We start from the raw sequence: 72,089 nt of genomic DNA on the forward strand, positions 1-72,089 counted from the left end.
CATGAAACATAAATCTCCATTCCCCCTTCCCCCCAAATAAAAACACCAATTTCATTTTTACATTGTTTTTCATTTTTTGAACAATTTTATTTTTTTGCATTTTCAAGTTTTTCGTCGTTCGAAGAAATGCGAATTTCTTCTTCATCCTCTTCTACTATTAAATTAACAAAAAAAAAAATACGTTGCGATTTCATTATTAATGAAGTAGATTCTCTTTTTTTTGGGGGATTTTTGTTGTTTTTCTTTTGAATTAAATAAAAACTATTAACTAGAAATTAAAAAAAAAATGGTAATGATAATAAAACAAAAATAAAAATTATTTTAAAATACAATTACGTAGACAATAATGAACAACATTTCACATTTCTAAATACGATATTAGGTAGATAGGGTAGATAGACTTAGAGCGATAGCTTAATCTCCTTCGTTTTGATGATGGCGTTGTCGCATCGATACTGACCGGGGGCGTGGTAGTTGGTAGGTGGTGAAATGGTAGTTGTTTTTTTTTTTGCAATGCTGGTCGATGTTTGTTTGCATTTTCATTTCTTCGAATACTTATTAGATTTAGTAACAAATTATAATAATATAATAATAATTACAAGCATATAATAATAATAAAAAAATAATAAATGACAATTAAACAAAATAAAAAAGGTCGTGTGGAGAGAGAGAACATTTTTTACAAAGCGAGCGAGCGATTTAATGTTAAAAACAAAAAAAAATTAAAAATTAAACAAATGTGTTTGCATTCGAGTTAGTAGAACAGGAACTCTGGGATTGTGGGAGGAGGTAGGAATGGGAGGATCAGGAACAGGATCAGGATGTGGGGGATACAGGATCTGTACGGGCTGGGATTGGTTGCATTTAGGGCGAGACACATCTGGGCCATGGGAGTGGGATACTGGACAGGAAAACGGGAACAGGACGGGATTGGGATGGGAGTTCGTTGGGGGGGGAAATCCTTACTCAAACGTCGTGTGTTATCGTCTTCAGCAGCTATGCTAGCGCTAGATTTAATTGGTCGTTTCGCTTTCTGTCGTATCGTTAGTTTTTGTCTCTGTTGCAACTCTCTGGTCGTCGCCGTTGTTTGTTACAGATTGTACCTCGTCCGATTGTTTCAGATCCTTTTCAACAACTAAGGCCGGGACTTCTTCTACCTCCTTGACAACATTGCTCGCTTCGGCATTTGAACCAGCAGCTTCTTCTACGGTTGTAGCTTCGTCTTCCGGTGCGGCAGCGGTGTCGGTATTGGTATCGGTTTCACGTTTCTTGTGACTGTGATCGGGTATATTTTGTGTACACGAACAGGGACACATACACTGATCTTTGCGGCCACTACCGCCACCGGGGAATATCGAATTCAAACTAGAACCGTAGGGGAAGGGGGCAGGTTGTACACCCAGGGGCAAGGGATCAAATGCATGTTGTTGTTGCTGTTGCTTATTGTTCAAATTCTCTTGGCAATTGGCATAGGCCGCTTCGGGCAAAATGACTACGGGCATAAATGCAATAATGGCACCCTTGGGAATTTTGTCGGGCGCATAGAAGGCCGGATAACCGGGCACTTGAGGCACAACGGGAATTTGTTGCAGAAAAGCCATCGAGTTCATTATGTTGCCAAAGTGAGCCTGACCAGCAAAGCCGCTTCCGGTCGTGAATTGTTGTTGGAATTGATTGGCGTTGAAGGAGTTAAAGGAGGAACTGCTTGGATTGCTATTGGAGTTGAAGGATGTCGATGAATGAGCCTTGTCAGCTTGGCAGGCACAATTGTTCGCAGTTGTTGTTGTTGTTGTCTGGGAAAGAGTGGGATGGAATGTTACATTCTGTGGCTGTTGCTGATATGCGGTACCTGTCTGTTGTGTCTTGGTGGTTGTGGTCTTGGTGATGGTCTGTTTGTTTTGGGTTACCTGTGTCTGTGTGGATGGTGTCTTGCTAACGGTCACCGTGGGCGTGTAGGTCTGGGTTTGGGTTTGTGTTTGGAACTTTTGTTCGGGTGTGCGATTTATGAAGGCATTGTTGCTAACATAGTTACCGGTGACTTTTTCGGTTACCTTTTGGAAGGGTTGACCGCCAAAGGTATTGCCGGAGGTGGTCGTGGTGGTTGTGGTGGTGATTTTGTTGCCACCACCAAAACCACTAGCGCCTCCGCCGCCTCCACCGCCACCTGAGGTGGTGCTAACCACCTTTTCATAGCCAGCCGTTTGTGGCGGCAAATAGCCACTGGTAACTTTGTTGTTGTTGTTGCTATTGTAGTTGTTAGTGCTTGTTGTCACGGTCACCTTACTGTCACGGTCCTTGTTAGTATTCGTGCCGTATGTGGTTGTTGTGGTCTTGTCAATATTCAAACCTGTTGTTGGTATTTTGTAGTTGTTATTATTACCATTTTGATTTGTTGTTGTTGTCGTCGTCGTTGTAGTTGTATGGGTCTTAAAGTACTTGTCCTTTTCAGTTGCGACGTCCGGGACCTTTGAGTTGCCAATAATATTGTAGGTGTTTTTGTTGTTGTTATTGTTGTTGTTGGCGTTTTGGTTCGTTGTGGTAGTGGTAGTCGTGATTTTGTGTTGTTGTTGTTGGTTGTGGTAGGAGGATGTGGGAGTGGGAGTGGAAGAAGAAGGGGGAATATAGGTTAGTACTTGATCAAACGTTTTCTCATCATAATTATTTTGATTCTTTTGATTGTTGTTGTTGCTATTGTATTGATTTGACTTATTACTATTGGTATAGGTATTGGTATTGGTATTGCTATTACTATTACTATTGCTATTGGTGGTAGTGGTATATGTGGTGGATGTGGTTGTGACCTTCTTTTGTGCACCATCATTACTGTTCACCGTATAATTGGACACAAAAGCGGTCGGTTTGTTGACCGAGGCTGGTGGTGTTGGTGGATTGATGCTTAGAGAGTATGATTCGAACTTATTACTAGTTGGTGGATTGTTACCCTTTGGTGGCAAGTAGCCATTGTTCTGGTATGTCGATTCCCTGGGATCATCTTTTTTGGGTGGTAGATAGCCTCTGTCACCGCCGTTGGGTGGTGGTGGGGGTTGTTTTCCGGGAGGTCCTGGTGGGCCGGGACGGGTGGGACCGGGTGGGCCGGGTCTGTATGGGCCTGGTGGTCCTGGTGGGCCAGGTCTGGTGGGGCCTGGAGGTCCTGGTGGGCCAGGTCTGGTTGGGCCTGGGGGTCCTGGTGGGCCGGGTGGTCCTGGTCTGGTTGGGCCTAGTGGTCCGGGTGGGCCGGGAGGTCCGTATGGGCCACCGGGTCCTGGTTTGGTTGGTCCATCAGGTCCGGGTGGGCCTGGGGGTCCAGGTGGTCCGGGAGGTCCTTTTCGAAAGAGAACAAAGAAAAGTTAGTTGTGGTGTTATTGGCGAATGTAAAGTCATTTTATTTTACCCTTTGGTCCACCAGGTCCTTTAGGGCCGCCGGGTCCCTTAGGTCCGCCTGGACCGCCGGGGCCTTTGCCGCCGCCATCACCGCGTCCGCCTTCACCGCCCTTGCCGCCATTACCGCCATAACCTCCATTGGGGCCAGTTACGTGCACATATGGTGGTGCAGGTGGTCCAGTTGGTCCTTCAATGTGAACATATTTACCAGAATTATCATGATAATATTTACCCTCTTGAATGCCTGGAAAAAGCAAAAATTTTACAAATAATTATCATCCAGGTCCATTGGTGGGGAGTGGGTCTTAAGTTCAACTTACCTTTATATCTTCCATCTTCATATTTACCATTATCTAAATTGGGTTAAGCAAAAAAGAAGTCGGACAATGGAAAAACAAAAAAGAAAAACAATTAGTTCAATTGCCAGAAATTGGTAATGGTTATTCGGTTACTCGACTACTTTACGGCTACAAATACAATTACAAGAATTTATTTACTATTGGACTAAACTAAGTACGAAACTAAGTAGGTTATGGTTACACAAGAAAAAAATTAAACGTCATTATTGTCGATTAAACTAAAAATACTGAATACTGGTTATTGGTTACCCATTACCTACAGTAAGCCAAAAAAGCATAAGCCCAACACCATAAGCTTGACCAAAAAAAAAAAAGTAAACCATCCAAAAAAAAATAAAGACAGTTTCCCGTTTCCAGGGGTATGGGTTAGTAAAAGCCCTTAAGGCAGGCTTTCCGGTGGGGTGAGGAGAGAATGGAGCATGGAGGGTGAAATAAAGTGCAGGGTTAATTTACCAAGAGCTGGAGAACAAATTTGATACTCCAGAGAGAAAAAAATAGAAAATAAGAGAGAGAGAGAGAGAGAGAGAGAGGTATAAAACAGTAATTAAGAAGTTCAAGAGTAATGTGAGTTGAGTGTAATTGTGGGCAATAGTTGTCTAGTGTAGTGTGCATAGGCATGTGTGTGTGTGTTTGTGTACTGAGAACAGGTGAGAAGAAGCTTATGATTTTGTTTTTTATTTTCTTTTTGTTGTTGTTGTGGTGGTTGTGCATTCAGGGGGACTCGGTGCTTTATATAAAATATATATTTTTATAAAAAAGAAGAATATAACACATGATTCCCATGTATTGAAGAAAACGAAAATTGACCTCAAGACAATAAAAAAACAAGGGGGAAAGTGAATAGAGTCCCAATAACATTAAAACCATCGGCATATATAGGCATTTATAGAATTATATAAAAAATGTGAGAATATATATGTATTTAGGAAGAGAGAGAAAGAGATATAGAGAGTAAATATTCTTATGCAAGAGTGTGCTTGAGCAAAAATAACAAAAAAAAATTGCAGTGCCTGGAAAAGTGACCCTAAACGATATAATCTCTGCTAGAGTTATGTGGTCCCCTAAGGTGCTATTACGGTCCTAGGTTCTGTTTTTTTTTTTTTGTGGTCTGTGCGTCGTCAACAATTTTACAGTTACTGTTTTTTCTTTTTACAAATTCTGTTCTCAAGCTGAAAATAAAAGACAAACTCTTTAAAAAATACAAAATAAAAATAGCTTAGTTCCTATCTAAAATAGAAGACAAAATAAAAATTATTTTGAACCGGAGCTTGGATACATACACACATTGTTACACATCATATATATAAGAGAGAGATACATACAAGAGTATATTTTAATAGCCTTAATATTGCTATTGGTTACATGGTCCAGCAAGACATAGGTAGGTTGGTAGGCAGAGATATAGCCAGTGGATCCGGCAGCGGTTAGATTTCGTTTTGGTGCTTAGGTTAGTGTGGGTAGTGGTGTGTGTGTGTGCATGTGGAAATTGTGGTGGATAAAAAAAAGGACAGGTTTGGGTATCGGGAAGAGAAATGAATATAGTATGTTTATATATTTGGTTTGGGGTAGGTTTTAGAACTGAAAGTATGGTGCTTCGGTAGAATTTTTTTGTTGCTTTTGTTTGGTTTCAAATGCACATTTGTTAGTTAGTTCTTATATGATCCAGGTGCCGCGGCAAGCTTGAAAGCATTTTTTTTTTATTCTTAAACATAGTAGTAGTTATATAAAATAAGATATAAAAGGCCTAAGGGTCCGTTCGGCTAACTTCGGCTTACTATGTACAATGTGTATGATTTCGTTCGTTCATTTATCTTTTTCTTTTCTTTATCTAGATGTAGTCCAAGCTCCGTTTTGTTTGATTTATTGACTTGTATGTATGCTAACCTTGGGTGTATCCGATGGCCCCAGGAAAACCGGTCGATGCCTGTCCTTCTAGGTTACCGCCTGAATATGAGCCGCCGAATCCTGCGCCTTGACCAAGTTTTCCTGGGGTTCCCGATCCCGATCCTTTTCCAAAGCCAGTTGGGCCGGGAGGACCTGGTGGACCAGGTGGGCCAGGAGGACCGAAGGGGCCTTTGGGACCATTTGGACCCTTGGGACCATTTGGACCGTTGGGTCCAAAGCCGCCATTACCTCCGAAGCCACCATTGCCTCCATTGCCACCGGCTCCACCATGTCCTCCTTGGGCGCCAGTCACATGAACATATGGCACTGCAGCTGGTGCACCACCGCCATCTGTAACACACAAACAAACCATGTTCTAGCTCCATTCTACGTTGCTTTTTTCGCTTTTTTTCAAAATCTCTCACTGTAATTTCCGGTATTGTAGCTGCCAGGCTTCAGTGCCGACACAACCTGGTTCGACGACGATTGCAAACGGGAGGCACCATCATCCAATAATCCTGTGCCCTTGCCGGCACCGTATCTATGGATTTGGGGACTCTTCTGATCGGAACCCTTGAATACCAAATTCGATGAGCTCGAGAATCCGGGAGCAACGGGTTTCTACAATACATGATGAGGGGTTAAAATTTCTAATTCTTTGGCACCGCGACGGCCATCTTACATTATCGACAAAGATCAACGGGATATTGGGGCGTACACCACCTTCGAATTTACCACAACCAATGGGGAAATACAATTCATCCCATTGCAGCAACACACCGGTGCTCTTGACATTGGGATCGTTGGTGGGTGGATAGGTGACGACAGGTTCCATGGGTGTGACTGTGCGATAGCCATGGGCATCGGCTACATAGTGAGTGGCGCGCAATACTTTGTAGGGATCGATGTGACCGTAACAGCCGTAGGTGACACCATCAGGACCGCGGGTCTCGTGATGGAAATTGCCGGTCTTGCCGATGTCATATCCGTAACGGTAGGCGTCTTTTGGTTGGGTAGTTAAGTTAAGAGGTTGGTTTTGGTTTTTGTATTGTTTTTAAGGTAAGGGTAAGGTCAATGAGTATCAAACAGAGTAAGAGAGAAAAAAATCCTATATAAACTGGATATAAACCTAACAGCCCTAGCCTCAGCTATGATTTGAGAAAATGAGGAAATTTTATGATCTGGAGGAAGAAAAAAAGTACAACAACACTGACACTGCTCGCATAAGGAAAAGCACAGGATATCTGTTTTCGGGTGGTGGGGGAGGAGGTTTTTTGGGGGGAAAATTACTCTTCTTTTTTCGGAGGGGTTTTTCGTTGAGGAAATGCTTCTTCGTTGGTTTTGTGGGGGAGGAGGGAGGTGTTTTTTAGATGGGTTAAACTGTAGGTAGTAAGGAGGTGTTTTGGAGAGGTGTTTTGTTTTTTTGGGGAGGGGAAAGGGGAATAAGGGATGAGTATGCGAAGCTTTGTTTATGTACGAGTACTACTTAGAACTTCCATTGACAACATACAGGTTACATATTATACAAAGAAGATACATACAATAGAGATAAGGAAAAAAGACAGGTATTAGGTATAGGATAAGTTGGTGGTGGTGGTGGAGGAGTAGGAATAGGAGTAGGTGGAGGAATAGGAGTAGAGAGCATAAAAAAGTGTTTGGTATTAACTAGCAATTTTTGGTTTGGATTGCTTGTTTGCTTAGTTGTTGTTTTTTTTTTTTGGTATATTGTTTTTTGTTTTGAGTGGTGGTGGGTGGGTTTGTTTGTTTGTGGTGGTGGTGGAGGTGGTTGTGGTGGTGGGGAGTAGAGAGAGAGAGGAATAATATTTACAAGTCGAAACGATCTGTGGCGATCTGTTTTATTGGTTTTGATTTTGGTTTTTGGTTGTAGAGATGGACGATAACTGAGTTTTGATTACTACTGCATTTAAATGGCTGGCGCTTGCGTACTTGTGGCTGATTTTCAGTTTGTTTTTATTTCGGTTGCTTGGCATAATTTTGTTTTTTGGCTTTTAATTTATTTTCTTTTGTTTGCTGTTGGCTGGCATCTAAAAAAAATATTTGTTGCTTGCCGCTAGAGTTTTAGTAGTAAAGCTACAGAGTTGTTTTGTTTTAGAGATAAATATTGATAAGGAAATGAAAACAATTTATTATTTTAGATTTTGAAAATTTTTTTGAGGGGGGATATCAGGGTTATGTAGACAATTCTGGGTGGACTACATGAAACAACAAACAAAATACCAAAGGATACAACAAAACTACTGGAATTTAAGCTATTTGAGCTGAGCGGGGATATTCGCTCAAACCATTTAGTATTGGAATTACAAAAACTAAAAAAGGATACTAACTACCAAATAAAATTGTAAATGGGGATATTCACAAAATTACAGTTTTACGCCAAAAAAAATATGAACTACTAAAAATAGTATTTTTTTACTGCTGCCAAAAATGTTTAAAAATCAAAATATTTGGTTAATAATATCTGCACGATTAAATGCAGATTAATTTTGGAGATGTTATTTATTGGTTTTAGTGGGATCCATGATAGTTAGGTGGTAAAGGGAAGGTTAATGAAATGAATTTTCTACAGAAAAAAATATAAAACAAAACATCAAACTAAAATTGTGGTTAGAGGAAGGGAGGAGAATGATACAACTACTACAAAAGGAATTTATTTTTCTACATTTTTGTTGTTGTTGGTTTTCTAAAGGAAAATTAATACAAATTTTTTCTGTACATGATTTTATATATGTATATATGAGGAGGATAGGATTAGGGGTTGGGGGTTATTTGAATTTGAATTTGATTTTTTTTTCATAGGGATGTTGTGATGTTTGAGAAAAAGAACTGGTTGTACTTACTGGTATCGAAGTTGGAAGAATAATATTGCTTATTGGTCGTCTTTTGATCTTTAATGTCAAGAATGAGACGACGATTTTCTGAATCTAATTTGACAGATATTGCGCATTGCACTAAAATGCAAGCGATGGCCTGGAAATGGAAAAGACATAAAAAATATATAAATAAATTTGGATATATAAAATAAAAAAATAAAATCGTAAACAAATTGAATTTTTGTTTAGGGAAAATAAATAAGAGATATCACTTAAGATTTATGGAAAAATTGTAATTTGAAGATTTGCGGTAAAAAAATTATTTGATCTCACCGGCTGTTGTTCGCATAAAAGTAGGCAATGCATAGAATGTCTTGTATATCAGCGTTAAGCCAAGATGAGAATAAAAACAAAAATTCCCTTCAGTTGAACAATGTTATATTACATACAATGTATATATAGAGAGAGGGAGATTAATTCGAAAAATTTTCTCAGAAGATCTCTGAAAGATCTAATGTCTATAGAAGACATGGAGAAGACTTCTCAGACTATGTGGCAAAGTAGGCAATACATAGAATGTCTGGTATATCACCGGGCTCCCGTAGGCACCAGATGAGAATAGCAACAAATTTTCGATTTAATAAAGCATTGTTTTAAGACGTACAATGTAAATATAGAGAGAGGGAGAGTAACTCCAAAAGTAACTCTCAATTTATCTCTGGAAGATATACTGCATATAGAAGACCTGGAGAAGACCTCTCAGACTATGTGGCAATATATGAAAAAATGATTTGATCTCACTAGCTGGTGTTTGCCTAAAAGTAGAAGTGCATAGAATGTCTTGTATAACACCGTTAAACCAAATGGCGACCGTGATGAGAACAAAAACAAGAATTCGATTCAGTTAAACAATTTTTTAAGACATACAATGTAAATACAGAGAGAGGGAGAGTAATTCGAAAATTTTTCTCAGAAGGTCTAATGTCTACAGGAGACATGGAGAAGACCTATGAGACAATTGCTACATTTCAACACATTTTTTTAATTTTTTATTTTATTTATTAATTTTTTATACCCTCCACCATAGTATGGAGGGTATATTAAGTTTGTCATTCCGTTTGTAACACCTCGAAATATACATTTTAGAACCCACAAAGTGTATACATATATTCCTGATCAGCAGAAAATTCTGCGATGTCCGTCGATTTAGCGATGTCCATCCATATGTCCCTCTGTGGAAATCACTCTAGCTTCCGAACGGAATAAAGTAGATTGACAAAATTTTACTCAAATGTATATAATGTCTGTAGGACTTTTGGTATTGAAAATGGGCCATATAGGTCGACGTTTTGGTATAGCCCCCATATAACGGTACCTCCCGATATTCGGTATTTTGATGATTTTAACAGCATTATTCATCGGAATTGTTTCAAATTTTGTATTTGAAGTTCGAAATGGATATCACAGCCTAAGACAGAAAATTGTCTGTGCAGGTCCACATTGGTATAGCCCCCATATAACGGTACCTCCCGATATTTGGTATGTTGATGATTTTAGCGACATTTTTAAGATTATAACGGTTTTAATTTTTTTTTTGAAAATAATGTTCATTACAGTTTTGGACCTCATGGAATAAATTCCAATTTTAATTTTTTTTCAAAATTTGTAAAGATCAAAGAGCGTTTTGAATAATTTATTTCCTAAACATACCACAGAGATTCACAAATATTTTAATTTTTTTTTGTTTTTTTTTGCCATTAAAATTATGAAAACAGGAACCTGCATCAATAAATTATTAAAAAAAATACATACAAATAATTTCTAAATAATTATTTTATATAATTTTGAATATTTTTTGTTTCTCCCTTTTTGAATATTGTCACACACGAAAAACATAAAAAAAATCTGGAATTTTTTTGCTCTCTTCACAACTAGAATTTCTAGAACTAGTTGGCGTTTTCTAAGCTTGGCTAATTTGCATAACAATAAATTAAAACAAGAACGGAGGCGAAGTCGAAGTGGTTTAACTTGGTTTCCAAGATATTACCCATAATTTATGAAATTTATTTTATTTTAATTTTAAATTCGAAAAAAAATAATATCATCGTTCACCTGGCTTGACATCATTTTCAGCCAGGCAGATTCCCAAAAAAAAGTCACTTGGCCAAAAAGAGGAAATACTTTGTTTGCGATGTTGTGTTAACAACCAACACAATGTCAATTTGAAATGACAAATTATTGTTCTGTTTTTTTTTTTCTCCCCACTTCTCTCATTGTGTTTTTATTTCCAAAATGTATTTTTTTGTTATCTGATTTGTTTTTTTTTTTTTTTTTTTGGATTTTGTTGTGGCTTCTAGTTATTTTGCTTTCTGTTATCGAAGCAATTAAAAATTGTTTGTAGATCCGGTTCAAATATATGCAAGATCTGCAAGTGTGTGTTTCTGAGTGTTTGCAGGTCTCTTTACCTTCTAAATGTCAAAATGCACTCGATTTTCATTTTTGATGTCTTTTCTCTGCGAACATCATTAGACCTGCATGGATTTTAATGAACATTATGCAAATTTGTAAATTTTGTTGTCTTTTGCCATTGCTTGGCGTTTGGCTGTGTTTCTCAAACGTAAAAACGCATTTGCGTAAATGGCATTTGCAAAAGCAAAATTTTTTGAGAGGTATCTTGCAACAACAGCTCCCCTTGCAAACTAAGCAACAATTTCCAAAAAGATGAAAAAAAAAACATTCAAAAGGCTTTTGAAAAGCAATTATTATTGCAAGTCAATGATGCTTTGATCATCAAGTCAAGGCTTGCAAGCCAAAAGAAAAAAATCCATTAAAATTATTTAATTTTGATGAATTGTGACAGAGATAAAGTTGGGGGGCTTTAAACTGAAACTCAATGAAAGGCACTATGACTAAATAAATAAAAATTGGTGCATACTTTCTGGCTAAAGACAGCTGAGCATTCAAGTTTCATTCAAAATCCTGGATAAAAAATGCATTCGAATAATATAATCCTTAAGAATTGTGGTAAAAATATGGTTGGTTTTTAAATGGATAAGCAAGTAGATTCAATTTAAAAAATGCTGCATACTTTCAGGCACAAATCAGCTGATTTGAGACAGATGATAAATTTCATACCTTTAAAATCCTTTAAAAAATCCTTAAAAAATGTTAGCTTTGATGTATTTTGGAGGAGGATAATTAAATGCAATTTAGTTAAGCAAAAATACATAAAACTGGTGCATGCTTTCAGGTATAAGACAACTGATTGGATACAGCTGAGACCACAATTCAACACCATACACCCTTCGTAATGTATGAGGAAATTTATGATGGTTTAATTGATAGAAGACGCTCTACACCACTTGAGTGGCTAGAATACCTCATACATATCTTCTCTGGGCAGCAGACCTTCTCTTGATCTTCTTTAGACAGAACCACGTATTTGATATTCTATAAATATTATACCTTCTTTAAATAAAGTCTCCGGTATGAATATGTCTTTATATAAACTGCTCTTTTACAGGTCTTATATGGCTTGGAAATCTCCAACAATTTTTCTGCTGGCAGAGGATCTTCTAGAGATCCCCTGTGGTCAGAAGACTTTTGACAGGCCATCTGTCGGCAGAACATCTTATCCAACTGATTTGCTATATCCATGTACCATGATTCAGGTACAGCCCAAATTTCGAACCATATAAGACAATTCATGGACTTTTTATTGACCTTCAGGGGATAGAAGACCAAGACAAAGGACCTTCTATGGGACAGAAACCCTTCTTCTGTCCTCTGTAATTAAAAGACGTTCTAGAAATATAGGTCCCCGTATAAATATATTCTTATGGCAATTTAATAGGTCTTCTATAGCCTCTGGGTCTTCTGTAGTCAGAAGACTTTATATAGGTCTTCTCTTGACAGAATATAATTTTCAGGTCTTCTATGGACAAGAGTGCCTTTTACAAATCGTCTGAGGACGTAATTACTTCTACATGTCATCTATGGGTAGGAGATCCTCTACACTGCAGGAAGACAGGAAGATATTACAGGTCTGAATAGCTTGACAGACTTTCTGTGGGCAGAAGACCTTCTTCAATTCTTTAGAATATATTCTACAGGTCTTCTATTGACAGAAGGTATACCCGTAGATGTCCTTATGGCTATTTTAAAGGGTTTCTATAGTCTCTGAACTTTCCACAAGTCTTCTGTAGTCAGAAGACTTTATACAGGCCTTCTGCTGACAGAATATCTTTTCCAAGTCTTCGGTGGACTGGGGGACTTTTACATATCTTCTTAGGACGTAATTACTTCTACATGCCTTATGTGGACAGGTGATCCTCTACGCGCCTTCTGTAGACACAAAGATATTACAGGTCTGAACAACTTGACAGATTTTCTGTGGGCTGAAGACCTTCTTCAATTCTTTAGAATATCTTCTACTGGTCTTCTATTGGCATAAGGTATTCCCGAAGATCTTCTATGTTTCTTCTTTGGACATTAGACCTTCTATGGATCTTCCTGCGGTGAGATTGAGTTTTTTACTCTCAGCTGGTGCCGACAGGAGAGATCAATTCCAAAAACTGCATGCTTACTCTCACAAAGTGCCCACGGGCGCTCTTTTCATGAACGGTCGTCTATGCATTGCCTACTTCCAGCGAAATTATTAAATATTGAAATCAAAAATTTTCCATGGCCCATGTAAATCCAAAAAACCTTGAAACTAATTTCCACCAAACAAATGACCAAAGCTCGATTGATATTCTCCGTGATCGAATAAACCAAACTAACGGAAAACAATAAGAATTTATTGATGAGGGCCATTTGTTTCAGCAATATTCAAAATTCAATATTTTGGTGTGTGGTGGTGGTGTTTTTTTTAGTTTCTTTGACAGCTTTATTTCATTAATCAAGTGTCAAACAATACTAAGTTAGCGCACAGCTAGCCAGCTCTTGGCTACATGGCCCAAGTGTCTTCGCACATACTAACGTGTATTTTGTTGTTGTTGGTTTTTTTTTATTATTTTTTGATGTTTAAATGCCAGGCTTAAACAACTGACTGACAGACTAAACAAGTCACATTGGGTGTTTGTTGGTGGTGTTGTTGTTGGGTATTTTTTTCTATTTTGCTTTTTGATAGCTTCTTAGTGATGATTTGTCTCTTGTGTCTCGTGGCTAGCCGTAACAAGACACCATCCGATTGTTTCGTTTGTTGGCAAAGGGCGTGTTAGGAGTCTTGACTGGTTATTTTGTTGCAATTAAAAGCAGTTATATGTCTTTGACACGTATATACGTACGTAGCATGTGTGTGTGTGCGTGGTGAATCTGCGCAAACGCAACGCAATGAATTTAGCGTGGAATGTATGGGGTTAAGGTTAGATGAATAAATGGTTTTAATAATGGCTTTTCCCCAGGTCCAAAACAAAAGCATATAAAAAATAATTCGGCATTAGACCTCACAAATTAATGCGGAAGCCGTTGTGTGCGCTTGTGTGTCAAAAGTAAATATGTTTTTAATTGCAATCAATAAAGAAAAATAAACAGCTAAGATAATACACAAAACCGTTAGGCTGGCTGGCTAACTGCCTAGATTAAGGCATCAAAAAAAAACATCTGATATGACCTCTGAAAATGTCAAAAGAGATTTTTGTTGGTTTTGATTTTTTATCTCCATTTTCTTCTTCTTTTGACTTAAGAATTTAAGGCATAATGTCAAATTGCCTAGATAACAAGTTTAAATGTTATTTAGTTTTTTGTTCTGTGTGAGCCAAGTATGTGAAACACGATTCCAAGAGTGGCAAATTTTTGATAGACAGCCTTAACAAATTCTCATACACGTTGTATAAGAATTCCAATATTACACCCCGCCAAATAATAAACACGAATTTGAAATGTGTTTAAAGACCCATCACGTTTTTCTTGCTCCCCTGGCCAAGCCATAGGTCAAGCAGCATCTCCTTAAGTCACTCACTCTAGGTACATGTACACATACATTGTTTGGCAAGTATGTATTTAAGCAAAAAAAGAAGAAGAAGGCGAAAAAAAAACTAATCACCTCAAAATCACTTGACGTTTTTGACATAGACAAATGTTTGGAAATCTCAACTGTAAGTAACAAGTAAACGCTCCGGCAAAAAAAGTGGTTACAAGTCTTGTTCACATGCGTGCCAGCCAGAGTTGTTATAAACGCATGACATTTGGCCACAACGAATGTAAAATCTAAATCTGATCGATGGATGGCTGATGACTCGAATGGAGCCAAAACAACTTGTTGTTGTTGTTGCTTTATTTAAAAAGAAGGCATTAGCTCAGTTTTGACAAAAGAAATATTTCGTACGTGCAAAGAATGGGAAGAAATATAACCTCTCTCTCTCTCTTCTGCCCACACATTAGTGGTGGATGGATGGATGGATGATTGTTTGCAACACCTCTCGGTGATTGATTATGCTGTGATGTGAAAGGCATGTAAATTAATTTGAAAATAGAATTGGGTGTGCTCGTTTTGACATTGAATGTCACATATGTTAGCTTTGAGTTATACTATCTTAGGCTTTTAAAGGGGAGTTGCAGGTTCCCAGCATCTGACAATTGTTATGTTCTATTCATCTGTTTGCGTGGGAATGTCCTTGAATAATAACAATAATAATCGTGATAGTACTATTGCGTATGTAAAATAGGTTATTTTATGCCTACTTAAAAAAACAAACCCCTTAAGAGCAGCCTTACTCACAATATATGCATTGGTAGCGGTGCCAACTCAACGGGAAATTAAAAAAGAGAGAAAGAATATGTGTGCTTTATTTATACTCTTTCGTTCGTAGTTGCTCATAACTGCTTTTTGAGCAGTGATAACCAAGAAGAGAGCAAATTTAAGAGTACATGTGATAAGAAATTATTCGGAGGGAATATTAGAGCCACACAGTCTATTGAATCACAAATAAAAGTGATAGTCTCTCCCGCTATCTCTCTCTCTCTCTCTCTCTCTCTCTCTCTCTCTTAATAATCTCCTCTATCAAAACTATCTTTGCATTTCTTGTTTGCCATGAGTGTTCTCAGACTTTAGTGAGTAATGGTGTTTGTTTTGAGATAAGAGAGCTCTAAAGGTAAAAACAGCCATCGACATTGTTAGGTCCCCTGAATTGATAATTGGATAATTGTTTAACATCTGGTGATTCAGAAACCACTCAAAGCTATGCGAAAGAAACCTGGTAATTTTCGAAATTTTGGCAGAAAATTAACTAGATCTTTGATATTCCGAGACAAAAATGTATTACCTGGGCCAAAATCTCCAAATCTCTTGCCAAAAACATGCTATATGAGCACTCATGGTTAGAAATAGAGGTATCAGTATATAATGAATTCTCCACTTCTCGTGAGGAACTAAAAATTCTCCCTTTGGTAAATTTTTCAGTAAAAATTAAAGAGAGGAGATAAATGTGAAAATGGGATCTTCTCCGAAACAAAGAAGAAAGTCTGAAGTAAAATGCCTCAAATGGAAAATAACCAAGTATTTCACATGGTATGATCCCCAGAGAGCGAGAGAGAAAGAGAGTGCTAAAGTGCATGTGCTAATCTGACCGAAGCTGGTCGAAACGAGTACAGTGTGTTAATCTCAAATTGGAGGTGGTCTTTAAAATTGTAAGCTAATTCAGGTCTTAACCAGTTTTTGACGAATAACGTTCTCTCAATGCACTCTTACCTCTTTAGAGACTGGTATAAACCAATGTTGGACAAATGGCATAATCTCTCTCACATGACACATCCCTTTCCCTCCTTCACATTACACACAATAACGAATTGAAAGATTGGGGGAAGAGAGAAATGTGACTCTCTGCCCAATGGGGATGGATATACTAAATCGGTGTCACGATTTGTCATTTTAGCATTGCATTAACGATACAATGCCTATCGAGAGAGGAAAAAATACTCTCAAAATATTCGTATTGTGATCGGGAATAAAATCCCGGCTTAATTTCCTTGCAAAAACCAGGTTTGGGCAACCTCTCACATGACACATATTTTTACCTCTGTTCTCATCCATACACACTCTTTTAAAGGAATTCCATTAACATTCACACAATCACAGAAATGAGAAGGAAAAAGAACTCAAAAGTAAACAACATCACACATTTCTGGCCCATCACCCATATATCTTTCTTCACATACATAAACACTCATTTATCCATTCAGACACACAGTTACAAAAAATAATGGAAAGGGAGAGAAGTTTCTGCCCAACGCAGGCTTAAACAAGAACGACAAAAATCATGAGAGTAAATAGATTTTTCGGGGAGATAAAATTCATACGTGCAGAATTTGGCTGGAAAATATAGTTTCCTTTGAAGGGAGTTCTCGAAATAAGAGAAAATATATTGCTGATCCCAATTTATATCAGGACCGGGCAGAGAGTCGCACTTTTACCTTCTCCCAATTTGGTGACTCTCTGATGGGATTGTTTTTCATTGGTTCTTATTGTGAGCGAGAAGAGAATTACGCTCACTAAAGGCATGCCCAGACCCAGGTCTGTATATATTTGGAAACAATATCTGCTTCTGCCTGGCCCTTGTCTATATATGTATTTGGAAACAATGTTTTAATAAATAAAATATTCAATTAATACATATTTTTGATTTTTTAGAGAATTTAAAATATTTAGGGAGAAAATTTTGGAGTTTGTCATTATTTATTGTTTTGGAAAGCCTTATCTGAATGTTGGGCCATTGAAACAGCAAATATTTCACAAAATGGTCCTTCGATATGGCAATATTGTGCAAAACAAAGCCAATATTTTGCAATATTAGCAAAATTCATTAATCATATTGTTTCATTTATTTTATTTCTTAGAAAGAAAAAAAAAAAACAATCAATAAATATAATTATGTGATAATCACCGCTGCTGACAATGGCTTAGTTTTCAAAGTTAGTAGCCGTTTCCGATACTGATTTCATGGATGTTTTTGATATTTTCAAATAAAAACCATATGCAACGTTGGCCACGACTATTTGTCATGCAAATTTGAAAGTAATAAAAATTATTTCTTTTTATATAGAAAAAATACCACCACAAACATAGAGACATATTCATTGCTAATTTTATAAGTTTTTAAATTGTTTAACGTTCGTTTGTTATTAAAATTTTATAGGTTTTTTGTTTTAGGGTTGACAGCCAGCCAGCCAGCCATTCAAATGCTTTGTAAGTTTTATGGGTTTTTGTGCAAATTCATCAGCGTCATCATCATCTTCAGCGATTTGTAAGTTTTATCTCCCAAATAATCATCTGCCGCCTTAAGTGGCACATGCTTCCAATAATCGAATACAACAAACTCATTATGCGTTGCATTCATTTGGTGGGGGGAGAGGGTTTTATGGGTTTTCTTTGAAGCAGATGTCAAGTGGATTACTTAAGTCAAGATACCAGAGAATGGAATGGAATTTTTGAGAGATGACATTTAAATAAATTTTGCCAATCGGCTGGTTTTTTTCATGAAGATAACATGTTTATGATATCATCTAAATCTAGCATAATGAAGGCAGCCTCAGATTATTTTGCACATTTTTCTTCACAAAAAAAAAAAAATGAAAAAAAATATTTGAAACCAATAACATTATCATAACTAGTTGAATACATAATTGACCAAATAAAACTAGTCAATATTAACTAACTAACAACGTCAGAAAAAAAAGAAGGTTCACCTCCCCTCCCTCTCCCTCTCTCAAAAAGAATTATTGAATTATGCGGCCACAGAATTGTGAAGACAGACAAACCTTACGCATTGCCATAAAATATTGACTTTATGGCAACAAGGTCAACTGGCCAACTGCCTCATGACATGGCTGGTGGAATGTCTGTGGTGGTGAATGAACGTGAATGTCATGGAGGCTCCATTTGGATTCTGAGTGCATCTTTTTTTCAAAAGCTTCACTCAAAAACATGCATCATACACACACACTCTCACACCACTCTCGTAATGCACAAAGAGAATGCAGTTACTTTTACAGCAGAAGAAGAAAAAGATAAAAAACGCAACTGGTTTGCAATGCAGTTAAAATTTAATTTTATACCCTCCCCTACCCCGGTAAATTAAGGCTTCCTACATGGATTTTTGGTAAACTTGTTCCAGAGCTGTTTTACCAAAAATCGAAAAAAAAAACCAGCCCTAACCAAAAATCGCAAAAAAGAGCGCTGTGAAGGCCACAACAATTTTGGTACTTGCATTGGAAATCCCTCAAAAAAGCAGTTGTTGTATGTTTTCCAAAAAAGCAAAAAAACGGAAATTTCTTTTGATTATGGCCAACCAACACAGGATCCACAATGGCATGTATTTCTTTGGATTTTGATTTGATATTAAAATCATATTTTTTTTTTTTTGATTTGAAAAAAAAAAAATCGAATTGATTAGCATTAATTAAATTAGGCCTCGCCAAGTTTTATATCGACATTCCGGTTTATGGACGAGCCAAACAAAACATCGATTGTTTGCAGTCACATCCGCATTTGGCTTGGCTACAAAACAAAAACAGCTATGCCAGTCCAAAACAAAAACAAAACAAGATCACCAACATCATTAGCATCCATCTGCCCGCCATCAGCAGCAGCCGAAGAAAATGTTAGTGACAACTTGAAATATTTGGCTGTGATGTCACCCCAACCAAAATAAATATTTTTGTTTCATTTTGGCAAAAAAAAAAAAATAAAATAAAAGAGTGGTGAAAACCCGCAAGTTTCTTTTGGCCATAATTTAAAGCCATCTTAGACAATTTTGAGAATTTGTAACATCCGCCCAGATATTTATGGCTTGATTAAAAATTATTTGGGAATTTTGTGGGGAATTAGCACTCAGCACGCCAAGTGTTAGTTAAACCCCCACTCGCACGAAAAACCCCCACCACAAAAAAAAAAACAACAATTAAAAGAGTCAATAACTCTTCTAACTTCCTTGGTATTGCGTCCCACATCTATCTCAACACGTCCATCTAATTTAGCCAGGTTCGGTTCGGTTCTGTTGGCATTTGTTATCTTTTGGTTTGGTTATTTTTTTTTTGTGGCTGCTCGAAATGTTCTACTTAAGGGCCAATTAAATTTAATTTTGCCACCATTCTGGAAGTGTTCTTTTGGCCATAACAAAAATAGACATTCACTCAGACACGAATTGGCCAATTGGTATGCCAAACAGACAAAGTTCTGTTATTACAAAAAATGCAAAAAAAAAAAAACACAAAAAAAGTTAACCCAAATAACACTTGGGAATAGGTGTTGAAACGCAGACAAAGAAGAAAGTATGGAAACCCCCATGGCTCGATTTGATTTATAATAGGTTTCTGGGAACAAAAAAAGAAACAAGGTTTTGAAATCATTCAAACACAGTAAAATGACAAATGAAACACAAGAATACCAAATATTATTCAATACTGGAAACCAAAACCCTCCGAGGGGGCACATATGGAGAATATAGGAAGGAAAAAATGGTGGAGTTCATTGGATTCCTGAGCAACGATCTTTTTCAACGGGTACTTGGTAACCGGTTAATTGTTAGCCAAGAGGTTACTTGCTAACCGATAACCGGTTCCCAAATGCTCAGAAATTTATTGAAAACTATTCTAATGCAACATTTCATATAACTTTTACCAAAAATTACTTTCTTTTACTGCCAACTGCTTTGTCTTTCCTGTACCGACTACTCGATTACTTATCGCCCATTAGATTAGTTTTGGGTTCCCTATAATGTTTGTATATTATGTCGTATATTGAGTTAATTTTTATAAGCAACTCTCAATTAGAAGTGAACGAGAGTTCAGTGAACCTGTTTTTTTTTAATTTTTTTCCAAAATCCATTCATCCTTGCTTAGAAATGGGGGAAATGGTTATTCGATTACTCGTTAGGAGTATAATGAAATTAGAAAATATTTCTATTTAAATGACTCCCTGGATTTGAGTAGGGTGTTTGGTGTTGGATGGTTGTTTGGAAAAGAGAAAATTGTTTAATTGAGGACCTAAATAACCCGATAACCATTTGGCAAATATTTAGGTAATGGTTACTTAAAACGGAGACCAACAAAAAATTAATGTTTTTCATTATTTTTGAAAAAATGTAAAACCGGTATTTCATTATATGTTCGCGCTCTTCTAATGGGTATTTGGGGAAGTTTCTGCATACTTTGTCTGTGGGCCATACCTGTATTAGCTTTGTAGAATGAACCGTGTGTCAACTGTTTACGAAATGAAACAATGTATTCCTTATTTCTTTTCGAATACTCGTTGGTCCCGGAGCACTCCCAAAACTATGAAGCATAGCATAGCTTTAATTAGGCCAGTTCAGACAGAAAAGAAGTTCCCTCCATTTAGGATTTAATTTACAAAATATATTGGCAAAGACGCCAAACATTTACCCATTTGGTAATCGAGTAACCGACTACTGATTTATATGAAGAACAGGAGAAAGGATTAAACAATTCATAAGAAAAATAGTGTTTTAGAAACTGTAATGAATATTCCTATTTAAATTGAAATTAGAATGATTGAAATGCTTTAGAAAAAATAATGAAGAAACGAATACCGGTTACCTGAAACCCTTTTTAGGAGGGTTTTGTGTAGGTATCGCCAAAAAATGAGTTCTGTTTTATTTGAAGTAAACTCGAAATAAATATTAAAAGGCTGTTTTTATTCTACTGTATAGATAAATAAGAAGCGAATACCGGTTACTTAAAATAAATTTCCAATATTTCGGTTACTTCAATCCATACTTTAATTGGATTTTATTTTTTTTTCTTTAATTTAAAGAGTTCAAATGCCCGCATTTCTTTCAATTTATCCCAATTTCTTTCCAGAATTAACCACAATTTCGAAATGGTTACTGAAACATTTAAATCGAGTACGGTTACTTGACACAAAAATATGTTTTTTTTTTTCACTTATTTAGCTATTATCTGCTATAATTAACTACAAACTAATAATTCACATGCATTTTTCGAAAATGGATGTAACTGAATACCGGTTACTCGTCGTAGAAGCGCTCTTTTTCTTATTTAATGGATTTGAAGAGTTCAAATTGGACTACTTCCATTCACTTTCCCAAATTGTTTTCCAGAATTAACCAAATTTTAAATCGGTTACTGAAAACCGGAATTCGAATACCGGTTATTCGAAACGAATTTGTGCAATTTTTTATTTAATTAGCTATTATCTGCCATATTTAACTATTAACTACAATTTATGTAATATTTCCATCAATTTTTCCTATAAAGCTGTTAGCGAATACCGGTTACTCGAAAAGGGGTACATGCCATTTTTCGTTTCATGAGATTGTAAGCATTCAAATTTACTCATATCTCATTATTTGCTCCGGTTTCTCTCAAAATAAAGCTATTTTCAAACCGGTCACAAATTAATTCGAAATCGATTACCGGTTACTTGCAGCGTATATGTTTTTTTTCTTTTTTGATATGTGGCGCTTATTATTAATTGTGTTATAAATTACAGATCTATTTAGCTCTTAGCTACAATTTATTTAAAATTTCCATCCATTTTTCCACTAAAGCTTTAACCGAATACCGGTTACTTGAAACGTGTGTACTTTACTTTGGATCTATTTGAATTCAAATTTATTCATATCTCTTCATTTGCCCCAGTTTCTTTCCAGAACGAAGCAAATTTCAAACTGGTTAGTTAAGCCCAATTCTCAATTCGCTGTTTTTTTTTTTTTTTTCTTCTTGGCCAAATTTCATTGCACCTGCATTTCTAACGGTTTATTGGAAATAAACAAAATTTCCTATATAACTTTAATGACATGTTTATGGCCCATATAACTGTTAAAATGAAACAATTATCTTTCTTTTTTGGGGGGTTTTCAAACATCCTTATTCACCGATCATCCCAGAACATTTCGGATGGTTGCTTTGCCTGCATGTCTCTGTGTGTGTCTGTGTGGGATTTGTTTGAGAGAATTTTAGCCAAACAACAACAACAATGTTGTGTTCTAAGATTTTTTTTGTTGTGGTTGCTGTGTTTTTTAAATAAAATTATTTAAATCTCGTTTTGGCTTAGAGCAAAGCACCGCTACAGCATTTTAGCTGTACGGTTCGAACAACTCAAACATTGTCATAAATACCGTATAGCCAAAGACCCGAGGAGTCAACCAATCAGCCATAAAAAAATAACGTAAAATGACATCATCTGTTTGCGGCGGATTTCTTCTAGTCATCAACATCATCATTATTATAATCGTGTGCTGGCGAAAGATAGAAAAGATAGACTAGTTGCAGAAATTTCGCTTTTGTTTTCGAAACATTTTGGCCGAGAAAAAAAGTGAAACTCTTTCTTTTGGGTGGCTGACAAAGCACCTTTTGGCTTTTTTCGAATTGGGAACACAGATTAACATAATATGTTTCGTTTTTTTTTTTTTCTTCTCAATTTATGGCCATTTCTTTTCAAAATACACATATTTGCCGGTCATCGTCAACGCCTTTCCCTTTGGTATTGTTAACGCCAACACAATGCATTTTAATGCTTCACCTCCCGGCAAAAATTGTATTGTATTTGAAACGTGATATATTTTTAATGATATTATTTCAATAAAATAATTTTGAAAAAAAAAAAAAAAAAAAAAACGTTAAGCTCTTGAGGAAATAATCAATTTCGCATAAGCCAATATTATTTGGGCGTTCAAATATTATTACGTATCCCAAATATTTGTTTGCCATAAGTGATCAAGTGTGTCTAGTTTGTTTTTTTTTTTTTTTTTTTGTTAGCTTGTTTATTTATTTGAAGAGCCAGACAATGCCATCTCCCGAATATTCAGAAATTAAAGCAGTACTTGCTAAAACCGGTGAATGACCTTGAGAAATATGCAAAGTAAAAAAATTGAAAAAAATACTTGTTTTGCAGCAACGGAAGCCGTATGACTTGTGGTGTGTGATGTGAGTGTGCGTATGTGTTCTTGTTAGCCAAGGGAACCCAAGAAGTGTTCCTGACATCGCACACACATACACACACACTCAAATCCGTAAAGTCATCATGTGTTGCTGGAGTTGGATTACAACCATCCGAAAACAAAAACATAATTAACCAATTTACAGACTCATTGCTTTGGTGTGGGCTTTAGCCTTTTCTGTTATTGCTGTCTTTTCGGGGCTTGGTTGTTGTGTTTGAAATCATCATCTTCTTCTTCAGCAGCAGCAGCAGCTGATTTCTAGCTAGGCATATACATGTGTACACACGTCAGTTTTGAATTTTTTTATTCAATTTGCTAATTAACCTGGCAAATACTTGCTCTCAAAATAAGCTACTTTTTTGAATTTGAATTTTTTTCGATAAACTCAAAACATTGGGCCGGCTCTAAGCGTGGTGTGTATGTGTTGCATTTTTAAACTGTCCATTAGACATTGCAAATTTTGGACAAAAAAAAAAACGAAAACAAAAACAATTGAACTGATACTGAAATTGAAATTAGAATAAATATATTCTTCCAAATAGAAAACGCCTGACTAGATTCTTAATTTGTTTTCGTATGAATTATGGGGATTTTTTGTCACGAGAGAGCGAGAGAGTAACTCTCTTGGAGGTGAGAATTTAATATCCCGGATATTTACAAACACAATTAGAGCAGTATAATTCTCAATAACACAAATCAAATGTGTTCGTTATTGAATTTGCAGAATTTGCAATTTTGGAATTAGCATTCAAAACTGAAGCGGAATTGATTGAAGGCTCAAGTTCCGGCCTACAAGAGCTGAATGCCCAGTGTGGAAGACCCTCTTTTTCAAAATCTGTGTAAGTGGATTTGAAACCACAAATGCCAGGTCTAAATGCCACCCATTTTGAGTCTAAATTCAATTTTCAGTCTCAATATTTTCTGAATTTGAATTGAATTATTATTGAGTTATTGAAACAATATTGCAAAATCTGCAATTCCGGAATTAACCTTTGACAACGAATTGAAATTAATTCGAACCAAAAGTTTTGCTGTAGGGCATATGGCCGTACAAAAGCTTGATGCTGAATTTTGAAGATCATAGAAGACATTCGTTTTCAAAAATAAAAAATTCATTTGAAACCACAAATGCCACACATTTTTTGAGCCTGAATTCCAAAAGACACCTCCATAAAAATTTCCTCTCAGGATCCGTAGAATCTTCTTCACATCCATTTAAAAAAAAAATCACTCCAATAAAAATCGTGGTCAAAAGTCATTGAATCTTTCATAAACACCAAATAGCTTAAGGTTAGGGAAAAGAAGGTAGGGGATAAGGGTCTACGGGGACACAATTGGGTATAGGACAGACAGGGTCGGAAATGGATTAATCAGGATTTCCAATGGTATACCAAGGTTTTGGGTTAAGGGCTTCAAAAGGGGATATTTTAGAGTGGGACAATTTTAAGAAAGGGTTTTGGGAGTTGGATTTTTATTTCGATTCCAATGACAATTTTCACAACGACAATTTCTTGGCGATAAGTTTCTTCACAGCAGGAAAAGAAAAGGCAGGTATCCCTCAATGAAAAAAATTTTGGTTGAGGAGGTTTTGGCTATTTACACTCGCATATGGTGGACCTATAGGGCACATTTCCTTAGATCTCAAAATTATTACATTTTAGAACAAAATTTTCAATGAAAAATTTTGGAAACAAAACCCGAAAATTTCCCATTTCAGAAAAAAAATTCCCTTAAATGGAAATTTTGGTTTCGGCATCTTTGGAAATATTTCATTCAACTTTAATAAATAGGGTTAATAGAATCTATTTTGGTAAAAAATATTGAAAAAATCAAATTTGGGAAAAGTCCAATTTTTTAACAAAATTCCCTCACAAGGGAAATTTTTGTTTCAGCATTTCTGGAATTTTTTAATTTTTCCAAATATTTGTTTTTTAGAAGCTTGTATTCGATATGTTTAGACAGGGCGAACTATTTTGGAGCAAAATACAACAAATTTCTCATATCCAAAAATTCCCTTGAAGGAAATTTTTGGTTTCGGAATCTTTTTTAGTATTTCATTCCATATTAAAAAATTAATAAAAAAAATGAAAATTCCCTTTAAAGGGATTTTTTTTTTTTAATTTTCCGTTATATTTGGATCTGTTTTAGAAGCTTGTATTCGATATATTAGGACAAGGCGAATTATTATTGTTGTAAAATATAAAAAATATTCCCTTATTCAAAAATTTCCTTTCCATACATCCCATGGGAAAAATATATCTCCTATGGGGAATTTTTTCTTTCATTTCTTCAATTTTCGGAAGCATATATAAATTGTATTCGCCATAAAATCTGTCCCATGTGCAAAATTTTTCCCTCGATGTGAATTTTCTGTTTTGTTATACTATTACAAATGTCTTTAAATTTTGGAATGGTCTGATTTGACTATTTTAGAATGAAAGATAAAATATTTTCCTACATTAAAAATAATTCCAACAGGGGAATTTTTTCGTCTTTAATTTTTGGAAATTTTTTAATTTTTGGCTATTTTTCTCTATTGAAGAAACATAGAGGCAATTGGATTATTGGAAAAATATTTATTTTATGATAATTCCCAAAAAAAAAAAATGGATCATAAAATACAAATTTCCCATTTCGGATTTTTTCAGAACTAAATTTTTCTTAGAATCCCCGAAATTCTTTTTTCAACTAAAATTTCCCTTGAAGGGTATTCTTATTTTAAAGTAAACACTTTTGAGAATAATCCTTATTCCTTCAAATTTATTGGGCACTTTTTTAAAATACTTTGCAAGCTCGAATTGATCTTCTTCAAATCTTTACTTTTTAAATTAATTATTTTCATTTTTATTATTTATAATTTTTTTTTCAGTTAACACTCACCATGCAAAAAACTGCACGCGCCATACTTCAGCAATTATACACGTGGTAAATCACAGGTATTTAAAATAAAAAATATTTATGTTTACGTTCTAGTGATCCAGTAAATAAATCTTGAAATAAAAAAAGAACCAAAGAAAAACAAAAAAATTAAAAAATTTTGTCAACACTTTTTTTCTACAGCACTTAATATTATATATTTGATTTCATCTAAATAACATGCTTTTTAGTTCTTTGCAGTGTTCTTTTTTGGCATTTTTATATTACAACAACAATAACAAAAAATATTCCTTTGTGGGTCCTTTTGTAATTTTTTGTTTTTAGAATATTCTGTTCATTTGTTTTATTCTTTATATTTCATTTAAAGTTTTTTTTTTGGCAATAGTCTTTTGTTATATACTGTTTTGGATATTTTTATAAAATTCAAAATTTACAATTTATTTCAAATAGAGGATAAGTTGCTAAGCTTGAGACCGTACCGTTTTGATCGACCTATGAGAACTGAAGATGATACGGCAAAAGCTTTCGAATATAAACAACGTCGGTGCGCAAGCGTTTCTTGGTTTGGAGATGCGTTGTGACGTCACTGAAGGAGAGTAAGCCAACAACTACCTAACACCTCAGCAATCCCCTCGACCGGGCACACAAATCTGCTCACACAATATTGCCAGCATCTGACAGAGATACCAACAGCAAGAACAACAATAATAACAGCAAACGAGCAGATATTTGGTTATGGTTAATGGAGATGAGTTCCATGCAGTCAGTTTGGGTGTGTGTTGTTGTACTCTTTTTTAAATTTCTACTCTCTCGAAAACAAAACCACTTACTCACGTTTCAACCACAATCTCTTAACCACAGCCAACACAATAACAACAACAACAGCAATCTTGGCCAAAAGCTAAAAACATTTGCTTAAAAAAGCCAGTCAGTCAGTATTGAAGAATTCTAATTTTGGCAAATTCTCTTTCTTTTTTGGCTGTGAGAAAATCACCCCTTTTCTTCGTGAGTGAGTGTGTGTGTGTGTTGATGTCTTCGTGGTTATGCTTAGCCATCAAATTTGGTCGATCGGGTTTCTATCTATGTGATATTAATTTTCTCAAAAAATAACCAGAATTTCTTGGTTTTTAATTTTCGAAAAAAAAAATCTTGTTTCCAACCTGAAGACTTAACCTGTGTTGAATCATTTGAAAAGAAGATTTTTTATTATTTCATTTTTTTTTTTTTGGCAAATACATGCATATTTGATCATCTAGATTTTCCTGTTTCATCAAAATTGGCGGAATTAAAATTAAATTCTATTCGATAAGAACACACGCACACACTCACATTCATCTACACACACACACATGTTGTGCCTTCGAGCAAATCTACCCCCCATAGCCAACATGGCTTCAAAATCGCCAATCAATCCTCTTTGTGGCTAAGTGTGCGTGTGAAATTAATACCGAAATACCATCTTTTTTACAGCTAATCGCCTATTTACGAAATTTTAAACAGTTGGCATGTGTGTGTTTGTAATCCAGGAAATCCGCTGAAATTGAAATAGATAAATATTTTATTTTTGCCACATTAAAAATATTTCCAAGAGAATAATTTTAATTAAAACCAACAACATAAAAATTGAATTCCGTGTAAGGCATATATTAGCAATTATTTAAGCAGAGATTGTGCAAAATCACAATATATAAAATCAGTTGGATCCCCTATATTCAATGACGAACCCTCAGAAATGTTTAAAATATCAAATCTTTATCTCTAATGTTTTCAACATTGTCACAAACCCTTCATCTTCGAAATACCCGAAACTCAAAATATTTTATATTTTTTTTTTTTTTGGTTTTAGAATTTCCTTAACAATATTTTTGAGGAACTCTCAGCGGCATAAGAATGCAATGCCAACTTATCTCGTATTCGGGAACGAGCACGGAATTTTTTATACCCTCCACCATTCTATGGAGGGTACATTAGCTTTGTCATTCTGTTTGTAACTCATCGAAATATTCAAAATAGACACTCCAAGGTATATATATTCTGGATCAGCGTAAAATTCTAAGACGATCTAGCAATGTCCGTCTTTCTGTTGTAATCACGCTATCTTTCGAACGAATTGAAATAGAAGTCTAAAATTTTGAGTACATGCTTAGTTTACCAGTAGGCAGGTTAAGTTCACAAATGGGTCATGTCAGTCCACGTTTTCGTATAGCCCCCAAATGATGGTACTTCCCGATACTCGATCTTTTTAGGATTTTTGCGACATTCACCGGAATTGTAACAAATTTCGTATTTAAAGTTCGTAATGAGTACTACAACCTAGGGCAAAAAATTTCGCATGCAGGTCCACGTCTTCGTATAGCCCCCATATAACGGTACCTCCCGATATTCCGTATTTTCATGATTTTAGCGACATTATTTACCGGAATTATTTCAAATTTCGTATTTGAAGTTCGTAATAGAATCAGGTTCTGAGTCGATTTATGCATGTCCGTCCGTTTGTCCATGTATTTTTGTAAACAAAGAACATTTTGCATTTATTGCCCTATCCAGATGAAATTTTGCACAAATCATTTATTTGGCCCAAGGACGAACCCTGTTGAAGTTGGAGATAATCGGTCAAAATTTAGATATAGCTCCCATATATATCTTCGTCCGATTTGCCTTTTATTGTGTACCAAACGTGTAATATCAATGTATTTTGGCAGGTCTTTGAGTATTATCGTGAAAATTTAAACAAATTTTTAAGAGGGTATCAGAATACATAAAATATATCTTGAAGGCCTGCAAAACACATAGGAGTACAATGTAATCAAATATATTCAATAACAAAAATTCCGTGAGACTATCTAATGATGGAATTTTTTTCGTAAGTAAAATATGGATAATCCTTTAAGTTCAGTATTTTTAAGGGCCACAATCGAAGAGTTTTAACAATCGTATAGGACCATTAAACATTTTTGTTGTCGATTTTTTTAAATGTTTTTGAGAAGCTAAAACCGTGAGTTTTTAAATTATTCTTTCTGAAGTACTAACGTACAGTTTCGTTAGTATTTAACAATTTGGGATACTATAAGAGTCATAACGATTTTGAAGAATTTTAAAAAATTGGGTGAAAATAACAGCTATAATCTAAATTCTAATATATGCGAAAGAAATGAAATCTATCATCCGAGACCCTATTGAATTTTTCTACAATCCTATATTTTGGAACTGGAAGACATTGTTAGTTTTTGTTCGGAGATCTTTAATAGTTGTTATTTTGAATTCCTACATGGAACTTTCGATGCCTTAATCATTTTTATACCCTCTACCTTGGAAAGGAGGGTATATTAACTTTGTCATTCCGTTTGTAACATCCTTAAATATTCGTCTTAGACCCCATAAACTATATATATTCATAATCAGCATAAAATTCTATGTCGATTTAACGATGTCTGTCTGTCCGTCTGTCTGTCTGTCTGTTGAAATCACGATACAGCCCACATTATTTGACGTAGAGCGCCAAAATTTAGCAGAGCAATTGGTATTATGTCTAGGATGGTTGGTATTGAAAATGAAATATATCGGTCCACGTTCTGGTATAGTCCCCATATAACGGTACCTCCCGATATTCGGCATTTTAATGGTTTTTGCAACATTTCTTCTAATGTTTCCTTTACCCTAAGGTGGAGGGTATTAAAAGTTTGGCCCGGCCGAACTTAATGTTTTTTTACTTGTTTTTTTTTTTTTTTTTTTTTTTTTTTTGAATTTAAAAACAATGACATTAATTTTTATATATATTCATACCTTTTATACCCTCCACCATAGTATGGAGGGTATGTTAAGTTTGTCATTCCGTTTGTAACACCTCGAAATATACATTTTAGACCCCACAAAGTCTATATATTCTTGATCATCATAAAATTTATGTCGATTTATCAATGTCCGTCCATCTGTGGAAATCACTCCAGCTTCCGAACGAAATGAAGTAGGTTGATAACATTTTACTCAAATTTGTACGATATCTGCAGGACTTTTGGTATTGAAAATGAGCCATGTAGGTCCACGTTTTCGTATAGCCCCCATATAACGGTACCTCCCTATTTTCTGTATTTTGATAATTTTAGCGACATTATTCACCGGAATTGATTCAAATTTAATATTTGAAATTCGAAATGGATACTACACCATAAGACAGAAAATTTACTGTGCAGGTCCACGTCTTCATATAGCTCCCATATATCACGGTACATCCCAATATTCGGTATTTTGACGATTTTAGGTACAATACCCACCGAAATTGTTTGGGATGTGGTATTTGTAGTTCGTAATGGTTGCCACAGTCTGTGAAAGAAAATTGTCTATGCAGGTCCAGGTCTTCGCACAGCTCCGATATAACGGTACCTCCCTATATACGATATTTTGATGATTTTAGCTACATTATTCACCGTTTATTTCAAGTTTCGAATTTGAATATGGTAATGGCTTATGACATACAATGCCTATGTAGGCCCACGTCGTATAGACCGCAATATAACGGCTATATTTGGTATTTTTAAAATTTTAACAGAATGTTTTAAGGATTCTATTTTTGAAAATTTCCAAATTCGTTCCAAATGGTGGAGGGTATTCAAAGTTCAGCCCGGTCGAAGTTATTGCTTTTTAACTTGTTTCTGTTGGTTTATATTTTTTATTACAATTTAGGCAGTGTACAAAAATAAAAACAATTATATTTTTAAAAAAAACCACTTATACACTTTACATATATTTAAAAATGTGTATATATAATATCATTGCATGCCATTGACACAAGTCATTAATTTTAGGCGTTGTGATTCCATGCAAGTCAAAGTACTTTTGTAAAATAAGGAATTGTTTTTTTTTTAATACGCATTCATTAATATTGATATTCACACTTTCGATGATCAGAATGCAGGCATTTAAATACTTGTGTATAGTGAAAGACCTTCAGATTATTATTTTTTATATTTTTTGTGCAGTAGGGATTTAAAGTCATTCATAAATACTGATACTCGTTAATTGCTGGCATCTTTCCTTTTGTTTTGTAAAATGTCGAGTGTCAAAATATTTAAAACAATTGCCAGTCCAATACCAATGCATCAGAATCATAATTCATTTAATAAGTTTGATAAATGATTGTGATTAATTAACAAATACAATTGTGAAAAAAAAATTAAACATGCGAAGTGAAGTCCTTATGGAATTTGGCACATTCAACGAAATTGAGCTGAGAGGTAAATATATAATTATTTATATGTTGGAAATCGGTTCATATACAGCTCTGGGTCCCATACATACGTTTCACCCGATTATTTATTTATATCATTCACACCCGTCAAATGCGCTCCAAAACAGTTTTTAGATACAGCATTGAGATTCATCCGCTAAATTTTATACAGATCACTTAAAGTGCAAATAGATTTCAGTGAAAATTGGTCCAGATATAGCCATAGCTCCGATTTACATGTTTTAATTTAAGCCTTTTCAAAGTCGAAAAATAAAATGACTCCGTCAAATTTAGTGGACATCGATTCCGATTCAGGATGTACCTCCGATATATTAATGCGTTTAGTTTTCAAATTATAACTGCTCTAAAGCCATAATACAAATTCGAAATTATTTGTTTCGATTGGCTCTACTAAATATGCATAATTGTATATGGTGTTATAAAGTCGACCCGAAAGACTTTTAACACTGCAAGCAGGTCAAGTCTGAAGATGGGAAATATCGGTCCACAATATCGTATAGCCACCATATAACGGTATCCTCCAATATTCGGTATTTTTATGATTTAAGCCACATTTTTCAATTGTCTGAAATTCTAGCCCTTGGAAGAGAATTGTCCATATAAGTCCACGATATCGAATAGTCCCCATACAACGTTACGCTCCCCGATATGTCACTAAACATGTTTTCCTAAATTATTTTAAATATCATATATAAATTTCGTAATGGATACTACAGCCTATGACAAAAAAAAACTCGTATTCAGGAACACATATTTGTATAGCCTCCATATAACAATACCTCCTGATATTCGGTATTTTGATGATTTTAAGAACATTATTCGCCAGAATGGTTTTAAATTTCGCATTTGAAGCTCTTAATGAGTATTACAACCTATGACGAAAAATTGTCTATGTATAGCAGACATATAACGGGACCACATATAGAGTCAACGATATCGTATATTCCCCATATAACTTTACCTCCCGATATTCGTTATTTTGATGATTTTAGCCACATTTTTCAATGGAATTGACCGAAAACCCACACAAGAAGTTCCTTCTTAGTGATTTAGCCTCTGAAATAGATTTATCCACGATATCGTGTAACCCCATACACCGAATCCTCCCGATATTCGCTATTTGGATGATTTCAGCGACATTTCTTACCGGAATCTTTTCAAATTTCATATTTAAAGTTCGTAATTAGTACTACAATCTATATCAAAAACTTGTATATGGGGACCACGTCGACGGAATTTTTTGAACATTTTTTCAATCCCTTCAAAATTGTGAAGGGTATTAAAAGTTCCGCCGAACTTAGCTCTTTACTCGAAACTTATCGTACACCACATCGAGACAGAGCGGCCATTTAGATCCCTATGATCTTGAATCTTCCATCTATTATATATCTTTAGGACAGCATATTCAAATAAAGTTTGACCCAATTACATAAATTTAAATATGGCAAATCAATGCGACATAATTCCTGTCTTACCGTTAGTTTTTTTAAATATTTCTAGAAAATTGCGTTCTAGGGTTGTTTCAAATGAAACAACATTTTTATGGCAATTTTATTAGCTTTAGCTTTCTTTAAAATCGATCTGCAAATGGAATAAATGACATGACATAACTAAAATTTGATCCTGTTTATTTTTTTCCAAAAACAAATCACATTTCAATTTATAGTTTCACAAATTATGTATTCACTTCGATTCTATTAACGATCATCACTGACTGGACCAATTAATTTAAAAGTTGATGTGTATCATTTCATAGTCGAAATTGTTGAATATTCAAAATCTATCGACGATTAAATAACCTTTAACTGTAGTTTTCTACAAACATAACAATTTTTGTCGTGCAATTTAAATTATGCCATAAACATAATTTAATTATAGAAAAATATTTAACAATAGAGAAAAGAAAACAGAAATTCTGAATATTTTTTTTATAATTTATTTTAAACGTGAAGGTCATGCGTGGACAAAATATGGGCATGGGCTGGCAAAAATCATTGATCTAAAAAACCGAACGAATCTTAACCACCACCACCACTGTATCATTTTCGTACTGGGGTGATAAATATGTCACTCTCGAAAAAAAGTCGGAAAAAACAACACTGCGATTTGTCACGACATCGGGGAAAACAAGTTAATTTCATCACATTCCTTTTTGCATCAAAAAAAAAAAAAAAAAAAAAAACAACAAAGAGAGGAAAAAATCATAAAAATAAAATAAATCCAAAAAATCGATCGATTTAACGCTTGAATGGTAGCAGTGGTGTTGGTATGAATGAATGAATGTATTTCGAAGATATACTTAAATGACCTCAGTTTGTTTTGTTCGTCGCATTGTTTTTAGTTTTTGTTGTTGCCGTTGTTGTCTCGTTGCTAATGACCGTACCATACCATACAACACATACATGTTCGATCTCATTTAAATATAATTTACGCATTGTCGCCCACATCCAGGCGAATGTACTGAGGCATATATTTGGTACACACACACACATAAATAATTATAATGTCATCTACACACAGTTAGTTGCGTTCATACGTGGACACATTTCAAGCTGTTTTAAAATATATTGAAAATGAAAACGAAATTCAATCCTTGTGTCTGGTCGCTGTTGTTGTTGCTACTGCTTCTGCTTTTGTACTTGTACTTGTTGTCCAATATCAGGAGCAGGCTGCCAGCTGTTTTGCGACCTACTAAAAATTACATCTTATTTTAATTGAAATTCGTGGCTTTGTTAACGAATCTCTTTTTGGATGACCTTATACCCAAAAATATAAAAATATATAAATAAATGTTTAATTTTAATATGTAAATGAAAAAAAAAACTTTATAATATTTTTGAAACATTTCATAATATTTCTAATACAATCTTCCAACAAGGCAAGGGCAAGTTCCTCCCTCTTCCACACTTTTGGATTAAGATTCCCCGGAATCCGTGCATTATAGATATATAGTGTCTTTGGCAATATTACAGATAAAAATGGAAGAATTATTTTGATATAAGATTTGAACCTCGAACGAGTCAACCATAGGGCCTTTTTTGTTAAAAACCCCCTTTAAGGGGACCGTAGCAAGCCAGATACAACTCAAAACAAGTAAGAAAAAGTCAAAAGTCGGGCGAGTTCCCGTAACAAAATTATTTATTTGAAGTAGATTAGATCACCTATCAACATTTGCCCTTAGATCAAATTTAAATTTAAAATTTGGTTTCAGAGAGAACTAATATATGGGGGGCATATCCAAATCTGAATCGATTTTCACTAAATGTCTCGACATTTTTGTCTTTTATACCAGATAACATTGCTATACTCGTAGAGTGCGAGATATCGCTTTGAGAAGGATTATATTAAAAAGATATATTTATCGGAGCAGAGTTCCACCAAATGTTAGCCTACGTCCCGAAACTCACTTCATTTGGGCTGATATAAGCCATTTATGCCACAATAAACCTGAAATCGGATTAAGGATATATATCCAAATCTAAGCCGATCTCGATAAAATTTGGCAAAGGTATTTCCGAGCTCTACAAGGTATCTGGTATTAAATATCATTGTTGTCGAATGCATATTACATATGTTAGGGACTTAAACACCAAATCGTATGAAACATGTATATGGGAGCTATAGCTATATCCCAACCGATTTTCTTTGATGTACTTACTTCAAGATTGACTTCGGTGGGATGTACCAAAATTCAGGTCATTTGGACTGATATTGACCATTTGGTGCTCAAATAATCCGAAATCGGTTGATGATATATATGGGAAATACATCCAAATCAGAACAGATCTTGATACAATTTTGCAGAGGTATTTCTGGGCTGTATCTGAAGTCTGGTACCAAATATCATTCTTGTGTGAGTGACTTAAACACCAAATCGGATGAAACATATATGGGAGCTATAGCTATATCCCAACCGATTTGATGTACTTACTTCTAGACTGAGTTCGGTCGGATGTACCAAAAATTCAGGTCATTTGGACTGATATTAATCACTTGGTGCACAATTAACCCAAAATCGGTTGAAAATATTGTTTGGAAAATTTCATCTTAATCGGATAATAAATGTGACCTGCATTTTGTTCACAATAATACATGGACAGAAGGACTGACTGACGTCCATAAATCGACTCAGAAAGTGATTCTATGAAGATCCTCAAAAGTAACTATGGGTAACTATGGGTATATACTTCAAAACCCTCCATCATCGAAATAACAGTCTCTTTAGACAAAATACGTTTCAGAAAATTTGCAGTCGATCTAGCGATGTCTGTCCGCCTGTCTGTCTGCGGATTGGTGCTCACGATAACTCTTGAAGGGTGTATCCGATTTGGTCTAAACTGGGTACATCGTAATATTATTATCGAGTTTGGGGATGGGCAATATCGGTCCCCTCTTTCTGGTAACTCCTAACCCCAAAAGTTCAAAATTTAAAAAAAAAAAATATTAACACAAGTTCTGGTGCGAATCGCACCACTCCTTCCGGTACCTCCCCCCCAAAGGGTCAACAATTTGGACATTCATGAAGCTCATAAAACGCAAAATTTAAGATCTGTTATAAGTATGGCAGACATCGGACCATTTCTTCTGTACCTCCCCACAAAGAGTCAAAGTTTTGAATATCCAAAATGATTATTAAATCCGAAATAAGCATCCGGTTCTCTTCATATTTCACACATCCCTTTACTTCTACTAACACAAGATTTGCTGTGAAGATGTGACATATTGGTCCATTGCCTCTAGTACCAAGGGACACAATTTTGAATATCAATGAATCTCATAAATAACAAAATGAATATCAGATTCCATTCAGGCTTGGTACATCTCAATTTTTTCATCATCACAAGATCTGTTATAAAAAGGATAGAGATCGGACCATTTGTTGTGGTACCTCCCCCACAAAGGGTCAACATTTTGAATAAACGAAACAATTTTAAAATCCGGAATAAGCATCCGGTTCTTTTCATATTTCACACATCCCATTATTTCTATTAACACAAGATCTGCTATGAAGATGGGATATATCATTATATTCACTCTGGTACCTCCTCCACAAAGGGTCAACATTATGAATATATGTAGCTCATAAAACGCGAAATTCACATCCGATTCCAATCAGACTTGGTACATATCCATATTTCCATCAACACAAGATCTGTTATAAAGGTGGTAGAAATCGAACCATTTCTTCTGGTACCTCACCCACAAAGGGTCACAATTTTCAATAGTTTTATCTCTCATAAACCTGGCACGTCGCAATATTTATATCATATTTATTTAGGTCCGAAAGGAAATTGTCTATATTAGCCTTCCTATATTCGGTATTTTTTGCTGATTTCAGCGACACAAGCGATATTATTCACCGGAACTGATTCAAATTGCGTATTTAAAGTTTGAAATCGGTAAAGTTTTGGAAATCGGCCAGAGACCAAAATAATACCTACACATATCCTTCGTATATCCTCCATATAACGGTTTAATTTAGCCGGCATTTATTCGACGATTTTTTTTAATGGTTCAAGTTCCTACCAAATGGTGGAGGGTATTAAAAGTTCGGCCCGGTAGTGGTGTAGGGTACCATACAGTCCGCCCCGCCCGACTTTCAAATTTAGCAACAGGTTGATGTGTTAATTATGCCGCCCCTGTGACAGTATCAATCAACCAACTTTCTACATTCGATTAATCACACACTCACTCCTGCCCACAACTAAAGAGTACAGGAATCACAAATCGAGATATCGAATTACAACAAAACAACATAACAATAATGTCCAGTTCAAATGTCAGCGAATTAATAATGGAATCATGTGATGCCGGCGAGCGTGGAGTCATGACAAATATCACTGACATTTATATGACAATGTTCGAGTTATTGACATAGACGGGATTCCGATTTCATGTACCAACAACAAAATAACCCATTTATTCAAATGGTGAGAAATGATGTTCAGAGTAACACACACGCACACACACACACACAATAACTACACACAGAAATGCAATGTTCGCTTAGCCATGTTATTCGGTTGTGGTCGCCGGTGGGAGATGGCGCTGATGATGCCTACTCAGCTGGCCGTTTGACAATATGCCTGGCTTTTCCAGTGAAACACTCTGTCTGTCTGTCGAGCATCAATTCTACATAGAAAACAAGTTTCTCATTTGTAATATGGAAAACTAACAATAACGCCAGTAACAACAACACCATGAATATTACACAAAATATGCAACAAATCATCAGCATCGTCATCTCGACCTTTCAATGACAATGACACATAAAATTTATTGTGAGAATAATAAAATATTTAAAAATGACAATTTTAACACCCCACTTCGGCGATAAATGTAAAAGTCCAATGAACTTCAAATCGTTTTAATTATTATTCAGATGTTTTGTTGTTATTGTGATACTATTGAAATTAATCGATTTTATAGATGTTATTTGGAGTTGGCGTTAATCGTTTTCTTTAGTTATGACACACTACTGCGACAAACCTTGGTTGTGGGGAAGTCCAAGTTAGAGGGGACTATTTGTGTCGTGACACACAATTTGTTGATTTAAGAGATTTTCAGAATTTTTACAACGTAATTGGCAACATTTTGGAGATGAGTTGACTGTAATTTGGTATGTAGGGGTATTTTATTAAATTTTTTTTAAGTATATATGGGCTGAAAGGCCAATATCTTAGAGTGATTACTATGAAGATGATATGTGGGACTTTTACGGACTGGGATTTGATAAAAATACAGTACCCACTACAACTGGGATTTGACAAAAATACAGTACATAAGAAAATACGACAAAAATAATAATTATCTTCTCAAAAAAAAAAAATTGAAATCCTTGGTCGATAATAGCTTCCAATAATAATAAAAAGTACACAGAAAGATATTCTAAAAAAAATTAAATCCACAATTGAATTTTTATAAATTCTGAAAGGCTAATATCTCAGAATGCTTAAAAAAAATTGAAATCCTTGGTCGATAATAGCTTCCAAGAAAAGACTTTCTCCAGAAAATAATAAAAAGTACACAGAAAGATATTCTAAAAAAAAATTAAATCCACAATTGAATTTTTATAAATCCTGGAAGGCTAATATCTCAGAATGCTTACTGTAAAGATGAAATTTAGAACTTTTACAGACGTTCTTTTCCAATATTTTGGCCCACTGTATGGTTTTCCATAATTTTTGCCAGACGACCTTGAAAGAATTAAACTTCAAAAAAAATGCCGATCTACCTAAAACTCAGGGGGTAGAAAATAAATCTTTAAAAAATAAATGACTTCAAGAAAAAAGTACTTGAAAAGGACGAATAAGCAAATGTTTTTGGTCAGGTCCATGAAAATTCATGATTTTGGGTCACCAAACATTTTCCTAAAAATCTCCATTTCTTCGTTCAGGAAGACCCTCGGAATATGTTCTCAACTATGATTGTATCTCTCAAAGCCTCACCAAAATATTATGTTTCTTTTCTCAAAAATCTGAAATTTTTATCTGGGAAGACATTGTAAAAATTTGGAAAACATTTTTAAATCCTTAATTTTTGTCCGAGCAAAAAACCAAAAAAATTGTTTCTAAGGATTTATGTCAAGAGGTCCTTGAAAAATTTTTCGAAAAAATAAGCGATTTTTGCACAGGACTACAAGCCAAAAATATTCTAAAAATAATCCAACATATTTACCCGAGAAACCTTGTAAATATATTCCTTAAAAATCTTAGTTCTTTGGTTAAGAGTTCTTTGAGAATTTTTCTTAAAAATCCGCAATTTTTTATTCAGAAAGATATTCTAGGAAAATCTAAAAAATCCCCCAGAATTCCTTGAATTTTTATAAATCCTCTATTTTTGTCCAAGAAAAATCCTAAACTTTTTATTTTAAAAATCTAAAAATTTTGAAATATTTTTTAAAAAAAATCACAAAGTGTGTAATTCAAAAAACATTCCTAAAAAATTTAGCATACTTGTCCGGTAGACCTCATTAATATTTAAGAATTTTTCTTAAAAATCCGCAATTTTTATCCAGAAAGATATTCTAGGAAAATCTAAAAAATCCCCAATTTTGATCAGATGTCCTTGAATTTTTATAAATCCTCTATTTTTGTCCAAGAAAAATCCTAAAATTTTTATTTTGAAAATCTAAAAATTTTCAAATTGTTCCTAAAAAAATTCACAAAGGGTGTAATTCAAAAAATATTCCTAAAAAATTTAGCATACTTGTCCGGTAGACCTCATTAATATTTGAGAATTTTTCTTAAAAATCCGCAATTTTTATCCAGAAAGATACTCTAGGAAAATCTAAAAAATTCCCAATTTTGGTCGAAGTCCTTGAATTTTTATAATTCCTCTATTTTTGTCCAAGAAAAATCCTAAACTTTTTATTTTAAAAATCTAAAAATTTTGAAAATTTGAATTTTTTTTTTTTTTCAAAAGATTTACGATTTTTAACCAGCGCCAAAAATCCGCAATTTTGGACAGTAGTCCTTTTATAAATCCTCAGTTTTTTGTAAAGGAAACCCAAATATATTGTTTTATAAATGTAAGGGCTTTGGGGAGGAGGTCCTTGGAAAAACTTTCTGTAGATTTTTTGTCCAGGACGTCATTTTAAAAAATATTCTTGAAAAATACAAGACATTTGTCTGGGAGACCTCAAATAAATTCTTAAAAAGTCCAAATTTTCGGTAGGAATTTCCCTAAAATGTTTTTTAAAAATCAGCAATTTTAATTCAGTAAATATTTCAAAAATCCAACTCTTTGTCAGAAGTCCTTGAATATCTTAAAATCCCCGAATTTTCTCCAAGATAAACTTCCAAAGGAGGAATTTTAGAAAAGTCTCCTTATAAAATTCACGATTGTTTCCCGTAAAGATCTTGTAAGAATATTGTTAAAAAGGAAAGATTTTCTGTCACGATGTCCTTGAATTTTTCTTTTTTCTTAATTCACGTTGTTGTCCAGGAATATCATCATAAAATGTGGAAAAATCTTAATCTATGGGTCGGGAGATCCTTGAAAAACTTTTTTTTTTAGGAAGAACTCGTAAAAGCATTCTTGAAATATCTAGAGCTTTACCTTTGAACATTATTCTTAATTAATCCCGAGAAGGTCCTTGAAACACATTCTTAGAAATTCCATGACAATTATGCATGAAGATCTTCTAAAAATATTCTTTTTGTCCGAAAAGAATTAAAAAAGTATATTCTTGTTCAGGAAATAAAAAAAATTATATATATAATAAAAATGGACGATTTTAGACAAGAAAATCGATTTTTGGACATTTGAAAAAAAAAAATCTACGATATTGGGTTTTTATTAAAAAATCCACGACATTTTAAATAAAAATCCCAAAAATAGTCTTAAAATGTCAAAAAAAAAATCCTTGATTTTTTGTGATCCCCCGATGTCCACGAAAGCTAAAATATCTTCTTAAAGAAAATCCATGATTTATTGAAAAAAAAAAAATTAAAAACCTTACCAATGTTGTCCTTTTTGAAATGTTGAGAAAAATCTATAGATATTTGGTAAGAAAGTCCTTGAAAATAATTCTTTAAAATCGCGGTATTTTCAAAAAAAAAAAAAATAGTTGAAAAAAGGTCGATTTAAATTTGACAAATATATAGGGAGATAATCGGGCAGACAGAAATGACTAGGCCGATGTATACAGTTTGGTAAGTACTTACTTCTCTTGACTTCAACACATTATACATAGTTTTGTATATAGTCATTTCGACCTACCCATTATTTTGTAATGTGCCTTATTGCTGGGTAGTTACCCTGTTGTTGTCTCTTCATCTTCCCAAGAACTAAATACACATTTTTAAATAATTTTACTAAAACAAAAAGTGAAAATAACTAGGAGAGAAACCATGACCACTCCAACAATTATTCAATATTCAAAATTCTATTTCTTTAACTGCGTCTCTATGAATTCAATTATTTGTCTCTATTTACAATCCAAATATCTTTGCCGTTATTAGTCACGACTGCAGATTTCATTGGTCGCATGACAAAAAAAACAGAAACTGGTCTTCAAAAAGGAATGCAGGTGTAGTGGTCAGAGTCCGTAAATCAATTACCACAAAAGTATTATTTATTGACAATTATTTGCGAAAGCAATTTGTCTTTGTTTTAAATTTGTTAAAAATTCGTAATCGAAAACGACAAACACAAACAAACAAATGTTTTAAAGGAATTTCATTTTTTTCTCGTTAATATTTCAGCGGTGGGTTTGAGACACGCATTTTATAAGGAAATTTCATTTTAAACTCAAAAAATGGGTAGGCGGTACTTTCAAAAAGTCCGGGATCGTTGCACTTTTCGAGTGATGTAAAAAAAACACTTAGTTACAAACATTTATTTTTTTAATTTGAAAATTTTAATGAAAAATCTTTTATCTGAATGAATCAAAAGCCAGTTTTGTGAGAAAAATAATGACTCACTTGACTTCGTGTTACAAATTTCCGCTTGGTGGTTCAAAATTCCATTGGATGTAAATCAGGTTTTGTTTCAATCGTTTTTGGAGATCATCTATATTACTTAAACTATGGGGAAATGTAAAGTAAGGCATACATCATTATTTCAAACAGAACCGAAAAATCGAAATAAATTTTTGAGAAACCTCTACGCTTTTTGACATGGATTATTAAACATAATTGAACATATTTTAAGTGCCCAATATTCAAAAATACTGTCCCTTTAATATTATTTATAAATTTATGTGACAATTGTATCTATTTGTATATGGAAGGGTAGTGAATTAATAGGTTGACTGACTAAGAATCAAGGCCCAAATACAGGGTGAGATGAAAAAATGTTTACAAGCGTACAATAGCATTTTATGAGAATTTTCCAGAAAAAAGTTAGTCGTAATGGAATTTAAGCGTGATAGTGTGATTTCTTTATATTTGGCTGGAAAAAGACAAGTGCCTATTGTTAGAGCACTCCAGCATTTAAATGTGAAAAATCTTTTTTGTCTTGTACCATCGCTCGTTACCGTGATACTGGTAGCGTAGCCCGACGTCAAGAAAATGGACGGAAGAAAACAGCAACATCAGCAGAAATGGTTCGAAAAGTAAATAAGAGACTTATCGAAACACGTGTCACAGTGGCCGAATATGGCTCGTGAGCTGAACATATCGCAATATTCCATTCGGCAAATATTTAAAAATGAGCTCTTCTGATTCATTGAAATTCCAAAAAGTGCAACAACTTACACCGCAACGGAAAGAAAATAGACTCAAATGAGCTAAGAGTTGCTTAGCTTGGCCGAAAGTGGTGAACTGTCGAATTTGATTTTGAAACATTCGTTTGAAAACATTTGTTGTCCAGCAATTCGTAAACAATCAAAATGACGGTGTTTACTTGCCAAATAGGTCAGCTGAAAATGTGCCTGCCATGGTGATGGTGTGGGCCGCCATAACAGCCGATGGTCGCTCTCCGCTCGTATTAATCGAATAAATGCCGAATATTATCACGAATATATTCTGGAGAGGGTATTAAAGCCTTGGGCAAGCAAACATTTTGGTCGCAGACCGTGAACATTCCAACAGGAATCAACACAATCGCACTCAGCACGCGCCACGCAAAAATGTTAAAAGATGAGGTTCCTCGCTTCATTTCCAGCGCACAATGGCCACCAAAATCTCCGGTTACCAATCCGTTGGACTATTGTGTCTGGAGTCTCTGGTATTTTGGGAAGCAAGGTTGGCACTAAAAAATACCAAAGTTGCGCTCACTTCAAGCGAGCGCTTCGCTGGGAATGGACCAAAATACCGCAGAGCAACATTTGGACAGCGTTTGACGGTTTCATTGGCCGTTTGAAGGCCATAATTCGTGCCAAAGGTGACCAATTCGAACAAATCTTATTCTAAAATGTGATGCTATTTCCGACATTTGTTGCTTCCATTCAATGAAATTTAAAAAAAATGTAAAAATAATGGCGTTGCAGTTTTTTTATCTCACCCTCTAATTATACTAAAAGTACTGAGTGTTCCTAACGTTGGTATTGGGTGAAGGGATAGAGTTGATATCCTGAAACTTAATTTAAATGTCACTGTTTGTTGTCTATGGTTAGGATATGAATGTGTTTTGGAAATTGTGTATAATTCTGTACTGCACTTGGTATTAGGTGAGGGTATAGAGCTGAAATCCTCAAGTTTTGTGTATGTCCATTGTTGGTGCTGTTTAAGATATGGAGGTGTTTTTGGTAATGTGTACTATAATTTTACGAAAAGTACTAAGTGGTACTAAATTGGAAATTGGGTGAAGGAATACAGCTAGAATCCCGAAATTCGATATTGTGGTCTGAGTTGGTATATGGGAGTAATATATAGAGGTGGTTTTGGAAACGTGTACTATAATTGTTTGAAAAGTAGTAAGTTGGGTATTGAGTGAAGGGACGGAGCTGAAATTCCATAGTTTGATATTGAAGTCTCTGTTGGTATCTGGGCAATTGCTAGTATATTACTGCTATTACTGTATATTGCTAATATATACAGAGAAAACTGATATATGGGAGGTACATCCAACCCTGATTTGATTTCCACCAAATTTGAAAGGGACATTTGCGGCTGTCGTACCAAATAACATTACTATGGAGTGCATTATATAACATCGAATTATATTTAAAAATACATATCGGAGCAATAGCTATATGGGAACAGATTTTCAGGATGTGGAAAAATGCCATCATATTTGGTCTGAAGTTACATGTTTGGTGCATAGTAACCGTAAAATCGGATTAAGATATATAGTTAAGCTTTATTCAAAACTGAATCGATCTCGATAAAATCTGGTTCCAAATATCATTGCTGTAGAGTGCAAAATTAAGTAAGGTAAGGGCTTAAACACCAAATCGGTGCTACAGCCATATTGCAGCCGATTTTCACCAAATTTGAAGTACATGCTTCTAGGTTGAATTTGGTCGTATGTTGCAAAATCCACTCCATTTGGGCTGATATTAACTATTTGGTGCATAAAATCGTGAAATCGTATTAGGATTGTATGGGAGCTCTATCCACATCTGAACGGATCTTTAAAAAGTATGGGAACTATGTCCAAATCTGAACCGATCTTTATAAAATTTTAGAGTGGTATTTCTGGTCTGTATCTTTTATGTGATACCAAATATCATTATTGTAGAGTGCATATTATGAATGTAAGGGACTTAAACACCAAATCGTATAAAACATATGTATGTATGGGAGCTATAGCGATATCACAACCGATTTTCACCAAATTGGAAGTACTTGCTTCTAGGTCGGATGTGTCGAAATACATCCAATTTGGACAAATATTACACAGATCGCACACAATTGATGAAGATATATGCGTGAACTTTTTCTAAATTTGGACCGATTCTCACCAATTTCAATAGGGTTCATCCTTGGGCCAAACAAATGATTTGTGAAAAATCGCATTTTAATGTAATAAAAAATACATAGACAGATGGATGGACATGCATAAATCGACTCAGAATGCAAATCTATGAAGATCATCAATAGGAATTATGGTTCTACTTCGTTACCTTCAGCATGTTACGAACAAATGCCCAAAGACGTATTACCCTGTTCCCCAGCGTATCGTAGGGTATTACAAGTAAAAAAGCTGTAAGTTCGGCCGGGCCGATCTTTGAATACTCTCCACCATTTGATACAAATTTGGCAATTTTCAAAAAAAAAAATATAAAATCCGTTAAAAATTATAAAATCAGTTTATAATATAGCTAAAATTATCAAAATACCGAATATAGAGAGGTACCATGGGGGTTATAAAACGTGGACCTGCACACACAATTTTTTGGCATAGTCTGTAGTATCCATTACAAACTTCAACTACCAATTTTGAAACAATTCCGGTAAATAATGTTGCTAAAATCATCAAAATACCGAATATCGGGAGGTACCGTTATATGAGGGCTATACGAAGACGTGGACCTATATGGCCCATTTTCAATACCGAAAATCCTGCAGACATAATACACATTTGAGTAAATTTTTATCAACTTACTTAATTTCGCTCGAAAGCTAGAGTGATTTCCACAGACAGACCGACGGATAAACGGACAAACGGACGGGAATTGCTAAATCGGCATAGAATTTTGTGCTGATCAGGAATATATATTTTTTGTGGGGTCTAAAATGTATATTTCCAGGTATTACAAATGCAATGACAAACTTAATATACCCTCCATGCCATGGTGGAGGGTATACAAATTGTGAAAGCGGTGTATTTGATAACTTCTTTTGTGCAGATATCATTTCCGCAAACACACCAAACGTATTACATACACACAACCCTATATAGATATGATACATATTTAATGATTTTTTTCCTTTCCCCAATGATTCGAGCGAAATCATTAAATGTTGATCTGACATAATCTACATAAGCAAAACATTTTTTAATACCAGCATTAAAAATTTGCGATTTTTTTATTTTATTTATTTATTTATTTTTTTTTTTTTGCAAAATTTAATGTGATTAGAAAGTCTTTTTTTTTGGATATTCCAATCGATAATGAATTAAAATATTTGGTTAGCACTTTTTTTATTATCTGGCTTTTTACCAAATTTAATCTATTTCTGCTGTGTTGTGCCCGCACACTTTGTTTAAACAAATCCGCCTTGTTTGTACTAACAAATTAAACATAAGCAAATTCCGCAGAATATTGTGGCTATTGTTGTTTATTTAATAAATATTTTTATGACAAAGAAAAAATGTGTGATATTCTCGGGTATTATGAGCAAGGAGAATATGCATCTTGTTTGAATTTATTTCAAACTGCATTAACAGAAATGCTGGTCTGTTTGTGTTGGCCATAAAAAGAGATTTCTTTTGGATTTACCCAGGGTGTCTTGTGCATTTCATCATGATTTTGTATTTACTATCTACAATGTTTATAACAACTCAATAACAATTCGAATTTATGCGACAAGGCAAGCAAGACAAGACAATTATTTTCAAGCCAGAATTTATTCTTTTAAAGACGAAGAAATGCTCGACCATAAACTTAACGCCATCAGCGGCAGCTATCCCCCCAACATTACAATGAGAATCGTGTGAATTTAAACGTTCACTTGGCCGGGGGACAATTGATACAAAATGAATATTAATTTATTTTCTTGAATACGTAATGAAAAAAAATCAACTACATTCATAGACGAGAATCATATCAAATACGACAGGGAACAAATAGCAAAAACCTGAATCGATTTAAAATTGTAGATCATTTGAAGGCGTAAGTTACTGAGTCATGCTCACAATTGAAATGTAATCCGTGAAATATGGGTCACGTTTATTTATGTACAGCGGCACACACAATTAGATCAATTTTAATTGAATAAATAATAGCAAAAAATAGTAAAAAACATTAAAGAATGGAATAGAATCTCAAAACTTTGTACGCTAATTGATCAAAATTGATTTTTAATTGATTTTTTTTTTTTGAATTGAAAACTGATTTAAAAAATAAGGTAGAAAATATCTGTCAGTTTATATATACCCTCAAGCTCTATATAAACAAGTCAAAAAGTGTCAGTAGGTTTTTCGACAGATGTATAGCCTCCACCAATGTTCTATTATTTAAGTATATTTTGACTTATGTTATGATTTGTTGACCTTCTATGGAGTAGGTTCCGAAGGAATGGGTCAATCATTTCGCATGGGACCTACGTGCCAGGTTTGGCCTATATTGGTTACTTCGTTCACTTTATATGAGATACAGGGTGAGATAAAAAATAAAAACTGCAACAAAGTCAAATGTCATACATTAAATTTTTATACCCATAGTATGGAGCATATATAAAGTTTATCATTCCGTTTGTAACACCTGGAAATACACATTTTAGACCCCACAAAGTATATATATTCTTGATCAGCATAAAATTCTATGTTGATTTAGCGATGTCCGTCCGTCTGTTCGTTTGTAGAAATCACTCTAGCTTCCGAACGAATTGAAGTAAATTGATAAAATTTTTCTTAAATGTATCTTTTGTCTGCATGACTTTTGGTATTGATAATGGGTCATGTAGGTCCACGTCTTGGTATAGCCCCCATATAACTTTACCTCCCGATATTCGGTATTTTGATGATTTTAGCGACATCTTTCACCTGAATAGTTTCAAATTTGGTTTTTGAAGTTCGTAATGGATACTACAGCCTAAAACAGAAAATTGTCTGCACAGGTCCACGTCTTCGTAGAGCCCCCATATAACGGTACCTCCCGATATTCGGTATTTTGATGATTTTAGGGACATTTTTCACCAGAATTGTTTCAAATTTGATATTTGAAGTTCGTAATGGATACTACAGCCTATGACAGAAAATTGTCAGTGCAGGTCCAAGTCTTCGTATAGCCCCCATATAACGGTACCCGTGATATTCGATATTTTGATGATTTTAGCGACATTATGTACCGGAATTATTTCAAATTTTGTATTTGAAGTTCGTAATGGATACTATAGCCTATGCCAGAAAATTGTCTGTGCAGGTCCAAGTTATATAATCTCCATGCTACTTCTCTATTTTCGGTATTTTGGTTTTAGCTAGATTGTAAACATATTTTTTTCAAGATTCGCATTTGAATGCTTATCACAAAAGTTACCTATGCCGGTCCGGTATAGACCCTAATATACGGCTACATTCGGTATTTTTAAGATTTTAACAGGATTTTTAGCGGATTTTATTGAAAATTGTTCGGCCCGGCCGAACTTACAGCTTTTTTTTAAATTTTATTGAATGAAAGCAAAAAATGTCGGATATAGCATCAAATTTTAGAATAAGTTTAGATTTGTTCGAATTGGCCACCTTTGCCACGAATCAGGACCTTCAGACTGCCAATGAAACCGTCACAAATTGTCCGAATGTTTCTCTGCGTTATTTTGGCCCATTCCCGGTGAAACGCTTGCTTTAGGTGATCGACACTTTGGTATTTTTTAGTGCCAACCTTGCTTTCCAAAATACTCCAGACACAAAAGTCCAACGGGTTGGTATTCCAAGATTTTGGTGGCCATTGTGCGCTGGAAATGAAGCGAGGAAACTCATTTTGTAATCATTCTTGGGTGACGCGTGCCCACGGCTTTAATACACCCTCCTGCATATTTCGCTATAATATTTCGCATTTATTCTGATGCCACGGTCGATTAATACGAGCGGAGAGCGACCATCTGATGTTATGGCGGTCTCCACCATCACCATGGCCGGCGCTTGATTTCTTTCTGGTGGCCAACCGAAGGTGCACATTTTCAACTGACCGCTTTGGCAAGTAAACATGATCATTTTGTTTGTTTACAAACTGCTGGACAATTAATGTTTTCTCATCGAAGAAAACCAAATGCGGCAGTTCACCACTTTCGTGAACTTTCATGGATATTCAAAATGTTGACCCTTTGTGCGGGAGGTACCAGAAGTAGTAGACCGATATATCCCATCTTCACAGCAGATATTGTATTGGTAGAAAAATTTGGATGTCTGAAATATGAAGATAACCAGATGCTTATTTCGGATATTATGATCGTAAGGTCATTCAAAACTTTAAGGAGGTACTTGCTGTAGTTTATCGATATTTTCCGTTTTCGCACCTGACTTAGAACTGAAATCGGATGATCCTTTCTCTTTCTGTGCAGCGAAATATGTTTACATTTTGTGGGGGAGGTACCAGAAGGAGTGGACCAATACTTTCCATCTCCAAACTCAATCTAAGTTTGGTATTAATATTACGATGTACCAAGTTTGTACCAAATCCCTTCAAGAGTTATTGTACGCACCAACCAGACAGTCGGATGGACATCGCTAGATCGACTCCAAATGTCCTGAAACGGATTTGGTCCATCAAATGATATATACCCTCTCTAGTCATATGGCTGAGGTATTAAACCCTCAGAATGGGTTTTTCGGTTCATATACATACCCTCAACCGCTACACGACCAAAGGTAGCGGTGGATTATTTTCAAAGCCCATCGGAAATTAAGAAACCCATTTTTTCTATAAATTAATAATGGGTAATAAGTTCAAAATGTTTTGTCAGGAGGCCCTTGGAAAAATCCATAATCGTTGGCCAGGAAACCTTAAAAATAAAAAACCTTAATAATTCCTTTATTATTTATGTTTTAAGAATAATAATATTTCGGCTTTTAAAGTTTATTTTTTACGTGGCTTGGAATGTCATCTATGTGTTTTCTTTTTTCTTTAAAATGGTTTTCACCACCATTCAGCTTATTATTGTGGGACACAGTACGAGCATAACATCTCTTATCCAATTTCAAATTCATTTCAAGTAACAAAATAGAAATTGTCAACTTGATGTTAAAATATCTGTGTTAGATATCTTTACAGCCAATACAACATTTTTATTACCCTGCCAATAAAAATGCCACAGAGATTACAATGTTTAATGATTGTTTGCTTTCGAATGCAAAGCCATTAAATCATCATCGGCCTTAGCCTCATTTTATTGCCAAAACCGATTTTAAGTAACGGATACATTGGATTCATAAAAATGAACGTTTGGTCTACTTTAAGAACATTAAAGTCTTTAAGAAACGTGGCATCAAGATTTTTTACAAATTAAAGGCTTTTTTATGTCAATTAAAATAAGAGAGTCTTTGTTAATTGAAAAAATAAATTATAATTCTTTAAATAAGTTAAGTGAACAAAGAAATATAATGTAAACACAGGATTGGAGAATCAATAAAAATGTGGCGCGTGTAGCATATTTATTTGATTTATTTCAAAGGTAGAAAAATTAGTTGGTTTAATTAAGTTATATAATCTCTCTCATTTGGATTATGTTTATGGTAACCATATGAAAATAAAAATTATTTTTTATAGAAATGTTCTCAAAACAATCCGACCTTCGGTAGGAAGATCCCAAAAATATTTCTTAAAATTAATGATCTGGGTCTATGAGGTCCTTAAAAAATATATAATTTTTAGTATACGAATTGCTTAAAAGAGTTATTTTTAACAAATGAAAAGCTTAAAAAATGGGTTCGAAGTTCACCAAAAATTCACTATTTTCATAAAATAATTTTCTGAAAAAAAGTTAATATTTTTTTAAAAGGATTCTTGGTCAGTTGGTCCTTGAAATAATTTTCTTTAAACATTCTGGATCTTGGGTAGAAGTTCATGAAAATAATTTCCCTAAAAAAATCTTAGACTTTCGAAACAATTTTCTTAAAAAAATCAAAAATTTCGTTCAAGAGGTCCTGGAAATAATATCCATTAAAACAATTTTTTTCAAAGAATTCCTTAAAAAACTACAAATTTCAGATTTTTTACAATGTGAAAAAAGGGTACTCCAACTCGATTTTTGTACAATTTTGAAAAAAAAAATTAAATCCAGCGATTTTAAAAATGTGCATAAAAATCTGCGATATTTGAAGTCCATGAAGTTATTTTAATTTGCAGAATTTTAGGCAGATCCTCCTGCCTAAAATAAAAAATAAATAATTTTCTTCAAAAATCATCGATCAATAAAAATCCAATTTTTTTCAGAATAGTTCAAATTATGTTCTTTAAAATTAAAATCTTACGATTTATATTTAGGGTTCAAATCTCACAATAATTTCCTTAAAAAAACTACGATTTTAAAAACCCATTTTAAAAATTCACATTTTATATTTTGACTGGGAACACCTGAAAGTGAAAAAAAGTATATTCTTCCTTTGTTTTTTTACTTATGTTTAGCTGGGAAATCCCTGAAAATCTATAATTTCGAAAACATAGTCTTTGAAAAAAAAATACTTTTAACAATTTTTGTAAATCTATTTTCGTTTCAATATTATTGTGCGTTATATTAATCGACCGCTCGTATTAATCGACCGAAGCATCAGAATAAATGCCGAATATTATCGCGAAAATATTCTGGAGGGTGTAATATACCCTTGCCCGGCAAAACATTTGCCCGCAGACCTTGGACATTCCTACAGGTCTCAGCAAAATTGTCACATATCTCATATAAAGTGAAGGAAGTAACCAATATATAGTCCAAACCTGACACGCCGCAATATTTATATCATATATATTTACGATACGAAATGGACAATATTGGCCGATTCCCTCGGAACCTACTCTATATATTGTCAAACATTTGAATAATCATAACAGAGAACATTCGAAAATTTGGATTTAATAGACCTCCTGCTACTAAACTATAGACTTCAATTAACACCGTGGTAATTTCTTTAATGTCCACATCATCTCATTGTGCAACATATCACAAAAAACTTAAGGTGTCTTCATTAATAATCGAAATCCAATAACAAATAATTATCCGATATTACCAAATATCTCGCTCTTGATAATGATATAAATATCTAATAACAAAAACAAAGACTCACATTTACAAAAAAGCCAAACCAACCCGCAATGCTCAATCTACGATAATTAATTATAAACATCAACACAAGTGGAGTATCGATTTCTATGAAACTACGAAAAAAAAACAAAAATCCATAATTTCATTTATCTTTCGGAGGAGAAAAAGACCAACCAAATAAAGTAAATGATGCAAAATTACCAAGGTCGTTCTGCGAAATACTACCATCTAAACAGCTAAAAAGCAATTAAACTACCAAACCTTTTAAAGCGTAAAGGGCACTCCAACTCGCTTTGCCAAAGAGTGTCGGATGTTTGTTTACAAATCGGCACCGTTTCAAATAAACAAACGATTTTCGTTTTATGAATCACCGAAAAGAGAAAAAGTGAAGAGTCGCACGTGACTTATGTTTCGTGTCTGAACCATTTGACATTTACTCCGCGGCAATGCGGGCATATCAAATGCCTAGTATTAGAAGTAGTAATAATAATAATATTCGATTATTAGCATTCTTTCCCAAATTAAATAATTTTGCAAATTGTAACTTAAATTGCCTGTTTTATGGCAAGGAGTTTTAATTATTGTTTTAATTAAGTGTCAGTCACGACATTTGTTTTGTTTTTATAGTTTGTTTATATCAGTCAATATTTGTTAATGTCAACAATTGAATTTAGAAAATTGACATTTTGGGTTATGTCCATCATGGATTTTGAATTGTTTTTTTTTTCCAAAAACGTCAGACAAAAAAGTGTAATTCTATAAAGCCGGCTTATCCATATCGGAGTTCATTTTATTTTTACCAAAAATATATAACCACTAGCCGAACCCGGTGCGCTTCGCTACCCCTTTTGATTGTATATGCATTCAAAATTTTATTTACGAATATATGTTGGATAAAGAAAAGCAAATTTAAAAATTAAAAAAAAATATTGCACTATTTTAATGCGTTAATAAACAAAATCATTACAAAAGCAGTAACATGACATGCATACACGAAGGGTTTGTCCTTTGGATTTATTTATTTCATAGCAAATACCAAGCGTGCAGGAAACTGCAATTTTTTTAAGTAGAGTGGTTTTTCTATCGCAATTAGTGAATTCGGGATAGCAACATACTTCGCCGTAATAAGCGTATTTCAAATAAATTGTTGTGTTGTTTTTTAGTGTTAGCCTAAGGCGTTGTGGGTCAATCTGATCCGATTTAAATATAATTTAAAAAAAATTACTTTTACCCTAAATTCCGCCAAACCTTTCATATTTCATTGAAATTGGTGCGTCAAATATGTGAAATCGGCCGAGAATATATATATGGGAGCTATATCCAAATCTTAACTAATTTCCAATTAATTTATCACATTTATTATTATAACCAAATTCCACCACACATTCTGAATTTCATTGGAATCGGTCATATATATCGTGTTTGGTGCATAATATGTATGAAATCGGCCGAAATATATATGTATGTTAGCTATATCCAAACCTCAACTGATTTCAATATAATTTGGCAATTTTTGCTGGTGCCAGATTTTGTCTCTCTCGCTTTGGGTGCATCAAATATGTGAAATCGGCTGAGTATATATTTGGGAGCTATAATCACATCTGAGCGTATTTGAATATAATTTGTCAAATTTATTTTTGTACCAAATTTAGCCACTCATGCCGAATTCCGTTGGAATCGGAAATACGTATCGTGTTTTGTGCATCAAATATGTGAAATCGGCGGAAAATATGTATGGGAGCTATATCCAAATCTGAACCGATTTTAATATAATTTGACTAATTTATTTTCTAATCAAAATCCCGTTACATATTCCAAATTTCTTTGGAATCGAACATACATATCGTCTATGGTGCATAAAATACATGAAATCGGTCGAAAATATATATGAGAGCTATATCCAAATCTGAATCGATTTTAATATAATTTGACAAATGTATATTTGTTTTAATTTCCGCTACACATTCCAAATTTCATTGAAATTAGAGATACATAGCGTGTCTGGTGCATCAAATACATGAAATCGGTCGAAAATATATATGGGAGCTATATCCAAATCTGAACCGATTTCAATTTAATTTGACAAATTCATTTTGGCTCCCAATTCCGTTACTTATTTTAAATTTCATTACAATTGGAAATACATGTCGTGTTTGGTCCACCAAATACATGAAATCGGCCGAAAATGTATATGGGAGCTATATCCAAATCTGAACCGATTTCAATATAATTTGGGAAATCAATTTTTTAGATAAAATCTATCACACGTTTCAAATTTCATTGAAATTGGGTATACATAGCGTGTTTGGTGCATCAAATGCTTGAAATCGGCCGAAAATATATATGGGAGCTATATCCAAATCTGAACCGATTTCAATATAATTTGACAAATTTATTTTCGGATTAAATCCCGTCACACATTCCAAATTTCATTGGAATCGAACATTCATATTGTGTTTGGTGCATCAAATGCTTGAAATCGGCCGAAAATATATATGGGAGCTATATCCAAATCTGAACCGATTACAATATAATTTGGCAAACTTATTTTTGTTCCAAATTCCGTTACGTATTCCAAATTTGGAGACTGTATCTGCAACCAATCAATAGATATGTGCATATAAAATCTAAATTTTTGGGAGGTACCTCCGATTCTGATGCTATATCTCCAGTTCCAAGTGGAAATTCAAAAATGTGTATAGCCTATGTTACTTTCAGACAATGTTGCAGTATATATGGAAATTTTCAGGAAAATCTATTCAGCGGTTTTCGAGTCCATAAATTACAAACAAACAAACAAACAAACAAACATACAAACATTTTCCTCTTTTATAGATATAGATTCCTGGATTTCTGCCTATGAAGTCGCTAAAAGATTATTCTTTAAAATGTTGGCATCTTGTCATATTTTGAGAATATTATCATTGGATATACCCTTCGGGATTTATTGTGAGCCATATCCAGTCACACAGACAGAGAACATTTAGAATTTTACCACTAAATATCCTGAAACTGAGCTCGTCCAAAAGACACACAGTTGGCGAAAAGTGATCCTCCTTTTGGAGAATACTAAAATTTTTACGATTGGCCCCTAATGTAATAATTACAACAAAAAACATCGGAAGTTTACTGTTGATTACTTGACAGGCATTCCGTGATGAAATTCAAGCGTGATAGCGTGATTTTTTATATTTGGCTGGAAAACCACAAGTGGCTATCGTTAGAGCACTACAGGATTTAAATGGTAATAAGTCTATTGTGTTTCGTACCATCCCTCGTTACCGTGATACTGGTAGCGTAGCCCAACGTCAAGGAAGTGGACGGGAGAAAACAGCAACATCAGCAGAAATGGTTCGAAAAGTAAAGAAGCGACTTGATCGAGACCCGCGTCGCAATGGCCGAAAATGGCTCGTGAGCTGTACATATCGCAATATTCCATTCGGCAAATATTCAAAACTGAGCTCGGGGTAAAGCCATTAGCCATTGAAATTCCAAAAAGTGCAAGAACTTACACCGCAAAGAAAGAAAATAGACTCAAAAGAGCTAAAGAGTTGCTTCGCTTGGCCAAAAGTGGTGAACTGCCGAATTTGGTTTTCTCCGTCTCCGATGAGGAAACATTTGTCGTCCAGCAGTTTGTAAACAAACAAAATGATCGTATTTATTTGCCAAAGAGGTCAGCTTAAAATGTGTTCCTTCGGTTGGCCACTAGAACTCAAGCGTCAACCATGGTGATGGTGTGAGCCGCCATAACTGCCGATGGTCGCTCTCCGTCCGTATTAATCGACCTTGGCATCAGAATAAATGCCGAATATTATCGCGAAAATATTCAGGAGGGTGTATTAAAGCCTTGGGCACGCAACATTTTGGCCGCAGACCTTGGACATTCCAACAGGACTCAGCACGCGCCACCTAAAAATGGTTACAAAATGAGGTTTCTCGCTTCATTTCCAGCGCACTATGGCCACCAAATCTCCGGATACCAATCCGTTGGACTATTGTGTCTGGAGTATTTTGGAAAGCAAGGTTGGCACTAAAAAATACCAAAGTGTTGATCACCTCAAGCAAGCGCTTCGCCAGTAATGGACCAAAATACCGCAAAGCAACATTCGGGCAGCGTGTGATGGTGTCATTGGCCGTTTGAAGGCCATAATTCGTCCCAAAGGTGGCCAATTCGAACTAATCTAAACTTATTCTAAAATTTGATGCTATTTCCGAAACCATTTGCTTTCATTCAATAAAATTACAAAAAAAAATGTAAAAATTATGGCGTTTGACTTTGTTTTTTTTTTCAGTTTTTTAACTCACCCTGTAGAAGCTATATCCAAATCTGAACCGATCTTGACAACATTTTAGGCACTTATTTCTATACTGTATCTGATATCTGGTACCAAAGATCATTTTTGTGGAATGCATATAACACATGTAAGGGACTTAAAACCCCAAATCGAATGAAACATATATACGGGAGCTCTAGCTATATCTGTACCGATTTTAACCAAATTTAATGTACTTGCTTCTAGACTGAATTCCGTGGGCAATGTCGAAATTCAGGTCATTTGGTACACAATTAAACCGAAATCGGTTGAAGATATCTATGTGGGAGCTATATCTAAATTTGAAACGATTCTTACTGATTCTCACCAATTTCAATAGGGTTCGTCCTTGGTCCAAACAAATATTGTTTGGAAAATTTCATCTCAGTCGGATATAAATTCGACCTGCATTTTGTTCACAAAAATACATGGACGGACGGACTGGCATGCATAAATCGACTCAGAAAGGGATTCTATGAAGATTCTCAAAAGGTTCTATCTCGCTTCCATCTACATGTTACAAACAAATGCACAAAGACATAATGCCCTTACCACAATGTGGCGTAGGGTATAAAAAACAGAAAACAATGCATTATTCAGAACATTTCTTCAAAAATCCGCAATCTGTATTTAGCTTGAAAATAATTTCTAATTTTTTTAATAATTGAAAAATTAATACACGGAACATCTCCACAAAAGTACTGGTTCAGAATTTTTTATGAAAATAATTTATTCTTTTTTTCTTCTTTTAAGAATTTTTATATTTCATTCATTCCAATTTCCTGCTAAAATATATATTTAGAAAAAGCTAATATTACAACTAAACCCTATGATCTAATAGTTCCGCATGAATTTAGCAAAATTTAACAAACATGAGCTCTAACTCTTACTAATTATAGTATTTACAAAATAATAACTTATTACAAAAGTATTAACAAAATTTTAATAGTATAATTATTACACATCATCACATGGCTTATAAATAAAGAAACAACATGACAGCCCAAGATTGGAATTTACCGCATCTTCTCTTCGTTATAGGAAATCCGTTTTTTAATAATTTTACCCCTGACTGCTTAACAGATAAATTCGATGACGTTGCAATCATGAATCTCGCTGGGGAAAAAAAGCAAACGAGCCTCTCAAAACTCTACATCAACGAATGCATTCTCAAAACTTCCAGCTGAAGAATATTGAAACTGTTGTTTATTTTATGTAAACAAATTTGTAAATTGACTCGGCAAAATTAATTACTGAAATAAAACAGTATCTCTAGAAAAATCCCTGAACAACAGAGCTATTCATGCCCAAGAATTTTATGCATCATTCACCGCCAACATTCACCAAGAGCCGACGGGGGCAGGAGCAACCAATCAACCGCTGGCAATTTCAAGGATAAAAGGTATGACAATTCGTTGAATTGAAATGTATTATTATTATCAGCGTACAAGGAATGTAAAATGTTCCATGGACATTTCAACAGCCCTACACATTCATAGCTATGCTTGGGGTCAATTAACTTTCAATTACTGCCGCTGGGTTCATTTTGGTTCAGGCACAGTGGGCGAAATGTAGAAAGAAATAAAAGCACTTGTAAGGCAAAGAGTTAATTATTTTTTTTTTTAGTTAATTAATTAACTTTAAATGAAGCTAGGATCTTGAAATATTGTAGGAGGCTAAGGCTTGCACTAAAAGGTACGAAAAGTTCTGAAATGTACTAAAAATCTAATAATTTTTATTGGACAAATGGAATAAGCTAGAATTCTGAAATTTGAAATGAGAGTCACGGATGGAGTGCAAGATTGATATACTAAATTTTGGGAATTCGAAAATCAAGATCTCAGAAAAGTTCTTAAATGTTACTAAACTTCTAAAATGGTACCATGTGGTATTATGTGAACGGATAGAGCTAAATACCTAAAATTTGGTATGAGCAACAAGGTTGGAATGTGAGTATTATATATTAAATTTATTTTGGAAATGTGTACTATTGTTGCGAATTGTACTAAATGGTACTACATTTTGTACTCAGTGTCGGTTAGGTGAATGGATGAAGTTGGAATTTTGAATTTTATGTATTGGGGTCCCTGTGGGTGGTAGATTTTTCATAAAGAGCTGGTTTTGAAAGTGTGTACTATAATTTTACGAAGAGTACCAAATAGTACTAAAGTTGTTACAATTTGGTATTGGGTAAACAGATAATGCTTGAAATGTGAAATATGGTATTATGGTCCCAGTTCACGTGTAGCCTAGACATATGGAGGTGTTATTGGAAATGTGTACCATAATAGTACGCAAAGTACTGAATGGTAATATTTTTGGTATAGAGTGAAAGAATGGAGCTAAAATCCTGGAATATGATTTTTAGATTAATGATTGTATCTGTGTTGTCTGCGGTTGTTTTGGAAATGTGTACTGCAAGTGCACGAAAAATGCTTTGGTACAATTTGGTATTGGGTAAACATATAGTGCTTGAAATGTGATATTTGGTATTAGAGTCGCTGTACATGTGTAGCCTGGACATATGGAGGTTGTTTTGGAAATATGTACTATAATTGTACAAATAGTACTAAATGGTATTAAATTTTATATTGGGTAAAGGGGTAGAGATATAATTCTGAAATTTGTTATTTAGATAACTTTTGGTATCCAAGCTTGAGATTTGGAGGTGAGTTTAGAAATGCGTACTATAGTTGTTTGAAAAGTACAAAGTGGTACATAATTTGATATTGAGTAAAGTGATATGGCTGGAATCCTTTAATACTCTATTAGTATCTAGAATTGAGATATGGAGGTGGTTTGTGTACTATAATTGTACGAAAACTACTGATTTGATATTGAATGAAGGGATAGAGATAAAATTCTGAAATATGATATTTATATTACCGATGGTATCTGTGATTGAGATTAGGCGATGATTTGAAAATCCGTCCTATATTTGTACAAAAAGTACAAAGTGTACTTAATTTATTGGGTGCCTTCACCCGATAGAGTTGGAATCCTCAAATTTTGGTATTGAGCTGTATATTGGTATGTGGAAATGAGATATGGAGGTGATTTTGGAATTGAGTACTGTAAGTGTTCGAAAAGTAATAAAAAGTACCATATTTGGCTTTGGATGAAGGAATAGAGCTGAAATCCTAAAATTCGATATAGATAATAAGGTCACTGTTGGTATCTGAGGTTGAGATTTGGAGATTGAGTGGGCTATGCGTACTTTATCTGTACGAAAAAACTAAATGCTACTAAATTTGGTACTAGAGATGAAATCTTGACATTTTATATGAATGTCACTGTTGGTGTCCGTAGTTGAGAGAAGGAGGTGGTTTTGGAAATAAGTGCTATTAGTGTACGAAAAGTGCAAATGCGCGGTGGAGTGTTGGGATAGACATGCAATTCTGAAGACACTGTTGGTGTCTTGGGTTGAGAGAAAGAGGTAGTTTTGCACATGGGTATTATAACTTGACAAACAGTAGAGTAATCAATTTTGTATTGAATATTAGGAATTCTGAAACTTGATATGAAGGCCACTGTTGGTATATAGTTTTGAGAAAAAAAAGTGGATTTGAGAATGCGTACTATAATTGTTCGAAATGATTTTTGATTTTTGCAACATTTTTTTCACGGATTTGTCTAAAAATTGGTATTTGTAATTCACAATCGGTTCTAGCTCCGTTGGCGGAACATAGTATATATAGATCCACGTTTTGGTGTAGCCCCCATATCCTCCCGATATTCGGTATTTTTTGTTTAATTTTTGCCACATTTTTTCACGGATTTGTCCAAAAATTGGTATTTGTTGTTCGCAATTGGTTTTATCTCCGGTGGCGGAAAATAATATATTTAGATCCACGTTTTCGTATAGCCCCCACATAATCGGATATTCAGTAAATTGATGATTTATGCCACCTTTTTCCACGGATTTGTCTAATAATTGGTATTTGTAGGTCATAATGGAGCTAGAACCGGTGGCAGAATATTGAATATTTAGGTCTACGTTTTCCTATAGCACATATGTAAAGATACCTACCGAATTTTGGCATTTTCATAATCCTAGTCACATTTTCCCACGAAATTGTTTCAAATTTCGTATTAAGGAAGATTCGGTAGATAAAAATCCTTAGAGTATAAAATTGTCTCTTGGCTAATTATTATGTAAAAATATTGACAGACCTCTTAAAATAGTCTCAATATAATCCAAAATCAGAGCCATATCATTACCCCGAAAATATAAAAACAAATCTGATTTAAGCCCTGAATATTCAAGACTTACATCCAATTAGATCCCCAGAAACAATAAAACAAATTTCCGATTTTAGCTTTCTATGAATCCCTTAAAAATAAATTATTTCAGCTCAAATAGTCCCCGAAAATAAGCTCACAAAATTTATGAGTTTTAGCTTTGATACTTCTTTAAAAATCTTTTCTTAAAGAACACCATTTACGCCTTTTAAATATATTTCAAAAAAGGCAAAAAATAAGGGAACTGATGAGGAAACCTAGGTATTCCCTGCCTTACCCCCTGGTAAACATTCTCCACTAATAAACAAACGTTGTTTTTATAAAAACAACAATAAAGGGATTAAGCCGGACCATTTTGCAACAACAAAATACTATGGTATCCAGGAAAAACAAAGCCAACACTGTTCTAAAAAATCTTTATGAAGTCTTTCCAATATTTTTCTGAAAACTGATAATGTTGGCCTTAGAATTCATCTAAAAATATTCTTCATAAGTCCACAATAGTCCCTCAAAAAAACCTTCTTCAAAAAATCTCCTAATTCCATTTCCCTTTATTTATAAATATCCCCAATTCTGACCCTAATAGTTCACTAAAATTAATTATTAAATCAATCCATAGTATAGGTCTGATATCCCTATAAATATATTTCTAACAAATTCACGATTTTACAAATTATAGTCTTTCCCAATTATTTTTGAGAACCACCAAATTTTCCCTTTAGCAATTCTTTTTAAATTTGTTAGTCCTATAATTTTATAAAATTCAACATTTTAATTTTGAATATTTCCTGCATTGTTTCCTTTACACCTTCTCCCCCACTGTTCCACGGTGAACATTCCCCGCACAATAACCTTGAATGGATTTAACACGAAATGAAGATGTGCGGGCATGAATGCATGCATGCCATGCATAAACTTTGATTAACACTGACTGAGTCATCGTCGTTGCCACAAGATGTAATCTAGAGTCCTGAATTATGGCAGCGTACAACACATACATTATTGTCAGCAAAAAAAAAAAAAATGTGCATTCCAGCCACCATGGATGGGGGGCATTAACGCACAACACGACATCCAACCAACTGGACAAAGGTAATGATTACAGCCCATATACATGTTGCAATGTCTGCTAATTACACACATGAGGATACATACATACATTTTGCGATCGGAAGTAAACGAATGTCATAATCAATTTTTTTTTATTTTTAGACTGCGAAGCGAACTTACTAATTCTTGACATATTGTTTTGGCAGCAATCAATGCCGGCAATCGAAAATATACAAATACAAACAGGCTTTTAGATAACAAAACTGTTAAATAAATTGAAAACCTGATAACACCCTATGCTGTTTCTGCTGCTGCTGCTGCTGCTGCTGCCGATGATGCTTAAACTACCCTGCGATCATGTTTCGTTCTATCGTCTCATAGATAACCTTCAATCTCATTTTATTTTTTTTTTAATTATACAAAAGAAAAAATAAATACTGGATGTCTGTACGACAACTATAAACAACCGCATGGAGTGACATAAATATTATAACCAGAAGCAGCCGAACTTAACGTTTGATAAAACACTTTATTAAAATGTATTCAATTAACTAATTAATCAGTGATTTATTTTGAAAGAAATTATAAACAGGAATGTGATCAGTCTTGTTATGGCACTTTTCACATTTAATTAACTTTAAGGAAGACTGTACTAAGAGGGGCTATAATAGGATTGATGTTCCGTTGATTGAGATTGTATAATATTCGAAACATCAATCGTATTTTTAACCAAGTATTGTTTATGTATCTAAATATAAAATTAATATAGCCACGTATTTGAAATGTACGATTAATATACATTGACATTTTTGCTATAACTTTGCTCGAAACTTGGAGAATTGTTTTTAAGTAGTCTGTTTAAAAAAGCTTCGCTTTCCCTTAAAACTGTTTTACTCCACGTGCGAATTTTTAGAATATAGTTCTAAAGGTTTTAGCAGTTTCTCTTTTTAACCAATCCCAACTTTTATAACATTTAGTGTACATGTCCAAAACAATCTACACTTCTGCATCCTAGACACCAACAGTGATGGAAAGTTAGTACCATTTAGTACTTTTCGAACAATTATAGTATGTATGTCCAAACAACATTTATATCTCAATTCCATATACCAACAGAACCTCAATATCAAATTTCGGGATTCTAGCTGTACCCCCTCACCCAACAGCGTATTTAGTAAAACGTAGTACTTTCCGTATAAATTTAGTACTTATTTGGGAAGCCGTTAAATATATCAATCCTAGACACCAACAGTTATCGCAATATAAAATTTCACAGTTTCGGCTTTATCCCTTCATCACATACCAAATTTAGTACAATTAGTACTTTTCGAACAACAAAAGTAGATATTTCCAAACCAACCTCCAAATCTCAACCTCAGATACCAATAGTGACCTTAATATAAATTTTCAGGATTTCAGCTCATAACCAAATTTAGTACCATTCAGTTTAAATATATTCAAATCCAGCTTCTTTTCTCAAAAACAGATACCACAGACTTTTTTAAAAAGATTTTTCGCATCCCTTAAGGTCCGAATTTTCCAAAAAAAAATCTCACCTTCCACCAAGAGTGATCATTTTATTATTTGGTACCTCTTAGTACACTTTTCATTCTCTTTTTATTATAAATATATAAAAAGCCTTCCTTATCACTATTCCGCACCTATAAAGTACGAATTTCCATTAATCCGGTTTTTTCTTATGCCTATACACCAAGATAACTTAAAACAAGTTAAAAAGCAGATAAGTTCGGCTGTGCCGAACATTAAAAACCCTCAACCATTAAACTTGAAAAATTTCCAAAAAATTCCACCGAAAAATACCACTCGAATCCGTCACATGAGGGCTGCATAATACATTTTTTGTCATCCGCTGTACGAACTTTAAATACAAAATTTTAAACAATTTCAGTGAATAATGTTTTTAATATCATCAAAATGCCGAATAAAGGGAGGTGCCGTCATATGGGGGACGTGGACCTGCATGCGCAATTTTTAAACATGTAGGCTGTAGTACCCATTACAAACTTAAAATACGAAATTTTATACAATTCCATTAAAAAATGTGGCTACAATCATCAAAATACCGAATATTTGGTGGCACCCTTATATGGGAACTATACGATATCTTGGAGCGATATAGACCATCAAAATTGACCTGCATGCAGGCAAAAGACTGATCTATGCAAAAGTTCATCTTCCTATTTTAATTCGTTTCGACCCTAGCATGATTACACATACGGGCAGAGCTGAATCGTCTTAGAATTTTACGCTGATGAAGAATATTCAGGGTGAGATAAAAAAAAACTGCAACAAAGTCAAACGCCATATTTTTTACTTTTTTTTTTAATTTTATTGAATAAAAGCAAAAAAATGTCGGAAATCGAAAATTTTATAAAAAGTTTAGTTTTGTTCGAATTGGTCACGTTTGGAACAAATTATGGCCTTCAAACGTCCAATGAAACGTCACACGCTGCCCGAATGTTGCTCTGCGGTATTTTGGACCATTGAACCATTGACCATTGACCGGTGAAGCGCTTGCTTGAGGTGATCGACACTTTGATATCTTTTAGTGCCAACCTTGCTTTCCAAAATACTCCAGACACAATAGCCATTGTGCGCTGGAAATGAAGCGAAAAACTTAATTTTGTAACCATTATTGGGTGGCGCGTGCTGAGTGCGATGGTGTTGAGTCCTGTTGGTCCAAGGTCTGCGGGCAAAGTGTATGCGTGCCCAAATTTTTAATACACCCTCCAGATTATTTTCGAGATAATATTCGGCATTTATTCTGATGCCACGGTCGATTAACACGAACGGAGAGCGACCATGGCGGCCCACACCATCACCATAGCCGGCGTTTGAGTTCTGTTGGCCAAACGAAGGTGCACATTTTGGGCTGACCCCTTTGACAAGTAAACACGATCATTTTGTTTACTTACAAACTGCTGAACAACGAATGTTTTCTCATCGGAGAAAACCAAATTCGGCAGTTCACCACTTTCGGCCAATCGAAGCAACTCTTTAGTTCAAGATGACACTTTTTTGACAGCTTTCACACAAAATTTCATAATTTTTAAAATGAATGTGAAATTTTTTCTAATCGCTTCTTACATTTCAATATTTCTGAAAATAAGATCAGATATCAAAAAGGTAAATTTTTTTGGTACCTTTTTTCAAAAGTTTAAAGATTTCCAAATATGCAAACTTAGGTCGAACCATATGCTGAGGGTATGAATTTGAATATTTTGGTCATTGATACCACCTCGAAAAAATATGTAATTAACTGTTATTTTGGCACTAAAATTTTTTCAAGAAACCACAACGGACTTTTTCAGTTTAAATTTAGAATAGGTTTAAATATAAAATCGAAATGATCTTGAAAGTTGGAAAAGATTTGCTCCTATCAATTTTATTACAAAATCCACGACATAATTCGAAATGTTTTGTTCAAAGATTCTAAAAGCCAATATCAAAAAGTAAACATTCAAATTTACTAACAACTTAATTCAAATAACTCATTTCGAAGATTATAATTTTGTATCTACTCAACCCCTATTATTATTTTTTATGATTTTTTTTTAATATTTTCCCTTTCATGTGATTTACTACAATTTATCACTTCGCAGACGACTAAAGTAAATAATACGCGGAAGAACTCACACAATAAGTTAAAGCGTTATAATCGCCAAGCTATGGAAGTGAAAAAAAATAATAATCACTTTTTATGCTAGATTAGCTAAAGGGCGCCATCAGACGGCCTTTCATCTCCTACCAATTCGAAACTGTTTAATAACTTATTTTTCTGAGTGTGTGTTTATTTCCAACATTTATTTACAAAATAACAACTATTAACTTTGGACAATGTGAATATTTTAGGGCTATCACCTAAAAAATTGGTTATTCTTTTTTGATTTATTTGCTACTGCTGCTGTTGAAAAAAGGTTTTCTTCTTCCCCACCCTTTTTCAGCGATCTTCCCAGGCATTTCTTGGCACTTTGTGTGCGTGTCGTTGACCGTTTGCGCTTTGACCTTCCACTAAAAATTTTGATTTAATTTACGACAAAAAATTCATACAAATATCTTTCGGTGACTAGTAGCTATTGGGTTAGGCAGCTAGTTTTGTGTTCTATATCGATAGAGCAGAAAAGTAAATGGATTTTTATGTTCATTTTTTTCTCAAAACAAAGGAAGATACACGTCACTAGAACTGGATTTTTCTGAGAATATTTGAAAATTCGAACCACACCTATAGTGGTTATCATCCATATATTTAAATAAATAAATAATAATTTAGCAGGACAACAACCGCTCGACATTTAAACAAACATGAAACCATTAGGGCGGCTTGTTTTGCGACCACATCAAACACCATAGCCAACAACAACAATGGCTGTTTATTATTAATTAGATCATAAAATCTTAAGTGATCCCAAACTGAAATTAACGGTTCTTTATGTTGACCTCACGTTTAGTACCGGCCAAAACCAAAAGTTCTCAGCTGAAAAACCACAACCACAAATGTTGAATTGCTGCTTGTTTAACAAGAGATATGGGTGCAGGGGGGCAATTTATTATTGTTTAATTTGAAAGCCAAATAAATCACAGAGATCATCATTTGTTGGCAGCGTGTTGGAAGTGAATATTTCATTACATAATTAATGTTTAATAATAACATATTAATCATTATGTAATAGGAAGTGTAAATCAATAAATTATGATTATAATTTAAGTTTTTTTTTTTTTTTTGAAAGAAGGTCTTAGATACATGTTCGAAAGGAATGTGTAAGAAATAATGTTCAAAATCCATTAAATTGTGATCTAGGCAATTCGACTCGTTTTCATCCAAAAATTAATAACCGTGAAGATTTAAGGCAAATTAATGTCTCAAAATAGACGTCAATCAATTGACCATGTCCCACTTGATTAGAGACAATTTGAAAGACACAAAAAAAAAAATTGAACTAATAAACTTTTAGCACCGATATGCGATATTTAAGATAGCAATATTTTTTAATATGTTTTTTAGCCTTACGAGTTCGAAAGAATAAGTCAGTTTTGAAGACATACATATATACCCTGAGTCTCTGACAAATTTTAAGTTCCAAAAAATATTTCCTTTTTATAAGGTGGATTTTTTTTTGAAATTTTTAAGCTCATGTAAGACCCTTAAGCGTGGATTTTTTTAAAGAATTTATTTCAACTCCTTTGAGGTCTATAAGCGAGGATTTTTAGAGCAATTTCTCAACCCCTTTGAGGCCGTTAAACGTGGATATTTTGAAGAATTTCTTTCAACTCCTTTGAGGGCTTTAAGCGTGGATTTTTTAAAGATTTTTTTTTCAATTTTTAAAGAAATTTTTTCAACTCCTTTGAGGCCTTTAAACATGGATTTTTTAAAGATTTATTTTTTTCAATTTTTTAAAGAATTGTTTTCCAACTCCTTTGAGCCTTCAAGCGTGGATTTTTTTAGGTTTTATGCGTGGATTTTTTAAAGAATTTTTTTCTACTCCTTTAAGGTTTTATGCGTGGATTTTTTAAAGAATTTTTTTCTACTCCTTTAAGGTTTTATGCGTGGATTTTTTAAAGAATTTTTTTTCTACTCCTTTAAGGTTTTATGCGTGGATTTTTTAAAGAATTTTTTTCTACTCCTTTAAGGTTTTATGCGTGGATTTTTTAAAGAATTTTTTTCTACTCCTTTAAGGTTTTATGCGTGGATTTTTTAAAGAATTTTTTCTACTCCTTTAAGGTTTTATGCGTGGATTTTTTAAAGAATTTTTTTCTACTCCTTTAAGGTTTTATGCGTGGATTTTTTAAAGAACTTTTTTAAATTTTTTAAAGATTTTTTTTTAAATTTTTAAAGAACTTTTTTCATTTTTTTAAAGAATTTTTTTCAATTTTTAAAGATTTTTTTTCAACTCCTTTATGCGTGGATTTTTTAAAGATTTTTTTTTCAATTTTTTGAAGAATTTTTTTCACCTCCTTTTAGGCTTATTTTTAAATATTTTTTTCTACTCCTTTAAGGCTTTACGCTTGGATTTTTTAAATTTTTTAATTTTTTTTTCAATTTTAAAAGAAATTTTTTAAAATTTTTAAAGTTTCAACTCTTTTAAGGCTTTATGCGTGGATTTTTTAAAGAATTTTTTCAATTTTTTGAAGAATTTTTTTCAACTCCGTTTAGGCCTTTAAGCGTATTTTTAAATAATTTTTTCAACTCATTTGAGGTCTTTAAGTGTGGATTTTTAAAGACTTTTTATAACTTCTTTAAGGCTTTATGCATGGATTTTTTAAAGATGTTTTTTCAATTTTTTGAAGAATTTATTTCAACTCCGTTTAGGCCTTTAAGCATAGACGTTTTTTTTAATATTTTTTTCAACTCATTTGAAGTTTTTAAGTGTGGATTGTTTAAAGATTTTTTTTTTAATTTTTGTAAAGATTTTTTTTAACTCCTTTGAGGCCTTTAGCGAATATTTTTTAAAGATTTTTTTTTTTGATTTTTTTAAGATTTTTTTCAACTCTTTTAAGGTTTTTAAGAGTGGATTTTTTTAAACATTTCCTCAACCCCTTTAAAGCTTTTAAGCGCAGTCCTGATAAATCAACCTCCAACCTAACGGAACTCCCCGACGACAAATAATCCGACGTCAACCTGAAAGATAATGCCAAGACAACGAAGACTGACGTGAGTCAACAGGAAGTTGAGGCAGAATGTATGGACAACCAAGTTGGGGAAGATCTCTATTCCAGTGGGTCCCTTATAGGCAATATCCGATAAATCTAAACTTTCGACACAGAGTGCTGTTAATGTCGAGGATGCTTAAAAGTCGAAAGATGAATTAGCATCCACTGACGGCTATGGAGGTAAGGTATGTGAAAATTTACAAAAATGCCATTTTGTATGCCCGCAAATTCGAGGACAGGGATTAGAATTAGCATACCAAGAAGGAAATTTCATATATGAAGACCAAGTTAAAATTGATTAAGAAATTCGAAGAATTTATCCATAAACAAACTCATTGTAGAAAGGATTCTCCTTCTGGAAGATAGGGCTGCTCGCAACACAACTCGGTAAGCTACGGTTTTGCAGAGCACGAAGTCGGCAAACCGGTTTTGCAGAACAAAAGAAAAACCAGAATCTCGTTAAAGTAAACTGTCTGCGTCTACGTGTAAGAGGTTTTTGTTGTCAAATATTAGAAAGACTCCACATACTATAGCACAAAATGCGAAACCTAAGGGTAAGCATCCGGCAGCTGACCAGAGTAGCAATTCTCCACACTATATAGCTGACTAAAGGAAGAAGAGGTTGAAAGACTCCCTCAAGAGCTCCCTCCCATGCAGAGGCACCGTAAGTAATTCGAGTTCAGATTTGATTAAAACTATGGAGGATGAAATAGCTGAACTGCCGATTACTTATGTGGATAGTCTAGTTGCTCTTAAATTTTTGGAATCTTCTATAATCAATTCAGTTGCAGTCCTGAGGTGTAGAACGGTACTGGGAAATCTACATACTTCTCTCCGGCTTTGCGAAGTACCTACCTGGTCAACAAAATGTTGAAGGACTGAGAAAGCCGATTAATTGGCAAGGATGGGGTCGCAGTCAACAGACCTTGACTGACCGACTTTTTAAAGCTTCTTCTTTGTCATTTTAGAACTACTCTTCTGAGAGAAAACCAAAACGAAGTGGTACAGCGAACCACTGTGGTACCAAGGTATCAAAACCAATCTGGCCAGATATCCTCTAACGTAGAAATCAGTCATTATTAAGTATTTAGAAATCAACCTTCGAATAAAAACAGCGACGACGACACCCGATCAAGAACGTCCAAATGCAATAACTCTAACGACAAATAGTACAGGCTGTGTGAGGAAGGAAAAGTAGGATTCGTAGTCCATGGTTGGGTGGGTCTAGTGGGGGTCCCAAACCGCAAGGAACCTAAAAATCCTCAAGGAATGTTATCCGAAATACAAAATTTCCGTTACTTCTTATACAAACCTCGTATATCAATGCAAACATGCAAAACCAATTATTCGTGCATTGTTCTGTTCACCTCTTGTGGAAACAAGCAACACATTCCACCTAAGACGTTTTTGCTGTCAACCAAATTTCTTTGCTTTCAAGCTGCCTGGCTGTCTGTCTAAAAAATTGTCACGCGGAAATACCACTTGGGCGATATCGACAAAATAAATTAATTTCATGTGTGAGTGAGTGTGTGAATTGAAACAAATGGCAATTAGAGGTACTAATTGGAAACATTAAAACTCGGACACGCTGGATTTTATAATGCTTTTAGAACATGAGAGGAGAAACCAGAACATGTTTCTGCTAAAACATTTTACCGACAACGACCCACGTTCTACTTTAAGTTTTTTGGGGAATTTTACGAATGACAATAAAAATGGTACCATATCATCACCATCCATCAGCCAAATTAGAATAAGACAAATACGGCTGGTAATATAATAAAATTAAACATAAATTGTGGAATTGTAGTCAAAAATAAAAACAATTATTGAACAACCTACAGGTGTGACAAAACCAGACCAGATTTCAGCGCTCTGATTCATCACAAGATGAGCAATGTTTCGCTTTGAACTTGAGATAAACTTTGTATTTGTTTAATTTCAATTTCATTAATACACATAAACACACACACCGATTTTCTGATTGATACACCTTATCTCATCGCGTCATGTCTTTCAAAATTAGGTGTTATTGTCTGACATTAAAAGACTTGACACATCTCGCACACACCTGCACTTGATAGATGGTCTTTTTTTGGATATAAACGATATTTTAATTAACTATTTTAAATTCTTTGTCTTAAAGATTGATTAGCCGGAAATATTGTATTAACATTTTGGTATCCTCTTTGGCCAGTAATCGTTTTTTTTTTCGAAAATTTCCAATTCATTTCAAAATGTTTGAAATGTAGTTTTTTTTTCTTCTTAATAACCAGTTCGATGGCAATTGTTGCAAATCCCCAATTTATAATTGACACTTATTTAATAAATCTATTAAAATCGTTGAAACCAGTCTCTAAGACATCCTGACAAGCTGGCTGCAGCATCAACATAGTCATTTGACAATTCAATAAATTCTCATTAAATCCACGAATGATGGCCGCACCCAATATGTGATAATGCAAATAGCTGCACTTAAAATTTGATCGCACCCAAATGCCCGAACTAAGTTTTTGGAAGAAAGTTTTTTTTTTTTAATTTGCAGTTTTGCATCTCATTTTCGATATCGAATTTGCATCACAATGTGTTGAACCAATTTATTGCATTGTTCATGTTATCAGTTCATTTGAAATAGAATTGTGTGACAAACAATGACGAATTTATTATTTGATTTTGTGATTTTGCTGAAATTAAAACAAAAGACTTGACACACAAACTTGATGAATAAATATCAACTTCCTAAAATATAGATCATTTTTAGATCGATATATTTTTTGTGGTTTCTGGGTTAATAAAATTTGGTCAATAGACTTCCGGGTCACTGTGATTCAGAATTAAATTTTTCTACCAATTTTTGTCAGAAATGTATTTGGACAAAATTGCGGAGGGAGAGCTATTGCAACTAGCAAAAAATGCGAAAAAAAATGTCGGAAGTAACGGTTTTAGAATAGACTTGAACCACCGGTCTATAGTTAGCCTATTCAAAATAAAGCAGCTAAAATTTGCTCACAAGGGTTGAGTTGTGGAATGTAGTGCTTCCGAGAAAAGAAAAACATTTCTGGAAATTTGTGTGGATTTAACATGGAAAATTTATTTTTAGGCAAGTAGAAAAAATCGTCCACCCTCCTTAGACTGTAGAATACGTTGTTTAACTGTTTTTATGAAGCAACGACATGCCTTTTTTCTATCATGTAGTAGACGACATAACAAAAACGCAGATTACAGAAATATGTTATTTTGAAGTCGCCAAACAATGGCGGTAAACCGAAAGAAAAGTATCCGAAGTGATCCATATCTATCACCTATTCTGAAACCAATTCCAAAGCATTTTCAATATCTGCAATTGAATCGCTTCAAATCTTCGAAATTCCTATAAAACGTGTGGTCTGTTAAATTATTACATAATGATATGTCGTGATGTGATTGTCTACCAGCACCAACGCCATCTATTGAATCAAAGCAACAATGAAAAAAACTTTATTTTTGATGGACCGTCGAAGGATTCTAGATGATAGAGATAATTTTAAAGAGTAGCCAATAAACGACAGATTTCAAAACTAATTTTGTGTAATTCAGTGTATTTGCCAAAAAAATATCTTTGGGTCAAAGGGCAGGGGGTTTTTTAAATAGTTTCCGCTACGCCAAAGGAATGGAAATTTTCAAAAATATAAGTAGAACTTCTAAATATTTGTAAGTGGGCCGCTAGAGGACCAAGCATTTTGCGGACAGTTTTTTGGGTCCGTTGGATAAAAAATAATAAAAAGCAGGACTAGCGGTTTTTCCAAACCCTTTGGGGGACTATAAAAATATCATAGATTTTAAAGGCCGTCCGTGAAGGGAGTATTATTTTTAATTAGTTTGTAGGGGGTCGTCAAATAACCATAGATTTTGAATAAGTTTTTATGAAGTGGGCCATCAATGAGCCGTGGAGTTTTTGGAATATGTTTCAAAGGACTCTGCCTTTTTTAAAAGTAATTTTAGCGGGGCATAAAATGTCAGAAGTTTATTTTAAAA

At 34.2% G+C, this 72,089-nt stretch overlaps 1 protein-coding gene across 2 annotated transcripts; it reads right to left on the reverse strand.

Moving 5' to 3' along the window:
• Positions 1-496: 496 nt before the first annotated feature.
• LOC109613643 (probable serine/threonine-protein kinase DDB_G0282963) lies at positions 497-26,769 on the reverse strand. Of its 2 annotated transcripts, none has more exons than XM_059130388.1 (6): positions 26,730-26,769; positions 26,254-26,363; positions 8,483-8,612; positions 3,702-3,734; positions 3,392-3,625; positions 497-3,322 (listed from the first exon to the last, which is right to left on the reverse strand). In XM_059130388.1, exons 2-6 carry the CDS (start codon positions 26,275-26,277, stop codon positions 1,014-1,016), a joined length of 2,730 nt encoding a protein of 909 aa, XP_058986371.1. In that variant the 5' UTR covers positions 26,278-26,363; positions 26,730-26,769; the 3' UTR covers positions 497-1,013. The 2 variants fall into 2 exon arrangements, with proteins under 2 accessions (XP_058986371.1, XP_058986372.1); XM_059130389.1 differs by having other exon boundaries at positions 26,685-26,743.
• Between the last annotated feature and the right edge of the window lie 45,320 nt (positions 26,770-72,089).

Source organism: Musca domestica, unplaced genomic scaffold (assembly GCF_030504385.1).
Source record: "Musca domestica strain aabys unplaced genomic scaffold, Musca_domestica.polishedcontigs.V.1.1 74, whole genome shotgun sequence".
Taxonomy (NCBI): domain Eukaryota; kingdom Metazoa; phylum Arthropoda; class Insecta; order Diptera; family Muscidae; genus Musca; species Musca domestica.

Excerpts from the sequence above, each read along its gene's own strand:
- LOC109613643 (XM_059130388.1), bottom strand. The coding sequence starts at position 26,277 with ATGGCGCGTGCAGTTTTTTGCATG. Across the intron at positions 8,613-26,253 it reads CGCGTGCAGTTTTTTGCATG|GCCATCGCTTGCATTTTAGT; the intron begins GTGAGTGTTAAC and ends TTCCATTTCCAG. Across the intron at positions 3,626-3,701 it reads TGAAGATGGAAGATATAAAG|GCATTCAAGAGGGTAAATAT; the intron begins GTAAGTTGAACT and ends TGCTTTTTCCAG.